The sequence below is a fragment of the Panthera leo genome, chromosome C1 (assembly GCF_018350215.1).
Source record: "Panthera leo isolate Ple1 chromosome C1, P.leo_Ple1_pat1.1, whole genome shotgun sequence".
Taxonomy (NCBI): Eukaryota; Metazoa; Chordata; class Mammalia; order Carnivora; family Felidae; genus Panthera; species Panthera leo.
Genome location: NC_056686.1, coordinates 214,842,353 through 214,914,441, shown reverse-complemented (window position 1 = coordinate 214,914,441; position 72,089 = coordinate 214,842,353).

Here is a 72,089-nt window from a genome sequence, read left to right as displayed (position 1 = left end):
AGGTCCAGAGGCCCCTGGCAGAGGCCAGGACCTAACAGGAAAGCAGCAGCCTTAAGCAGTGCCCTGCATAAGGGACTCAGATGACACTTCTAGGTCAGGGAGGTCTGGCATTGAATGCGAAGCTGTTTGCCGCCTTGCGATGAGCACTTAGGCCTCGCGTCGGGGTGCTTTGGGGGACAGAGTGGGTCAAAGCGGAAATACACTCAACTGGGGGCTTTCCTCATCTCTGAGCTCCCAGATTATTTTGAATTTGGTTGCAACAGAAAAGCTGTGTACGTGGAAATGCTCGTCACATCGCCTTTTATACCACTACCTTTTATCATCGGGAGCTCCGGATGTCTCAGTTTGGAATGGTTACTTAAATGTCCGTGTCTAGTAGCCGAGGTCTATGACCCAGTCATTAAAATCCATAGCCACAAAGACTCTGTGGCAGCATGGGAAGTGTTCATGGCGTAACATCAATGGAAAGCAGGCGTGAAATCTTACATGCAGTCTGATGACGTACAACAGCGGTCGGCGAGGTTTTATTGAGCACCTACGTGTGACCAGAAGGAATGGGCTCTGGATCCTAATGGACAGCTTCTGTTTTCTCCTAGGATGGGGTCCACTGAGGCGGGGATGGGGCAAACAAAGACCCAACGAGGAGCAATGGATAGTTCTACGTATGTGGCCCAGAAGACGCGACGACAGCTTAAATAAGTTGCATGGCATCTACACAGAGGACACAGTAGATAGAGAATGAGGGAGCATGGCAGGTAGAGAGCTAACCAGCCAGGTCACTGCAGGCTGGAAGGATGCACAGAAGCCCGAGTGGCAGAGCCGGGGCTCAGGATGGGGGCCGAGCCCCTGCCTGCTCGGTTCTGACTTCTTCACTTAGCTGCTGTGGGACTCTGGGCTAATCTCTTAGCCTCTCCCTGACTCAGTTTCCTCATTTGTAAAATGGGGATGCCAGCAGCACCCCTCTCCTCATACGCTGTGAGGTCTGAAGAGACCAGTGTAGGAAGTCACTCAGAGCTGGTAATGGAGACGTGCGCCATGATGGTTAGCTGTTATCACTATTGCGTTGGTAATTTTTCTAGCCTTCGAATTTTTGATAATGTTAATATTGCACGGATAATTATAATGTCTAAATGTAAACAGGGGCACTCGGATGGCTCAGTCAGTTACGTGTTCGACTCTTGATGTTGACTCAGGTCGTGATCTCAGGGTCTTGAGACTGAGCCTTGTTCTCTCCCTCTCACTCTGCTCCTCCCCTGCTTGCCCTCTCTCTCTCTCTCAAAAATAAAAGGGGGAAAAATAAAATAAATGTAAATAAAATATTTACTGCATTAATCTAGGCCCTCCAAGAAGCCCAGAAGACGTCAAGACCATATATATGTGCTGTGCATATACTCTACTCAAGCGCGCACAGAGTGAAGTCACCTCCACGGACAGTCTGATTACTCTCAACAAAGTCCACAAGCTTGTCAGTGGCAATTAGGATTCAAATTTTGGATTATCTCATTTAAATGATAATGAACTTAGCTTTGGCTTTCCTGGGCTTGGGTCCAAAACCTGGTGTTTGATTTCTTAACCTAAAGGATGAAAAGTCTCAGCCGTGTGCCAGCATCGAACATGTGCTGGCATTTCTACCTCCTGGCGTAGTCCTGTCCCCCACTGCTGCCGGCTTCCCGTTCCAGCAAACTTGTGCCCCTGCCACGTGGTCTCTGCCCATGTTCTTCCGTTGGCATGACAGGTCTTGCCCAGTCATATCTCTGGGAGATCTTACTAATTTCTCCCTGTTCGATACAAAATCCCAATAGTGAAACCATATGCTTGTAATGCGTCACTCCAGTGAGGACATCGGTGACAAGATTCTGAAGTAATGTCATCAATCCAGAAAATATGAACTAATAGCATTAGTTAACGGACTAGATATTCTGGAATGCCCCCGAATAATTCTTCCACCTCCTATTCGATATGAATTTTATAGAAACGTCGCTAGATTTGATAACATTTCCAAAAATTCATATGACGTTACCAATAAAGGTTTGTGAAGCTGAAACTTTTTCGTGCTATCACTCCGAAAACCCTAATCCTGCTTGACCACGTAACTTACCTTTTTTCCTTTCTGTAGAAAATGATATCGGGTTGTTGGCAAATTTAAAAGGCATCGAGAGCATGAGGCCAAAACATCTGGAAAGAGAAAATCACATTACATGAGTGTGTCAGGTAATTAATAAAATACTGTTCTGGACAATGTGATATCTGTTGGTTACTTAACAATCGCAATTTCTTGTTCTTTTTTTTTATGCAAAAGACGTACTCCTTTTCACATCCAATTAGATTGTGGTTTTGGATTCCCTTTGTCAGAGAGGGTGTGTATGTTATATAAATGAGCATCAGTCCCACATAACCTGGAGTCTCTCTGGGACCAGGCAGGCGATGAGGGGCAGGAGGAAGCTACATTCTCCTTCTGACTCATGTTCCCCTCTGTGTCCCCGGTGATTCAGGTGACAGCTGGCCCAGCCCTGATCCCTGCAAAGGTCCTCACAGGAGCAGCTCATCTGAGTTCTGCTCACAACCCTGTCCCCTCAGTTCTTGGGGTTGGGCTGGAGAAGAAAAGGTCTCCTGGCTCCTTTCTCTGGCTTGATCTTGTCATCTCTGGGGGCTCACACATGAAATCTCCCCCTAGGAGGATTCCTGTCTCTCATACAAACCAACTCATGCCCACAGAGCCCAGGGGTTCCCGGCCTCAAGTATCTAGCTGGATCTGATCCAAACGACCACACTGTGCCATCCAGTTCTGAGGTTCCAGGCACCCCTGCATTTCTTGTCCGTTTGTTGTCTACCTCTCTGTGCGGCCACATGATCTTCCAGAAACACCGCTGTTCACACCAGACCTGGCCCAGAGCCTCCTGTGGCTTCCTACCTCCTGCAGGAATAAGTCCAAATCTTTAGCTTAGTATTCAAGGTCTTTCGCTATCTGTTCTTGTCCTGCTTGGACTCTGAATCTGTCTTCCTTCAATTGGCTTCTCTGCTTTCAGTGTTTGTTGAACCAAATGGCTTTAGTCATTGGCCCCTAATCGGTACCATGGAAAGTCTCTTGCTGGGGGGTCCTTATTCCTAGATGATCTCCTGCTTGACACCTTATCCAGAGACCTGCCGCCCACTGAATGGCATGGACCAGAATATCCACTCCCTTCTCTCTTGGATGTGTTTAATCTTTTATTATTCCCATGACTAATTTGATGACGCATGTTTTTATCCCAAGGCTGTTGTGCTTGAACAACTTCCATAGCCTTTAAGAAAGTCCAGTTGAGGGGCACCTGGGTGGCTCTATCGGTCGAGTGTCTGACTCTTGATTTCGGCTCAGGTCATGATCTCACGGTTCGTGGGTTCGAGCCCCTGTCTGGTACCACACTGTCAACTCAGAGCCTGCTTGGGATTCTCTTTCTCTGCCCCTCCCCTGCTCGTGTGCATGTGCTCTCTCTCTCTCTGTCTCAAAACAAATAAACAAACTTAAAAAAAGAGAAAATCCATTTTATATCTAACAAGGAAAGAGTGTTCGTGGATCTGTGAAGATACCCACTTGTGTTAGCCGTTCAATGAGAAGACGCACGAATCTGGCTTTTCAAACATTGACTACAAACATTTAATATTTATTTCCAGTTCCTTAGTAATGCATCCACATTTCTTCACATTGCCCCTGCTGAAGCCAGCCACTGTGTGTCTTAATCTGAGAAATCTTGGAGGCATATGATCTCCTTCTACTTCTACTTGTACTGGATTAGATAGCTCTGCCCAGCATGGTCTCAGCTGATAAGTAAGCCATTCCCAACTCACCTCGGCCCATATGGGATGAAGAAAAGCTACATGCTAGCGGCCACCGTGCTGTCACGACCTCGAGAGCCTTGGACGTGCGCCATCACGCCTGCCATTCTCTCTGGAGTCCAGCGCTAGAGGCTTCATGCATCCGGGGCAACACAGGCCAGTGTCTACACCACGATACTGTGAATTCAGAACCCCGCGGGTGAAGTCAGATGTTCTGACGGATGAGGAGACCACAGAGATGGCCTGTGCTGGTGAGTCTGTCATAGGAGTTGCTGAGTCGGAATGAGAAAGAATGTTGGTGATGACGAGCATGGAGGAGGTGGGAAGGGAAGACAGTGAAGGAGTCAGGATGGACAGGAAGGGGGAGATGCGGAGTGAAAGAGTACGATCTTGGCCTCAGGTTGCCTTCTTCGCACAGAGTCACAACTGACAGAAACGTGACTCAGATTTCTGAGGCCCACCACAGCGCCATCCTGAAGGTCCAGCTGGATCCAGCACTGAAACACCGCCATCGGGGTTCGGTCTCTGCCTGTATCCTCAGGGGCTGCCCTTCTCAGTGGTGGTTTTACCCCACAGCAGAGCATGCTGGCAAGCAGGGCCCCCAGTCGCTGTCAGCTCGCAGGGTCTGACCAGCTTGAGAACCTCGCAGGGAGAGAGATCACCTCTACCTCCAGCTCTACTGTGTGTGCATGTCAGTTGTCATGCAGGATTCTGGTTGGTTCCACGGAGCCACGGGCCCACTGGAAGGAAGGGTGTAATGAAGAATGATTGGCCATACCAGGGTCACGTGACGATCCTTGAAGCCTGGCATGGGTCAGATTCCATATGATACCCAAGCCAAGTAGAGTGGAAGAGACATCGTTCCTCCAGGAGAGTTGATTAGGGGAGGGAACCGGTTTGCTCTACTCTGCTGATACAAACTGTATGTGAATATAGCTTCCAAAGACCCGAGCCGGCCCCTAGAACAGCCTGAAGTCCCCAGGCTGGGACAGGGAACAGGCGATACGTTCCAGTATTTCTTGGGTGACTCCAATAAGAGAGGCATACTCTCGAGGTCTTATCCAAGGACTCTGCCTTACCTCTTGAGTTTTTATTAAGGGAAACATGGGACGTTTGTGCTACTGATCGTGCTCTGTTCCTATGACCTCAAAACAAATTTTGCTCAATGGACTAGATAAATTTGGAGTCTTACATTTTGCAAGAGTGAACACTGTTAAGCACGTATAATGTGTTGGCAGAAAAAAGGACAGTATTAACAAAGGGATAAAGGCCATTAATTGAGCACGGAACACACCCTGCCTGCCCGGTGTCTGATCTTGCTGCCTTCTGGTTAGTTGGCGTCAGTGAGGTAGAGAGGCACTCTGGACACAACATTTAATGAGGGGCTCACTCTCGTGTCCTTGCAAGAGCAGGATCTACATCTGAGAGGGATGCCTCTTCGAATTTTCCAACCCGAGGGACTCTTTCTCTTTGTTTTATTATTATTATTTTTATTAATATAATCTATTGTCAAGTTGACTAACATACAGTGTATACAGTGTGCTCTTGGTGGTGGGGGTCGATTCCCATGATTCATCGCTTACATCCAACGCCCAGTCCTCGTCCCAGCAAGTGCCCTCCTCAATGCCCATCCCCCATTTTCCTTTCCCCCCTGCCCCCCATCAGTTTGTTCTCTGTATTTGAGAGTCTTTTATGGTTTGCTTCCCTCCCTTTCCGTTTGTAACTATTTTTTTCCCTCCCTCTCCCCCATGGTCTTCTGTTAAGTTTCTAAAGTTCCACATATGAGTGAAAACATATGTCCATCAACTGATGAATGGATAGAGAAGATGTGGTTTATATATACAATGGAATACTACTTGGCAATGAGAAAGAATGAAATCCTGCCATTTGCAGCAACGTGGATGGAATCGCAGGGTATTATGCTGAGTGAGCGTCTTTCTCTTAAGGAGGCACACACACTCCGGCACTGTCCCTGCTCTCACCCTCTGCAGAGTCAGTGCCTCCTTAAATGTGTCCTGAGCACCTGTCTGGCCCTGGCCTAGCCTGGTCCTGGGCAGGGCAGGGATGCCTTATAGCGGGACAGTGGATATAGGGTAGCTCTCAGGCAAAGCCAATGTTTAGTTGGATTGCTCAAGATTCTTGAATGGTCCAGAAGGAAAATCAAATCCAGAGATTCATGGGCTCCAAGGCCAAGCATTTTAGTCCAAAAGTCATTGCCAGAGCAGAGAGCGGGATCCAAGAACAAACTAAGTTGTAATAGAAGCTGAGTTTAAAGAACAGGCCAATGTAGAAGCCAGATGACAAATAGGAAACGTGAATGCCCAAACAAGTAGATCAAAACACAGGTGGTCTTGAGGGTGGAGGACCAGATCACTTCACTATCATATATTGTATTTGACATATATTCACCATAAGAACACAGCATAATTAGTATTGGTAATAGTATTATTGAGATATTGATTCATTTAGCGTACGATCCACTCATTTAAAGTGTGCCATTAAAGTGTTTAGTATATACATGGAGTTGTATACAACCACCACCCAAATTTTAGAACCTTTTTGTCGCTTCAGAGAGAAACGCCATGCTCTTTAGCTATGACTCCCAAGTCTCCCCCTCCCCCAGCCCTAGGTAACCACTAGCAGAATTAATTTTTAAATGTTTGCATTATTGATCATTTGTCTTCAGTGTTTCACAATTATGAGCAATGCTCCACAGGACAACAATAAAGGAAGAATACGTTTTCCCTTATAATCACTGTTCCCTTCAGGTGGACCCTGGCAATGGAATCATCCAGATCCTGCTGAGCACTTTCCTGGCATGGGTGCACAGAGGAGGGCCTGGGGCAGAATTTCACTGTAAGAGGGGGAATGAGTTTCGGAGTCATGTGAGTTATTTCCAGACCAGGGAGGAGGTATAATCCCAGGTGACAGGGGTTGGGGAAGTCAGGTGGCAGAGGACAAAAACACAGGGAAAGGGTTGAGTAGAAATTCTTTAGTGGCCAAAGGATATTTTCAAAGCACGATGCCCGATTGTCAATTCAAAGTTGGTTATGTGGCCATGACATAGACCCTTCCCCACATAGTGTCCCCCCCGCCCCCAGCCATTCTGGTCTTCGGGAATTACCCTTGCACTCATTCATGGATGCTTTCAAAGACACGTGCATGGGTGCGTCCATGTGTCCATGTGATGTGTCAATGAGGAAGACACTGGGTTTCCTTTCAGAGTGGATGTGGTGTTAGTGAAGACAGTGTGCGTAGAAACAAGAACCCAAGGGCTGAAGTGACTATGAGAACACGGGGGGCCTTCAAGTCCAAGCTCTCGGCCATGCTGTTGGAAACCGAGGAGTTCAATCAATGTTGATTAGAGCTCCGTGAGCGGTCATGCCCCGATGACAGCTGGATCATGCATCCTTATGAACACATCATTTGCTTTCGAAGGTGTTGTTTCCAAAGGAAACTTTCCCAGGACTGAAATTACTCATCTCAAGTGAATGAAGACTTTTTTTTTGACTTGGGAAGCAGGAATGGTTTTCCCAAAGGGTTGCATCACTGTGCAAGGACACCTGTGACGAACACATTCAGGGCTTTTGGCACATGCACCCCAGACACCTGCCGATGTCACAGTTCCGAGTCACTCGAGGCTGTTGTCTTAAGGAATGTTCCGGTGACTGACACCAGGACAGCCTTTGCTTCCAAGTCAGGAAAGCTCTCCTTCAAGGAACTGCTTTTTCACACAGGCTCTGCTCCCAGAAGAGCCAGGAGCAGAATTAAGACAACAAATCCAGAGTTAGAGTCCAGGCCATTGATGAGTTCTCATGGTTATACTTCTTAGACACAACTAAGCCCAGGATGTCTGGAAAGAAATGTTTGGAAAGAGGGACATTCTTTGGAGAAGATTTTATTTTAAGGGGTGAAATAAAATGACACTAAAGTCTAAGTGCATCAGGGTTCTTAGTGCTCCTAAAAATGGCTTCCCCTGTAGGAAATTATATACATTTTTAGACGAAAGGAAATGAATATTTCCACATTAAAATTTTTTTTTCACATTTATTTATTTTTGATAGAGAACGACAGAGCACAAGTTGGGGAGGGGCAGAGAGAGAGGGAGACACAGAATCTGAAGCAGGCTCCAGGCTCTGAGCTGTCAGCACGGAGCCCGACGTGGGGCTCGAACTCACAAACCATGAGATCATGACCTGAGCCAAAGCCCGACGCCCAACTGACTGAGCCACTCAGGCACCCCTAAATATTTCCACATTTTAAAACTCAGTGTCATTATCTAGGGAAATGAAGCGTATCCAAGATGTCTCTACACTTGAGTTTATACTATAGCTTTGTTTAATGAGATTTTGAGACAGTAACTTGAACTTCATCACATATTACAGTTTATTTTACTTAATTTTTTGCGGGAGGTTCCCTTTGGAATATAACAAATGCCTAAACAATTATATCCTGTTCATACAACAGTGCTCTGCACAGAAGAAATGCTCAAGAAATAGTGAGCGAGTCAATGAACGAGTGACGGATGTAAGTAACCAAACATCAAAACTAAAATTGCAATTCAAGTCGAGGATGTGTACATGCCCTCTCTCTCTCTATATATATATGTGTGTGTGTGTGTGTGTGTGTGTGTGTGTGTGTGTGTGTAATTTATTATCAAGTTAGCTAACATACAGTGTATGCAGGGTACTCTTGGTTTCGAGAGTAGATTCCCATGATTCATCACTTACATACAACATCCAGTGCTCATCCCAACAAGTGCCTTCCTCAATGCCCATCTCCCATTTTTTCTGCCCTCTTGACACCTCACCCCCATCAACCCTCAGTTTCTCTTATGGTTTGCCTCCCGCTCTGTTTGAAACTATTTTTCCCCTTCCCTTCCCCCATGTTCTTCTGTTAAGTTTCTCAAATTCTACATATGAGTGAAAATATATGGTATCTGTCTTTGTCTGGCTGACTCATTTCACTTAGCATAATACCCTCCAGTTCCATCCACGTTGCTGCAGATGGTAAAGTTTCATTCTTTTTCATCACCCAGTAGTATTTCATTGTATATATAAGTCACCTCTTCTTTATTCATCAGTTGATGGAAATTTGGGCTCTTTCCATAATTTGGCTGTTGTTGATAGTGTTGCTATAAATATTGGGGTACATGTGCCCCTATGAATCAGCACTCCTGTCCTTTGGATAAATTCCTAGCCCTGCTATTGCTGGTTGGTAGGATAGCTCTGTTTGTAATTTTTTGAGGAATCTCCACGATGTTTTCCAGGGTGATTGCACCAGTTTGCATTCCCACCGGCAGTGCAAGAGGGTTCCCCTTCTCTACATCCTCACCAACATCTATTGTTTCCTGAGTTGTTAATTTTACCCACTCTGACTGGTGCAAGGTGGTATCTCAGCGTGGTTTTGATTTGTATTTCCCTGATGATAAGTGATGTTGAGCATCTTTTCATGTGTCTGTTAGCCATTTGGAGGCCTTCTTTGGAAAAATGTCTATTCATCTCTTCTGCCCATTTCTTCACTGGTTTTTTGCTTTTTGGGTGTTGAATTTGGTAAGTTCCTTATAGATTTTGGACACTAACCCTTTATCTTATATGTCGTTTGCAAATATCTTCTATTCCTTCGGTTGCCTTTTAGCTTTGTTGATTGTTTCTTTTGTTATGCAGAAGCTCTTTATCTTGATGAAGTCCCAATAGTTCATTTTTGTTTTGACATGTGCTTTTGGAGACATGTCAAGTAAGAAGTTGCTGCAGCCAAGGTCAAAGAGGTTGGTGCCTTTTTTCTTCTCTAGGATTTGGATGGTTTCCTGTCTCACTTTAGGTCTTTTATCCATTTTGAGTTTATTTTGTGTATGGTGTAAGAAAGCGGTCCAGGTTCATTTTTCTGCATGTTGCTGTCCAGTTCTCCCAGCACCATTTGCTAAAGAGACTGTCTTTTATTCATTGGATACTCTTTCTGGCTTTGTCAAAGATTAGTTGGCCATACATTTGTGGGTCCAATTCTGGGTTCTCTATTTTATTCCATTGGTCTGTATGTCTGTTTTTGTGCCAATACCATACTGTCTTGATAATTACAGCTTTGTAGTACAGGCTAAAGTCCAGGATTGTGATGTTGCCAGCTTTGGTTTTCTTTTTCAACATTGCTGTGACTATTTGGGGTCTGCTGTGGTTCCCTACAAACTTTAGGATTGTTTGTTCTAGCTCTGAGAGGAATGCTGGCTCTGTTTTTGATTGGAATTGTATTGACTGTGTAGATTGCTTTGGGTAGTATCGACATTTTAACAATATTTGTTCTTCCAATTCATGAGCATGGGATGTTTTTCCATTTCTTTGTGTCTTCTTCAATTTCCTTCATAAGCTTCCTATAGTTTTCAGAATACAGATCTTTTATTTCTTTTGTTAGGTTTATTTCTAGGTATTTTATGGTTCTTGGTGCAATTGTAAATGGGATCAATTCCTTGATATCTCTTTCTGTTGCTTCATTATTGGTGTATAGAAATGCAACCGATTTCTGTACATTGATTTTATATCCTGTGAACTTGCTGAATTCATGTGTCAGTTCTAGCAGCTTTTGGGGGGGTCTTTCAGGTGTTCCATGTAGAGTCTCATGTCATGGGCAAAAAGTGAAAGTTTGACTTCTTCTTTGTCAATTTGGATGCCTTTGATTTCATATTGCTGTCTGATTGCTGAGGCTAGGACTTCCAAAACTATGTGAACAACAGTGGCGAGAGTGGACATCCCTGTCGTGCTCCTGATCTCAGGCGGAAAGCTCTCAGTTCTTCCCCACTGAGGATGAGATTAGCTGTGGGGCTCTCATCTATGGCTTTTATGATGTTAAGGTATGTTCTTTCCTTCCTGACTTTCTTGAGGGTTTTTATTAAGAAAGGATGCTGTATTTTGTCAAGTGCTTTTTCCGCATCGATTGACAGGATCGTATGGTTCTTATCCTTTCTTCTATTAGTGCGATGTATCACGTTGATTGATTTGCAAATATTGAACCAGCCCTGCAGCCCAGGAATGAATCCCACTTGATCATGGTGAATAATTCTTTTAATATACTGTTGAATTTGATTTGCTAGTATAAGGATTTGCTTTTAATTAGGTAACTTTGGTTATGATTTCTTTGGTTCTTTTTTAAACATTTTAAAGTTGATTTATTTTGAGAGAGAGAGAGAGAGAACATGAGCAAGGGAAGGAGAGGGAGGGAGGGAGGGAGAGAGAGAATCCCAAGCAGCCTCCACATGGTCAGTACAGAGCCTGATGCAGGGCTCGATCTCACAAACTGCAGGATCATGACCTGAGCCGACATCAAGACTCAGTTGCTCAACTGACTGAGACACTCAGGAGCCCCTGATTTCTTTGGTTCTATTTAAAAATTTTTTTTTCAACGTTTTTTATTTATTTTTGGGACAGAGAGAGACAGAGCATGAACGGGGGAGGGGCAGAGAGAGAGAGGGAGACACAGAATCTGAAGCAGGCTCCAGGCTCTGAGCTGTCAGCACGGAGCCCGACGTGGGGCTCGAACTCACAAACCATGAGATCATGACCTGAGCCAAAGCCCGACGCCCAACTGACTGAGCCACTCAGGCACCCCTAAATATTTCCACATTTTAAAACTCAGTGTCATTATCTAGGGAAATGAAGCGTATCCAAGATGTCTCTACACTTGAGTTTATACTATAGCTTTGTTTAATGAGATTTTGAGACAGTAACTTGAACTTCATCACATATTACAGTTTATTTTACTTAATTTTTTGCGGGAGGTTCCCTTTGGAATATAACAAATGCCTAAACAATTATATCCTGTTCATACAACAGTGCTCTGCACAGAAGAAATGCTCAAGAAATAGTGAGCGAGTCAATGAACGAGTGACGGATGTAAGTAACCAAACATCAAAACTAAAATTGCAATTCAAGTCGAGGATGTGTACATGCCCTCTCTCTCTCTATATATATATGTGTGTGTGTGTGTGTGTGTGTGTGTGTGTGTGTGTGTAATTTATTATCAAGTTAGCTAACATACAGTGTATGCAGGGTACTCTTGGTTTCGAGAGTAGATTCCCATGATTCATCACTTACATACAACATCCAGTGCTCATCCCAACAAGTGCCTTCCTCAATGCCCATCTCCCATTTTTTCTGCCCTCTTGACACCTCACCCCCATCAACCCTCAGTTTCTCTTATGGTTTGCCTCCCGCTCTGTTTGAAACTATTTTTCCCCTTCCCTTCCCCCATGTTCTTCTGTTAAGTTTCTCAAATTCTACATATGAGTGAAAATATATGGTATCTGTCTTTGTCTGGCTGACTCATTTCACTTAGCATAATACCCTCCAGTTCCATCCACGTTGCTGCAGATGGTAAAGTTTCATTCTTTTTCATCACCCAGTAGTATTTCATTGTATATATAAGTCACCTCTTCTTTATTCATCAGTTGATGGAAATTTGGGCTCTTTCCATAATTTGGCTGTTGTTGATAGTGTTGCTATAAATATTGGGGTACATGTGCCCCTATGAATCAGCACTCCTGTCCTTTGGATAAATTCCTAGCCCTGCTATTGCTGGTTGGTAGGATAGCTCTGTTTGTAATTTTTTGAGGAATCTCCACGATGTTTTCCAGGGTGATTGCACCAGTTTGCATTCCCACCGGCAGTGCAAGAGGGTTCCCCTTCTCTACATCCTCACCAACATCTATTGTTTCCTGAGTTGTTAATTTTACCCACTCTGACTGGTGCAAGGTGGTATCTCAGCGTGGTTTTGATTTGTATTTCCCTGATGATAAGTGATGTTGAGCATCTTTTCATGTGTCTGTTAGCCATTTGGAGGCCTTCTTTGGAAAAATGTCTATTCATCTCTTCTGCCCATTTCTTCACTGGTTTTTTGCTTTTTGGGTGTTGAATTTGGTAAGTTCCTTATAGATTTTGGACACTAACCCTTTATCTTATATGTCGTTTGCAAATATCTTCTATTCCTTCGGTTGCCTTTTAGCTTTGTTGATTGTTTCTTTTGTTATGCAGAAGCTCTTTATCTTGATGAAGTCCCAATAGTTCATTTTTGTTTTGACATGTGCTTTTGGAGACATGTCAAGTAAGAAGTTGCTGCAGCCAAGGTCAAAGAGGTTGGTGCCTTTTTTCTTCTCTAGGATTTGGATGGTTTCCTGTCTCACTTTAGGTCTTTTATCCATTTTGAGTTTATTTTGTGTATGGTGTAAGAAAGCGGTCCAGGTTCATTTTTCTGCATGTTGCTGTCCAGTTCTCCCAGCACCATTTGCTAAAGAGACTGTCTTTTATTCATTGGATACTCTTTCTGGCTTTGTCAAAGATTAGTTGGCCATACATTTGTGGGTCCAATTCTGGGTTCTCTATTTTATTCCATTGGTCTGTATGTCTGTTTTTGTGCCAATACCATACTGTCTTGATAATTACAGCTTTGTAGTACAGGCTAAAGTCCAGGATTGTGATGTTGCCAGCTTTGGTTTTCTTTTTCAACATTGCTGTGACTATTTGGGGTCTGCTGTGGTTCCCTACAAACTTTAGGATTGTTTGTTCTAGCTCTGAGAGGAATGCTGGCTCTGTTTTTGATTGGAATTGTATTGACTGTGTAGATTGCTTTGGGTAGTATCGACATTTTAACAATATTTGTTCTTCCAATTCATGAGCATGGGATGTTTTTCCATTTCTTTGTGTCTTCTTCAATTTCCTTCATAAGCTTCCTATAGTTTTCAGAATACAGATCTTTTATTTCTTTTGTTAGGTTTATTTCTAGGTATTTTATGGTTCTTGGTGCAATTGTAAATGGGATCAATTCCTTGATATCTCTTTCTGTTGCTTCATTATTGGTGTATAGAAATGCAACCGATTTCTGTACATTGATTTTATATCCTGTGAACTTGCTGAATTCATGTGTCAGTTCTAGCAGCTTTTGGGGGGGTCTTTCAGGTGTTCCATGTAGAGTCTCATGTCATGGGCAAAAAGTGAAAGTTTGACTTCTTCTTTGTCAATTTGGATGCCTTTGATTTCATATTGCTGTCTGATTGCTGAGGCTAGGACTTCCAAAACTATGTGAACAACAGTGGCGAGAGTGGACATCCCTGTCGTGCTCCTGATCTCAGGCGGAAAGCTCTCAGTTCTTCCCCACTGAGGATGAGATTAGCTGTGGGGCTCTCATCTATGGCTTTTATGATGTTAAGGTATGTTCTTTCCTTCCTGACTTTCTTGAGGGTTTTTATTAAGAAAGGATGCTGTATTTTGTCAAGTGCTTTTTCCGCATCGATTGACAGGATCGTATGGTTCTTATCCTTTCTTCTATTAGTGCGATGTATCACGTTGATTGATTTGCAAATATTGAACCAGCCCTGCAGCCCAGGAATGAATCCCACTTGATCATGGTGAATAATTCTTTTAATATACTGTTGAATTTGATTTGCTAGTATAAGGATTTGCTTTTAATTAGGTAACTTTGGTTATGATTTCTTTGGTTCTTTTTTAAACATTTTAAAGTTGATTTATTTTGAGAGAGAGAGAGAGAGAACATGAGCAAGGGAAGGAGAGGGAGGGAGGGAGGGAGAGAGAGAATCCCAAGCAGCCTCCACATGGTCAGTACAGAGCCTGATGCAGGGCTCGATCTCACAAACTGCAGGATCATGACCTGAGCCGACATCAAGACTCAGTTGCTCAACTGACTGAGACACTCAGGAGCCCCTGATTTCTTTGGTTCTATTTAAAAATTTTTTTTTCAACGTTTTTTATTTATTTTTGGGACAGAGAGAGACAGAGCATGAACGGGGGAGGGGCAGAGAGAGAGAGGGAGACACAGAATCGGAAACAAGCTCCAGGCTCCGAGCCATCAGCCCAGAGCCTGACGCGGGGCTCGAACTCACGGACCGCGAGATTGTGACCTGGCTGAAGTCGGACGCTTAACCGACTGCGCCACCCAGGCGCCCCGACTTTGGTTCTATTTTAATAGAGATCTCTGAGAGTAGTACATAGTGTCTCTTTTCCTCAATTAGAATGCTGGGCTTTTTCTACTGCCCAGTTTCATGATCTTGAGTTAAACAACGCCAATAACAAACATTTTCGAGGAAGTCAAATGGCAACACGAAAGCTTAAATGTATGCAATGAGAGCTCATTATTAGTAAAGCCTGTAAGAGCCAGGCAAACACATCTAATTTATTCTGCACCTAGAAGCAGATTCCATGTTATGATGCTGTTTTACTACGGTCCCATGCTGTGGCTATGTGGACTCCCTTACGGAATTCCCATGTGGTTATCACTGGTACATTACAATTTTTATGCACAGACTAATGTCAATATATATGCATTTAAGCCTTCAATTATCGCACTAAATTATTTCTTCGTCTTTCAAGCATATTTTTCTCATCTGGGTTTAATGTAGATTTCCTCTCGCATAAGCATCTGTGGAATGAGTCTGGACTTTGCTAAAGCAGGAGTGGTTAGAAGGGGAGGAAAGGAAGAATAATGGCTAATCATTAAGTTGGAGTGTGGGTGTCTGGTTGGGAAAAACCAGCTGGCCGAGTGACGGCGCTCCCTCTGATCCACAGACACGGGCGGTGACCCCTCTAGTCTGGCCAAGAAGGAGTCACATGCCTTTGGTGACGTCTTGATTTACTCTCAGAGATCAACTGTGAGTTGAAATGACTTCTTTGCCAAAACCTAGACTTAATTAAGAGTGGCTTTTTCTAATTTTAGAACCGAGCTTGGAGCTTTCTTCTAGTCACTGCTCGGAAGTGGTGCTCGAGGGAAAAGCAGCCGGAAGCTGCAAGATCAGTTCTGTGCGTTCACATTTAGGTGCACCGGGCATGGAGGCAGGAGCTTCTGCACCAGGCCAGGCCAGAAAGTCCCCGGCCGTACGGTAGGGATCATACAACAAGCTGAGACCATAGATGGGCCAAAGGAAGCCAGGGAGAAGGCAAAACATTCAAAATCTTCATATTTGAGAGCATGTTTTAGTTGGAGTTATCATTATCAAGTAGGAAAATCAGGCCCTGGAAAGCCAGCCTTGCTGCCATGATTATTTTAATGTAGGTTGGACTGTGATGATATCATACATCCTGGAGCCTGTTGAATTCAATATGGTGGACAAAGCGTGGTAGGATAAAATGACTCTTAAGCCGCTTGTTCTGTCCATGAGTCAGCAAACATTTACTGAACCCTTTCCTTATGAGTAGGACACCTGAGCCCCGTCAAGGCCACCTGACAGCCTTGGGACCCACCACCCAACACCAGCGTCATTAACACCGTCAACCATTTTATCCAGTTCCACTCCACTCCGGGGACATCCTCACCCAACGCTATCACCGACACCATCCTCCTCTGGGGCTTCAGGCTTTGTTCATTTACCAGCTCATTATTTGCACTCCAACCCCGTAAGGTAGATGGTGTTGGCCCCGTTTGGTCTGATGGCGTTGGAGAGTCAGAACATAGTCATCACTGGGGGGAGCTGCGTGCTAGTGGGCAGAGGAACTCTACGGATCTTCCATTTCTCTTATGCTCAGCATGCTGGGTGCTTCGGGAGACGTCACCACGGCAATATCGAGGGGGAAGGACCTCAGTGATAGTGTGCGATATTTGTATCAGTGCTTACATATTTTGAAACACCTTTATATTTATTGTACCATTTAAATCTGTAACAATCCTTGCAGAATCACAAGGACGTATTCATAGGGTCAAATTTAAAACATGTTTAGTGACTGTGTCAATCCCCTCCAAAATGTTCAGCAAATTAAGCATCTGAGAGCATGTTTCCAAAATTAATCATTACAGTGTCGTTAGACACTGAAGTCTTTCCAGGACTGCTGGCCAATTCTGGATCAGTTTCCTCATGGAAACCGCACACCTAAAAAGCTCAACTGGAAAATGTGTGTGTTCAAAATGGCCAAAGGGCTAATTGGAAATGAGTTTGGGTTTTTTTTTTTAGCAGCTGTTTCTGCATGGGTGTCATGGATTAACTGATTGAAATCGCTGATTGACCACCTCCTACATGTCAGCGTCCAGCCAGGCTGAGGATACAAGATGACCGAGACAGAGGTCCTGCCCGTGATGATATCCCCTCTCGCGAGAGAGCCAGACACCCAAGGAGGAGGTCAGCCCAACCGCAGCCCTGTAATAGCTTCATCCTCAGACTGCCTTGGGACAGAGGAGAGATGCCCGCTCGGCCATGTGTGTGCCAAGGAGAAGTCAAGAAACAGGTCCAGGCCCATGGGCCTCCTGAACTGTCTTGAAGCATAAACAGCGGTGAACCAGCTGAAAAGAGGGACCAGGGAAGAGTCCGGGCTGAGGGAAGCTCTCGAACAGCACTTTATGTGGGAAAGTCCTGGAGAGATTGTAGGGAACTTTCCTCGTCAGCCCAGGCCACTGCCACAAGATAGCACAGACTAGGGGACTTAACCAACAGACACTTACTTCTCAGAGTTCTGGGGGCTGGGAGTCCAGGGTCAAGGTGCCCGGAGAGAGTTTGCTTCTTGGCTAGTAGATGGCCACCCTCTCAATGTGTGCTCACGGCGCCCTTCTTCAGTGTGAGCTTATGGGGTGGGGAGGGGAGGGAGGTAGGAAGGGGTGGGGGAAGGAGAGAGGGAGAGACAGACAGAGAGAGACAGAGGGCAAGAGACCTCTGTGTTCCCTTTCTTATAAGTACACTAGTCTCATCATGGCCCCACCTCCATAACCTCATCCAAACCTCTTCTAAACCTGATTACCTCCCGAAGGCCCCATTCCAAATACCATCCCATGAAGGGGTAGGGCCCCAACATATACATTTGGGGATGACGTAAGCACTCAGCCTATACTAGAACTACGCACAGTTCAGCATTTCCAGAGTGGAAAGCAACGTGTGTCCGTTGGCCTGGGATTTTCCTGGCTTTGGTACTAAAGGTCCCAAATCCCGGGAACCTCCTCGGTCCCAAGAAAACTGGCAAAGTTGGGCACCCAAGTGGCGTGGTTGGAAGGATAGGCGGTGGCTAAATAGTGCAGGGTTTTGGATGTCGAGAGGAGGTGTTTTGGAATATATCCCGTGGGAAACAAGGATCTGCGAAAAGGTTTCAAGCAGAAATAGTGCATGGTCAGGCAGGGGCGAAAGAGAGACACGATGCACAGAGGTGACAGGTGACAGGTGGATGTCCTAGCAAGTGTGGAGGGGGCAGAGCAGGGGACGGGGGTTGTCGCGTCAGGGGTATCTGGCGATCAGAGGTGGGGCACCTGGGGTGGGGACGGTGCTGGGGGGCGGGGGACAGGTGTCCCGGGGTTGATGTGACCAGGATAGTTTGATTTCGGGTCTGTTGTGTTGAAGATTGTCTGTGTGACCGCCACACGCTTGACCGCCCGGCAGACGGCCTCCGTCCTGACAGGCGTGCCCGTTTCTGCTGGTCTTTTAGCTCTGACCTGCCAGGAGCCGGAAAGGCGGAGAGCTGTGGCCTGACGACGTTTCTCGAGAACCGTGTGTGGGAGCAACAGAGCCAAAGGTGAGGACACGTGGTTTAAAATAGGCCCGAAAACCCAGAAAAAAGTAGCTATGCACCGAGCACTAATATGTAACTCTTTAACGCAAAGTTTTTCTAAGAGGCTTCCTGCGGCTCACATTTCCTTGAGTTCATTTCTTTTGGGGACGCTCGGACGTGTCACGTGGGCAGGAATTGGACTGAGGTTCTGGAAGGCATCAGGAGGGCGGGCCCGGCCCTGGCGTGGCGGGAGAAAGCTCCTGGATGCTCGGTCTGCGCTCAGCGTGTGGGCACAGACCTCCGGGCCGCGAGCACCGTCAGGCATAAAGTTCCATCCGCCCCTGTCCTCTCCGCCCTCCATCCTGAGCCAAGCGGTGGCCCCCCAGTGCGGTGGTCGCTCAGCCGTGAGGGCAGAAATCCGAGGAGACCAGGGTCGCCACGGGCGTCACTTACCAGGGACTGAAGCAGGTGGTTTGAGACTGGAAAATTGTGGGGGCGGCGGGGGGCGGGGAAGCAGATGGGAGGCCCCAAAGGCCACTCGAGGGTACATTCTCGGCAGGCAAAGATGACGGTGTCTGGGGCAGTGGGGGTCTGAAGGCACCAGGGTTAAGCATTCCACACCCTTGTCATGACTGCCCTTGTCACCGCTGCCTTTTTGGAAGACGTCCACCGCTGGACTGCGCGGGGCCTCAGCCGACCAGGAAGTCCTCACCGGACAGGCAGCCCCAGCTTTGGGGGACAAAAGGCTCAGAAGCTCCGGGATCCCAGACGCTGAGCGGCCGCCTCAGCTTCTCTCCTGGGCTCCACGGCTGTCCTAGCTTGAGCCGTCTCACCGGTAGGGACTGTGCTCTCACCTGCCCCCAAACCTCCTGGCCACTCTCTCCCCGCCAATACCATCCGATTCACATGTTGAGGCCGCCAAGGAGAGTCCTCGAATCCAAAGTGGCTCAGACCTGAGCGGAGAAGCTCGGCAGGCCCGCACGGCGTCGTGCGCACCCGGGCTGGGCGTCAGCGCGTCCGTCGGGACGTTTTCCTCCTGTTTCTCTGTGCTCACGCCAGCCTCAGTTCTCCGCACTGGAGATGGGCTTTCCTCCGCTGGTGGGAAGCCAGAACACCAGTGAGCGTGCCCTGCTCGTTGTAGAGTAGGAGGGCACTGACCGCCCTCTCCCTCTGATCCCAGGTTCACAAGTCCCAGGGAAGGGCTGCGGTGGCCATGGGTATGTAGGAGACAACGGCTCCCACCTGTATCACCCGTTGGAGGTTGTAAGAGGACACCCCCCTAAAGGAGAAGACAGGTGCCCGCCTGACAAACTCCTAAGGGAGCTGTGGGTCTTACACATGCAAAGGTCCTGCTTCCCTGGGATGCTCGGTATGTGGGGGCGGGGGCAGGGGAAGTGGCCAGTGACAGCCAGTGACTCAGTGAGGCCGGGGAGCAGGTGGACCCAGGGTCTGGGGTGCAGACGAGGCTGGACAGGCAGGCAGAGGCCAGACGACGGGGCTTAGATCGTTGTACCGAGGATGTCCTATTTTGTCCCCTTGGTGACCCTGAGTTGTGGCAAAGACGCGAGCAAGAGGGAGAAATGATTGGATCGGCTTGCTCTGGAGTGGGGCGGGGCGGGGCGGGGGGTGGGGTGGGTAAAGGACAGATCAGGGAGGAGAGACACTGGATTCTTGAATTTGACGCCGGGGGCAGACGTGGTGGCAACTGACCAAGATCAGAGGGTGGACCTGGGGGGGGGGGGGCGGGGATTGAAACGATTCTATACCCGACTGGCTGGGGGCACAGGGAGGGAGGGGGCCATCGAGGATGATTCTCAACTGAGCCGATGTGGCCCGTGGTTGCGGCACCTTCTAAGGGCAGGACTGCTAGATTCGGGTCCCCAAACCTGGGGCAGACCAGTGTATGGAGTTGTTTGCTTATCATCTCAATGTGGGTAACCCCCACACGTCTCAAACCAACACATCCCACGCAGCTAGCTCGGTCTGCCTCCGCCCTCCCCCCCCACTTCCAACCTGCTCCTGCTCTGTTTTCCTGAAAGGCCCCTGCATTCCTCAAAGGTAACGTTTTTCTCCTGCCCCAGGGCCTTTGCATGTGATGTTCTCTCCACTTGGGCTGTTCCGGCCCCCAATCCACTTGTTATCTCCAACTCCTGCTCAGAGGGCAGTTTCTGATCCCACAGGGGTCTTTCTGAGAGTACTATATTCTTTCCCGTCAGGGTACCCAGCATGGTTTAGAATTGCATATTTATTTGTGTATGTAAATGAAGAGTATCTGGATATTCATTATCCTCCTGGATAATACCCCCCGGGAAGCCACGGATCGTTTCTTTTACTCATCGCTGTTCCCGGTACACCATAGGTACTTCTTGAAACAGTGGTTTATTGTTGGAATCAGCTGGGAAATTTTAAAAATTCTGATGCCACTATGCTTCCCCCAGAATTTTTGATTTATTTAATTGGTCTGAGGATGTGGTCTGGACTTTTTTTTTTTTTTTTCCTGCGAAGCTCCCAGGGGATTCTAATGCACAACAAAGTTCACGATTCTAAGAACTCATATTCTTGGACCTACCCCAGATTTACAGACTCATCTCTTTGGGTGGGGTCCAGGGAATTTGCACTTTGACAGACTACCCGGGAAATTCTCAACAAACCTCAAATCTGAGGCACCCGGTGCAGGGAGCCATATCACTGTGGCTGTGGAAGAGACCTCGGGGGACAGTGTGTGGGGAGAAGGGGGGGGGTGGCCGCTGGCCGAAGTCCCCGTGGCTGGTGCTGCGTCCTGTACTTTGGGTACACATTAGCACACTGGAGGTGGTTAAAAAATTCAGGTGTTCGAGCCTCACCCTCCTCCCCTCTACCCCCAAGACAGTCTTACTTAATGGATCTTTGATCTTTGGTGGGGCCCTCGTCTCTCTATTGCTTAAAAACTCTCCCTGTATGGGCATGCAAGCTGGTGCGGCCACTCTGGAAAACAGGATGGAGGTTCCTCCAAAAACTAAAAATAGAACTACCCTACGACCCAGCCATTGCACTACTAGGCATTTATCCGAGGGATACAGGTGTGCTGTTTCGAAGGGACACATGCACCCCCATGTTTATAGCAGCACTATCGACAATAGCCAAGTATGGAAAGAGCCCACATGTCCATGGATGGATGAATGGATAAAGAAGGTGTGGTATATATACACAATGGAGAATTATTCGGCAATCAAGAAGAATGAAATCTGGCCATTGGCATCTACGTGGATGGAACTGGAGGGTGTTACGCTAAGCAAAATTAGAGAAAGACAAAAATCATATGACTTCACTCCTATGAGGGCTTTAAGAGACAAAACAGATGAGCATAAGGGAAGGGAAACAAAAACAATAGAAAAACAGGGAGGGGGACAAACCAGAAGAGACTCTTAAATACAGAGAACAAACTGAGGGTTGCTGGAGGGATTGGGGGACGGGGGATGGGCTAAATGGGTCAGGGGCACTAAGGAATCTACTCCCGAAGTCATTGTTGCCCTAGATGCTAACTAATTTGGGTGTAAATTTAAAACAATAAAAAATAAAAGAAGTTAAAATTAAAAAAAAAAAAGTTATGGGGATTAAGGAATGCACTTGTGACGAGTGCGGGGTGAAGTATGGAAGGTGTTAAATTACTACGTTGTACCCTTGAACCAATATTACATTGTATGTTAACTAACTGGAATTTAAATGAAAACTTAAAAAACGTATAGAGCATTTATAGCATTGAATCTTTTTTTAACATTAAAAAAAAAAAAAACCTCTCCCTGTAATTCAGGTGCAGTCAGGGCTCAGATGGGTGGGCGGGAGAAAGCAAGCAGAAAAGTCTGGAGTGGGTCAGGCTGAGCGCGGGGCTCCGTGGGGCTGGCAGCTAAAAGGAGGCAGAATAAGTCAGAGTTTGGAGACTGTGGCTGAACCACCAGGTTCTAGGTCAGGAGAATGTATTAATGTTTTAGGGCTGCATATCAGCTGATCACAAACCCTGTGGCTTAAAACGGCAGACATGTGTTCTCTCTCTGTTCTGGAGCCAGAAATTCAAAGTCAAGGTGCTTCCAAGGTGGGCTCCTTCCGGAAAGTCCCTCTCCAAACTTCTACCCCAGCTTCTGAGGGCAGTTGTCAGTCCTTGGCTCAGACGCACTGCTCCGATCTCTGCCTCTGGTTCCCTCTCCCTGTGTGTCCTCTGTCTCCGTGTCTCCAGTCTCGCCCTCCTTTCTTACAGGGGCACGCCAGTCGTGGGAGTTACGGTCCACCCTAAATCCATTTTGGGCTCATCTTGACATCCTTAGCTTAATGACATCTATAAAAACACGATTTCCCAATACATTCACATTGGCAACTACTGGGAGCTAAGACTTGGACATATCTTTTGGGGGGGGGGTGTAATCCAATGCACCAGAGAGGGTAAGGGGGCTTGCAGTTTTCTACAAATGGCCAGCTGACTGCTGGGAAAACACCTGACTGGAGCAGCTCACTCCGAAGGGATGCACCGGGTCAGGTACCCCCTCCTCCTGCCTTAGAAACGGGGTCCATGAAGACTCAGCGTGTGCTAGGCGTTAATGACCATGGGGGAGAGGCCAGACTCTCAGCTTTGAAATCAAAACCTTTAAGATTTATATGTGCGTGCACACACACACACACACACACACACACACACACCCTCTGTTTAACTAAGGTGCAAGGTGGCTCACTAGGGGGGTGGCTGGGATCCGGCCAGCTCCCCCTCCCCCGTGACGTCATCCTGGGAGAAGATACACAGAGGAAGGTCACGTTTGCTGCTGGGCTCACGCATCGGCTTTGTGACTGCGATCATGACCGTTATTAACTTGGTTAGTATTTTCATATGAGAAGTGCTCTACTCACACGAGTGGCGTTGACCATCTATGAAAATCTGTACATTTTCAAGTTCTAAAGGAGGCTTAAGATACTTGGCGGACAGAAAGGGGCTCTCTCTCCTCACGCAGAGAGTGGAGGCAAAGCTTGAGTGATCTTTGCTCGGGGCGTGGCTGGCATTTTTGTTTACAGTAAATGTTAGGAAGGCAGTCTCTCGCAAAGCAACATGTTGGATGTGAGTGTCTCTGAGTCAGAAATCGTCTTGTGGTTCTCCTCTTCTGCTTGGTGATTAGTAAAGAGGCGGTCATGAGGTCTGCAGATATTTGCCCACCCAGAATTGCTGTGACCATATTAGCACAGGAAATACCTCAAATTCCGGGTACTTTGAAAGAAACATCATCGAGGGCAACATCCCCCTTCGCCACCCAGCAGCATTACGGTTTTGTTTAAACATCAAACTCCGAAACGTGTTTCCCCCAACTTTGTTCAATGGGCCGAATACCGTCAGTTTAGATAAAGTAAATGTTTCACAACTGTTTCAATGAGGTTTTGGGCGGCGAGCTGCGGACAGAGCCGCCTGGGTGAAGCCACCTGCACCATCCTGAGAGCAGAGAATAAAGCCGATGACTTTGCCACCAGACCCGCACTCCAGAAAAACACTTCCGTAGTAGTCTGAGTGTCATAAGACGTGCTAAAAAAAAAAGTTTTTAAAATGCAAGACTGTGGAAGAACTTAGCCTTCAGAACTTATCTTCACGTGCACTTGTAGACAATGTGAATTAAAAATATGTTTGGGGCGCCTGGGTGGCTCAGTCGGTTGAGCGCCCGACTTCGGCTCAGGTCATGATCTCACAGTTCGTGGGTTCGAGCCCCACGTCGGGCTCTGTGCTGACAGCTCGGAGCCCAGAGCCTGCTTCGGATTCTGTGTCTCCCTCTCTCTCTGCCCCTCCCCTGCTTGCGCTCTGTCTGTCTCTCTCTCAAAAATAAATAAACATTAAAAAAAATTTTTTAAATATGTTAAAAAGTAAGGGTCCCCCCCTTATTTTGAAAACAATCCATGTTTATTGCAGGACCTATGAGCTGATCAGAAAGAAATATGAAGAAGAAAATAAAATCTGCAGAAATGTTATCACCTGGTCATCGTACCTGTTCCCCCCGAGGAGCTGATTTCCAGGCCCTCCTGGGGGAAGATGTCGGCTCTGAGTCCCGGGGGTGGGTTTATCGGCTCTGCAGGGGCCCCTCCCCGGCTCTTATCATCTGCTCTCAGACCTTGCTCCCTTTTCTTTACCAATCTCTGCTGGGCTTGCAGAGCACTGTCAGCCGGGAGCCGTTTCCTGCAAAGTCCCCCCCAGGGACCAGATCTGTTTTTTTTTGCCTGGTAGACGATTCTCACCCTCAGTTGCAAACTTCATTTCAGTTTCTGAATCTCAGTGCCATGAAAGTAATTCTAATTGGGGCCGCTGACTAGAGGGGCGGTTGAAGAAATGGACGCAAGACACGAGCCGAGTGACCTCCCAGCTGGACAGCATCCTGGGCACGCGTGCAGCCCTTGGTCCTCACGTCCCTGCCTCACGGGGCCGGACCGGCCACACTGGCCTCTTTCAGGCCACGAGCATGCTCTTACTCCGTGATTGCTGCAGGACGTATTTATACTCTTGAGACACCGCAGCACAAGTCCAGAGGCTGCAGGAAACAAATCCCAAACTCAACCACACCAGGGGCCCGCTGCTCCCGCGTCCCTGCCCTTCCCCCGCCCCAGCCCATAACAAAATGGGTTGAATCATATCCGGAATGGACGCGAAATCAAATCTCTCCTTCAGTTCCGCTGTTTGGGTAGAGACTTTCTCAAGGGGACAGGAAAGAAGTCTCTCATCCTTTGGGAACTCGAGGGAATGTTTCTTGGCAAACTGGCGTTTTTCAGCTCAGCGGTTAGTTGAAAAGGAAATTGTGTAGCGGTCTGAAAGGAGATAATAATTGTTCCAAGGAGTTCTGCTTTGACACGGCACATTAAAAAAAAAAAATCTTCCACGGTGAGAAACCCATAGGTTGGGATGTCCCAGAATTGAGTGTGGAGGCTCAGACAGACGTCAAGGTCCCGTCTCTGGGCGCTTCTGTGCTCGGCCATCCTGGGTGCAGGGCTGGAACCCAGCCTGTCCCCCAGGTCACGTGACTGTCCTCCTTTGTCGTGCGAGTTGCAGAAAAACACCTACTCTTTCTCGGTCTCCCTCGCCACCCTCCCTCCCCCCAGTTGCCATGAAATTCACATAACACAGAATTCACCATTTAAACCATTTTGGAGTGTGTAATTCAGTACCACTAGATCGTTCACCATGTTGTCAATCGTCACCTCTACTTCGTTCCAGAACATTTTTGTCACCCCAAATGGCATCTTGTTAGCAGTCACTCCCCACTCCCCTTTCCTTCCAGGCTCTGGCAGCCACTGATCTGCTTTCTGTCTCTAGAAGAAGGTTTGCTTTCATGTGAATGGAATCATATGGTAGGTGGGCTTTCGAGTCTGGTTTCCTTCGCTCAGCATCATGCTGTCGTCAAGCTTCACGCACGTTATAGCTGCCTTGCTTCTTCTCATGGCCAAATAATATTCCATCACGTGGATGGAACACACTTGCTTATCCTGCTGGTCTCTTATAAAGAGCAAGGAAGATCTCTTCCAAAGCCCCTGGTAGATTCTTCCTCAACCTCACCGACCAGACCTGCATCCCGGGCTAGAATCGGATCCAAAGATAGGCACGGTGTTGAGATCCAGGGTGGGCTTCTCCTTCCTGTCTAGAGGAGTGCTCCTTCCTTGGGCTCTCCGAATCCTTCAGGGAGCTCTCTGAATACAGCGGGAGCTCTGCCTGGTGAGAACCCGTGTGGGGAAGGATGTGGAGAGGCGGTCCACACTGCCTGCTACAGCGTCTGCCTCCCAAGCTAATGATGCATTTCTCTCAGGTAAATAAACCAGGTGGTTAAATTAACATTTGATGAAGGTCCCTATGTGATAGATATTTACCAAATGGGAGACCATGCCACCCTTTGGCAGACAAAATTTATAAGAGAAAGTTTTCTAGAACTATGTGTCACAATTCTTTTTTTTTTAATTTTTAAAATGTTTATTTATTTTTGAGAGAGAGAGACAGAAAGAGCACGAATTGGGGAGGGGCAGAGAGAGAGGGGCGGGGGACACACAGATTTCTTTCGAAGCAGGCTCCAGGCTCTGAGCTGTCAGCACAGAGCCTGGCGCGGGGCTTGAACCCACAAACCGCAAGATCATGACCTGAGCTGAAGTCGGATGCTTAACTGACTGGGCCACCCAAAGGCCCCCACAATTTCTATTTTAAAAATGTTTATTGATTTAGAGAGAGAGCTTGAGTGCACACGCTCATGAGTAGGGGAGGGGCAGAGAGAGGGAGAGAGAATCCCAGGCAGGTTCAGTGCAGAGCCGGACATGGGGCTCGATCTCACGAACTGTGAGATCATGACCTGAGTCGCAATCAAGAGTGAGATGCTTAACCGATGAGCCACCCAGGCACCCCAATGCTTCACAATTCCTAAGCACACATGTAGGGTTAAGGATGTACAGAGAGATCAGATGGAGAGAAAGAGATGTGTGACAAGAGACCCATAGTGTTTTATGAGCATCTTTCCCCCCCCTCAGCCCCCTGCCATCCTCTTGCCTTAAGTGAGGAGGGGACGACCCACCCACAGGGATGGGGGAACGTCTGAACTGTGTTCTGTGCATCTGGAAGGACCTGATGCTTGGGCTTCTTGGCTGAGAAAGCCCTGGGAGCCTATGGCTGGCAGAGAGGCCAGTCTGGGACTGACCATACTCCCAGACACGGGCAGGATGAGGAATGTGGACATTTCCTGTGACCGGATGTGGACCATCCTGGAAAGAGAACCACGTGAGTTGCCTTGGTCTTGTCCCAGAGGCCATGCAGAGGGGTCCCAGCAGATACCTGGGGCTGGAGGAAGAATGGACACAGAGGACCGCTCACAACCCAGATGCATCCACCTGGGTCACGGGAGCTGCAGGAGGGAAAGCCCAGAGAGAGTCAGTCTGCCACGGGAACTGATGGACCCAGCAAAGGCAGAATCACGCTCAGTGCCTGAGGAATTCTGCATAGGGCTAGTCCTTTCGTGGGATTCTTTCTATTTTAAACATTCTAACCAGCAGAAGCTACTGTGACCTGGGAGGGGGTGGGGTGCTGGCTGGGGACAACTGGTCAACCCCCATTTGAATAATAGTATTTCACTCATGTGTCTGCATATTGAGAATCCAATAGGATTTTTGCCGCCTCATTGTCTCTCTTGTTCCAACCTGGCCTAGACCATAAAGAAGCAAGTCGAGAGACATCTTGGAAGTTGCTAATGTCATTCTCTTCTTATTACAAAGTGAGGAGGCAAAGGCACAGAGAGTTTCCATGGCTGCCTCTTGTTCATGATGCTCAGCAGGTGCTGGGCTCACATAAGACCTCGGCCCTCCTGCCTCCCGGCTGAGTGCCCTCTCGACTCCCCAACATAACTGTGTAAGGGAAGTAAATGTAATTAGGCAGTTAAGTAAAAATGACACCAATGTGCATAATTGAGTTCTGTTACTTGGGATATCTAACACATCAGATGTATTTTGTTATAGGGATGAGGGAACAGTGATCAGCCTGTCCTCTTCTCTCGAATATAAACTTATTTCTGCTGCCTTATTCTTCTAGGGCATTGTCACGTCCTTAGCAACGTGGGTGCCATATTGAAGGCATGACCAGAAATGCATATTTCAAGACTAGATGAAGGATGGCATGTTTAAAATAATTTGCTTTTACCCATAAGGTTATTTGGTGTCTACGAGAGGATTCCATCATCGGAAATTTTGTTTTAAAGTTAATTTGTACTTTATGACATCATTTTGTCATCCTGCAAGAATATACTAAACTTGCATATTCCTGAGTGCTTTTATACCTTGCTGTCTTGACATTTCAAAGGCTCGGATATCGGTGAAGCCTCAATCATTCACTGCGGTTAAATAGCACAATGATACAAGAAGGAGGGTGGGTGCTGGCTGGGGCATGGCAGGCCAGCGAGCTTGTGTTGGACCCTGGCTGGCTACTTATCTTGGGGTTTAGGGTCTGAAATATTGTCAGAGTGTGTGTGTGTGTGTGTGTGTGTGTGTGCATGTGCATGTGTGCACAGGGTGTGCATGTGTGTAAATATCTTTGAGTGTGGGGTATCTTTGTGATTAATTTGGTTAAGGTAGTGGGCAGAAAAATGACCCCCAAAGATGCCCATGTCCTGATCTCTGACCTGTGGGCTTGTTACATTATATGGCAAAAAGGAATTATGGTTGCAGATAGAACTAAGGTTGCTAATCAGCTGACCTTAAAACAGGGAGATTTTCTTGACTTATCCCGATGGACCCCCACGTAACCACAAGGAGCCTTAAAAGTGGGAGAGGAAAAGTGGAAGAGGAAAAGAGTCAGTGTCCGAGAAGATGTGACCGTAGAAGCAGGTCAGAGTGACGGGTTAATGAGGACTCACATGCTATTGGTTGACCCTCAAGATGAAGGGACTGAGAGCCAAGGAACCAGGCAGCCTCCAGGACCTGGAAAAGGCAAGGGCATGTGTTCTCCCACCGGAGCCTCCACGAGGGAAAGCCGCCTGAAGACGCCTTGACTTTAGCTCAGTGGGACAGCATAGGACCGCTAACCTACACAACTGTATGATAGTAAGTACATTGGTATTGTCTTAAGCCGTTGTTTTTGTGGTGATTTGCTCCAGTAGCCATAGAAAATTAACAAATCAGTTGAACTGAGACGGAAACACACATCTGGAGTTTACAAACACAGGTGCTTGATTTGTTAAAGCCAAATAGTTCAAGCCGACCGTGTGCACTGAAGACAGTCACGTGCGTCCAGAGGCTGGAAAAATCTGGAACAGAACGGTGTTTTATGCAGTCACGACCTGTGATGTTTTGGCCCCAGACACGATAAACCAGCCCAAATCCTCTTGTCAGATTCGTCAGAGTTTTCCCATGGATTGAAGAAAGTCTGAAGGAGTGTGGGTTAGAATTCTGAGACCCGTATGCATCATGACGTTTGTGTAAGTGGCATATTTCATTGCCTTTGACATTTGTAAGGATCAGGCTGTTGGGGTCTGATGGTTGTTGGAAGTGTAAATTATGTTCTTTCTGCACAGCATGGCGGTGAGCTCCTAACGGTGTTGAGGCACAGACAACAGTGAATCGCTTCCCTAATTTCATTCCCCGTCAGCCGCAATCACAGGGAAAGGAGAGGAAACGGTCAAGGCCAGTTTCCTGGGGGATTCCCCAAACTGGTGGCACAAACCTTCAGTGAGAACAAAGCTCTTGTTTCTTCCTAAGTCTGACGCACTTTTGGTTGTTGAAGTTTGGATGCTATGGTTCCCACGCCAGAAATGATCTATTCTTAATTCAAGGTTTTAAAACTTTAATGTCTTTCCCTTTTAACTAAAAATTGTAAAACAGAGTGTTCTTGATTTTCCACTTTAATCCATTGACAAGTCTTAAACACGCGCAGTTGGCTTTGAACTTTGAGTGGAGCTTGCCCTGAGAATATTCCGGAAGGCTAGTTTCTGTCCCGGGGCTCTGTTAATATGGACAGTGAGGCCACCTGTCAGCAAAAGGTTTTGCCCCCAGCAGATGGGAGGGATTTGATCAACCTCTTCTCCTCGTTGCTTGGGAACTCGGAGCCTTTAGTCAAATAAACACAGCTTCGTTCCTGGCCTTCCATTCATCATTCCTGATGCCGGGACCTGGGCGGGGAGGGAGCCTCAGTGCTGCTTCCAAGTCACAAAACTGTCCAAACAGAATGTCTTATAGTCATGAGAGATGGAGAGAAATGTAAAGAAATCGTGTCTTGACATACATATTTTCCCCTTAACATGAGTCCCAGTGATGAAATTCGGTTCCCCCCCGAGGCTGTGCTGACGGATGAGATCTCACTGCAGATACAGGCAAGTGATATCCGTGCCCTAGACGCACGAAACTTCATAAAAACCGCTGTCTTTCCCGGACTCGAGTCAGGCCAAAGAGTCCCGCTGTTACTGCGGCAGACCAGGTGCTTCTCTTTGCGGCCCGGGTGAAGGGACGGGGCTGGAGGCCGCGATGGGGCTGCCTTTGTCATGCAGGGGCAGGTGCTCTGTCTTCGGGGACACGTTCAGTGACGGTGGCCGATGATGCCAGGCACTGTCCAGCAGCCAGGGGTAAGCCCCGAGCAGAGCAGGCGCGTCTTCTCCCTCCTGGACTGTCCTGTAAGCAAGGACGCAGACTGTGAGCAGGTACACAAGGCAGTGAGGAGCCCAACAAGAGATGAGAAATCTGTGGGAGAAGGGAGATGCTCAGGTGGTGAGAAAGAGGGTTGCGAGTGAAGACAGGGCATTAGTGGCACATATGCCCTTGGAAGAACTGTCTCGGCCAAGGAGACAGCCAGTGCAAAGGCCCCGAGGTAGGTGTGTGAAGCTGGAGGCACGGTGAGGGGCCGGCATGGATGGAGCCCGTAGAGAGAGGGGCGGGTGTGGAACGTGGCTGGCGAGGCCGTGTGGGCTGTGCGGGCTTCAGATTGTGAGTCATGAGGGTCATTGGGACCCGCTCGACTGCCACTTCAAGGGCATTCTGGCTGCCATTTGGAGGGTTCTAATCTTAGAGGGGCAAAGAGAGGAAACAGGGTGCAGTAAGGAGGGACCTGGTGTAATTTAGGACAGAGGTGACCAAGGGCTGCCTCGGGAGAGCAGAGCAGGTCCCTGGAAATGGGAAAGTCCCGTTATGTCGTAGATGCTGGGCTGTAGGGTCTGCTGAAGGACTGGACGCTGGGAGACAGAGACAGAGAGACGGACAGAGGCAGAGGAAGGAGACAGACAGGGAGAGAGGGGGCCGAGGGAAGGAAGGCAGGACTCTGAGGCATTTGACCCGGAAGCTCTCGGAAGCTCGGTGTCCACTTCCTGCAGTGGACAGACCGGCAGCGGGCGGGTGGGCCCATGTGATCCCTGGGAGGCGTCTGTTCTGGCCCTTAGACGGCCACGTGGCATCCACACGAGGGACATTTCGGAGCGCCCACATCAAAGGAGGGGCAGGAGGCTCCCATCGGCATGTGCCCTCTCGGCCCCCGTCACTCTTCGAGGTGCGCGCAGAAATGACCAGATGCCCCTCCAACAGCTTCTGTTCCTTCCGGGCTCACCGTTCTCCACCAGTTTATCCTTCACTCTGGTGCCCACGCGATCGTCCTGCGATGTGAGTCTAAAGGTGGTACTGCCACCGTACGACCCTCTAAGTCTCCGTGTGTCCCTGGGGTCAAACCCAACCTGGGCCCCTCCTGGCCTGGCCCGTCTACTCCCCGCTCCGGGGCTGTGCGGTGCTCCAACAACAGTGACAATTCAAAGAACACCGATGACAATGACTGTTCATCTTCCCGAATGCCCCCCGGTGCACCCAGCTCTGGGCTGCGGGCTTTTTACGCATCGGCTCTTTCACTGCTCGCTGATCAGCCCCACGAGGCCGTGAGCGTTATGATTCCTGCTTCCCAGTGGCGGAAATGGCAAGAGCCTACCAGAACAGCGTCCTAGGTCCCTCCGGTGAAGTCGCGCTGGGCTCTTAACCCCTATGCCTGTGGGTCTTGGATCGGCAGCCTCAGCATCACCTGGGCACTTGTTAGAAATGCAAAGCCCTGGGCTCCAGCCCAGACCCCCTGAATCAGCAACTGCGGGCTGGAGCTCAGAGACGTGAGTCCTCTCAGGCCTTCCAGGAGACTCGGAGGGAGAACACTGCACCGCACCGTTCTGTGCTTCGGTTAGGCCCAAATGCCATGCTGTTGTGGCACGTTAAGCCCCGGGCCTTTGCACGTGCAAAGTCAAAGATCATCCTTCCAGACGTATCTCCTGGGTCCCGGAAGTCTTCTCTGGAGCCCTGATCCTTGAGGACACCCCTTTCCGTGCCAACAGAGCATGCCTTGTGTCACTACCTAATAGGGCGCAGCACAGGAGATCCTGGGTGCTGTTTTATAGGCTTGCACGAGGCTGTACCTTCCTGGAGGGCAGGACTTGGTTGTCCTTTTACCACTTGAATGCACGGCATCGGTGTATGTTTTTGAGCCATCGGCATCCACGTTGCCACCCGTTATTTATTGCTGCAATGATCCTGGGTAATAACGAGCAGACCCCGGTGGCACAGGACAGTAAACATCAATGTTTGCTCCAAGTGCTGTGGGTCCATGGGGCCGTTCCGCTGACCCGTGCTGGGCTTAGCTCAGAGGCTCTGCTGAACTTGGCCGGGCTCTCTGCACATCTGGAGCTCGGCGGGGACAACTGAGAGGAGTTGGCTTGGCTATGAGACTCCTCACGTCCCTCCAGCAGACAAGCCTGGGCTTGTCAGCATCGCGACGGGAAGGTTTGAGAAAGAGAGACAGAATCCCACGGGCTCCTGTGAACAGGGCCACCTCTGACTCACCCTCTTCACCGCAGCTCGCCACAGAGCCGGCCCAGATTCAAGGGCGGGTGAACAGACTCTGCTTCTTGACGCGAGGGGCCGGCAAGCCCCCCTTGCAGAGGACGCGGACCCGGGGACCGAATTTGCCGTAAATCGAACACCACTTGTGATACCCAGTAAGCGTCCGAAATCTGTAGGCTCGATTTTGGGGTTTGAAGGAATGCGTTTTCTCAGTGTGAGGTGGAGAGGGTTATTAAGTGACGATCCTTTAAAACATCGATGACAGTTCAGGTGACATTAAACTGAAAATCACTGCGTAGAGAAATCTTTCATAAATCTATCTTATTCAAGTGATATTCAATAGGGTACAATTCCCAGCAACAAAGTGCCCGACAACAAAGCGACTGGGAAAGTCGTTTGGACTTGGCTGTTTTGGGAATGTCAGAACGATTTCAGGACTGGCTTCTCGGAGATGGGGCCTGGGAACGGCAGGTGGAACATCTGGAGGGGGGCAGGCAGATGGAACGGTGGGGTGTGGGCAGGAAGGGAGGAGCCTGGGATTGCCAGTGTTCTGAGCCCTCACGAGGGGGGTCTGGCTGCATCCTGGAGGCATGCGGGGCTCGCTTCTTCTTGGTGGTGGAGGCTGGGTGGGCAGCGTGAATGTGGGACCTACTGGTGAACCCATCGTTGCTAGGAGACGTTAACCCCCGCCGGGCGGGGCAGCCGAATGGAGGGAACTTCATAAAAGCAGTGACTCATGGAGGTGGTAGAGCCAGAATCTTCCAGAACTACAAAGCAGAGGGCTGTGTCCTAAGCTCCTCTTGCTGTCACCGTGCACGGGACTTGCCCCGGTCACGTCATTGCCGTCCCCTGAAGGGCGGCAAACACCTCTTACTCACATGATGTGTGAGCCGTGTTATTGTCTGAGTTTCTTTCTTGCTCTAAGAGCAATGATTCATGCGTTTGAATTAAAGAGTAAATTAACAACAGCTGCTTCCTTCCCAACAAAAACAAATAAAAAAACCCTTCGCCCTGGAAGGCGGCAAAACCAAGCTGATTTATAATTCTGGGAGGAAGAGGGCCATTCTTGATGGGACACCGAGGCTAAAATGATTAATTCGCGGCTGCATGAAACTTCAAAGACCAAACTCAACACAAATTAAACCATAACATCACAAAACTTGTGAATGGTAAGAAATGCTAAAAATTTAGGAGGCCAATAAAACCAAGAGAAAATACTCGAATCGTCTCTGACAGAAAAAAAAAAAACAATAAGGAAAATAACGACCCAAAGAAATATTGGTAAAGATCACGAAGAGGGGATTCACAAAAGATAAAAAATGTAAAGGGACAAATAGCTAATGGAGAAAATGTTCAGTGTTGCTGATAACCAAATAAGCAGTACATCTTGAAAAATGAGGTGCTTTTAATTTATATTAGAGACAGGAAATAGGTTAGAACTCCTCGGTGTGGGTACAGAAATGGGGACTCTCCAAAGTGGCCCGCAGTCAGCTGCCTGTGTCCTTGTCTCAGCCTTCATGGCAAATGATCGCACATGCGCGGCGGTGTGGCCGGGAAGAAGACGGCTTTCGATTCTGTCCATCGGGTGCCACAGTCAGACACACTGATGCCCAGTCACCCTCGGGCAGGCAGCTTCTAAGGTAATGAGTTTGGGTTCCTCTCTACCTGCCTTTTGCTTCACACACTTCCTGCCACGTTGACAGCCATGTTCAACAGGCCTCATCATCCGTGGCAGCAAAATCCTCTTCCTGCCAATTCCGCTCTTCTCTCAATTTCTAGGTGTCCCTGCTCATTCTTCTGTCCTTCTTTGGCTAAGCTTCAGTGAGTGAGAGGCATGGTTGGCAGAGGCAGGCGTGACCCAGGATGTGTCGGAGAGCAGAGGGGACCTGACAGGTGGGGTGGGTCCAGAGACCCTCGGAGGACAGAGACATTGAGGTGGGATTCTGAGGGGGGAAGACTGGAATTAGGAAGGTGACGGACACGATGCCGACCGCCAGTGAGCGATTAATGAATCCCACCTCTCATTCTGTCTGCCCTCTCTTGTGTCCCTCCAGCTCAAAATAGAGACACCTTTGGTGACTGGAGCTTTAGGAAGAGAGAAGGCCGGAGAGGCAACAGGGATGGATGTGAAGATACTACAGGCCAAACAGCCGGGGCCTCACTGGAGGAACATGCCTCTTCACTCAGACTGGTCAGGCACAAACTCAGTGCAGCACGGGCAGGGGCCTCTGTCGAAGGTGACGGTCTGACCGCGATACGTCCAAAGTGCCCCCCTGCCAGCTCTAGACAAGGAACCGTGGCCAGAGAAGGCCTGGCCGCTGGTCGGGTCTCAGTTAAGCGCGTGTTGGACAAATGCACGGCGGGTTGCAGCCGAGACTTCATGGCAGGTATTGACGCAGATGCGGTTGGTGACGGCCTCTCCCCCATCCCTTGGCTCCTACGTTTCTGTGCAGCCGGTAGACTCCCAACGGCGACCATCTGTATCTCCGTGCCTACGTTGCCCACACGCTGGGTGGGCTGGAAGTGCCGGGGAGGTGCCCTCCCCACTCAGGCAGCCCCGAAGCCCTGACTGAGGGGAGCTGGTGGATAAATGCCCAGGTCCCTCCCCCCAGCATGGGACGCGAGATAACCCCCGGTCATGATCCCGGGTGGCGTCCAGAGTCCCCAGAGGACTGAGCCACAGTAGAAACTTATTTGACAACAGACCCCTTCCTGGCTTTCTGCCTGTCTCTCTCACCACCCCCTCCCATACCTGTGTGTCCTGGTGTCACCACCCCCCCACCCCCCCACCCCTGCACCGGAATGTATGTCTCTGATTCTACTTCTGGGGGAATCCGTCCAAGAGGTGTGGAGCCCCTCGCCATTCCGGAGCCTGGAGTGCAGCCTCCAAGATAACAGTGCTGGGCAGTGAATCCCGGGGGCGGGAGATGCATAGACCAGAGGGCCAAGCCCCCCTGACACTGGCTTTCTTTTCTCTCCCAAGCGCCTTCTTAGGGATTGTCCTCACTTGCTGTTAACCAGACACTGTGTGCCTTTTAGCACAGAGACGGCACAAGGAAAGGGCGTATTTCTATTTAGATCCTCACTAGCAACAATTTAGGGTGACAGAATAGGCCATCCATCCTTAGTGACACGAGAGCGGGGAAGCTGTCCATCCTATTCTGTTTTTTCATTACATTTTTTTCAATGTTTATTTTTGAGACAGAGCAGGAGCAGGGGGAGGGGCAGAGGCAGAGGGAGACACAGAACCCGAAGCAGGTTCCAGGCTCTGAGCTGTCAGCACAGAGCCCGACGTGGGACTCGAACCCACGAACCGCGAGATCACGGCCTGAGCCGAAGTCGGATGCTTCACCGACTGAGCCCCCCAGGCACCTCTGTCCTATTCTTCATTGTATTTCCAACGCCTAGAACAGTGCCGGGCACAAAGTAGATGCAGGTTAGATGAATGCATCAAATTCATCTGCCTCCGAGAATCATACTGTTTTCTAAATAGTGTTTGCAGGTTCTGTATTTTGCTGCGTGTTCTAATGCCGGCCTTGTCTGTAAGTTCTGTGTCACCAGTGTTCCCCGCAACCACAGCTCACAGTGCCTTGGATCCATTTCTTCGACCAGCTTTCATATGGCCGAACGAATTCTGCAAGGTGTGAAACGTTTGTATCAATTTTATTAAAATTCTATTTCTAGTCTTGCGGATTCTTGCAATCTGTTCGGCTCCCCGTGAAGGTGTCAGCTTGCAATGCGTATCACACACACAAAGCAAGAAGTCTTGTGAAGACAGAATCCTCAAAGGGAGTTTGCTTGAGCTCTGGGGACCAGAGTCTCAACTAGTTATCGGTTAAGACCCTCCACGCCTAGGGGACTATGTGTCAATGCCTGGTGGGTGTCCTTAATTGAGGCCGCACAAAATGACAAGATTTTGTTGATGATACTGAGTTCAGGACCACACGGCAGTTACGGTAACGTAACTAAGTACAATCATCTACAACAACCAGGAAGACTCCGTTTCCTCCTCACGAGAGGTCGTGACAACCCTTGTCCCCTGGGGCAAAGGGGATTGCCTCGGTGCTGACCCGTCTGGTTTTCCCTTCTCCCCATTTCTGCTGATTTTCCCCTCTGTGTTTCTCATTGTTTCCGTCCCATACAGACGGTGCTAAGAATACAGCTCTTTTATTTTAAAGCCTCCTTATATCTGCTGAGGAGTAATTTTCAGCCTCAGCTCTAATACAAAAAGCTCAAAGTTCACTTTAAGCAGACATCAATAGATTGCTAGGGGGACTCCTTCCAGGCTGCTCTGTAAGGGTGCTGGCCATCTGCCTGACTTGTTTTCACCAAAGTAGCTCCGTGTTTCATCTCAGCAAGCTTTGTCGGTGCGTCTGTAGGACAGTCAGTGCGTGTTCCTGGGCTGGGGCGGTCAGAGGGTTTGTGTAATCTGTTTATTCCCTTTGGAAAGACAGGAGTTTCTCGGTTGGGGGTCCCCACTGAGAATGGATCGTGTGTGGAGACGGACGGTGATACCTGCATCCCAGGAATCCCAGCAATGTCGCCCACGATCTGCAGCTTGGGGACTGTGAGGGGACCCCTGCACCCAGGACGGTCTTGTATATGGAAGGGGCCCAATAAACGTTTGTTGAATGCATGGCCGATGTCCAAGCATTTCACGCCCAGGACGGTGTAGGTCGTCTGTTATCTTGTCTCAAAACCTGCATTCAGTGCAACGGAGCAAGGACATGTCCTCAACAATGTTTCCACCCTCAACAAAGGTTTAATGAACCTCTAATGTGTTCCGGACTCTTAAGGTGGTGGTGGGCCCTTCCTGTTCTCAGTTTTTCCATCTACCAAATGGGGAGAACAATATCAGCCTTTCAGGGGAGGGGGCTAGGTGTCCTGGCGGGAGACCAGCGGCCGGGGACTGTCTTCAGTGCCACCTTCTCATCCATCTGACTTGTCTGTGTTCTTTGATTTTCTGGCCACATAGGTCTTCTGATGCTGGGCATTGGACCAGGGGGCACTTTAAAAAAAATGTTAATATCTATTTATATTTCAGAGACAGAGAGACAGAACATAAGTGGGGGAGGGGCAGAGAGAGGGGGAGACACAGAATCCAAAGCAGGCTCCAGGCTCTGAGCTGTCAGCCCAGAGCCCGACGCAGGGTTTGAACCCACGAACCGCGAGATCATGACCTGAGCTGAAGTCTGACGCTCAACCGACTGAGCCACCCAGGCGCCCTGCCACGGCCCGCGAGGCCACGCATCTTCCCAACTTGGCCACCTTTGCTGCCACACAAAGCGAGCGAATGGGAAGGCGATTATGCCTCGAGGACCTCCCTTTCACCCTCGGAAGCGCATTCTTAGATCAGTGTTTCCAAAGCCAATCACCCGAACAACTCCTCCGTCCAGAAAGATACTCTTTCGAAAAAGGGATCTGTGGTCAAAGGCAGGTGGGAAATGGTGAACCTACCAGCTCTTTCTTGGAGACCCGGTTCTCATGAGCATATTAATGATTCGGAGGAACCCCAACAGAGACACTGTAAATCCATTGTCTTCATAACTTCCTTTCGTAGAACACACGCTCTCCCTCTCACGGAAGCAATATATGTTAAAAACCGCTACCTTTAATTAACCCGCCAACTCCAGATTTTAAAACACATGCTACCCCTGGGCAGGTTATCACACTGTATCTCCGCTTTTTGCGTGGATAAGACCATATTTAATATTTTCTTTAAGGAGCGGGTGAGTCACGGCAAATGATTGTGGTTAGTAGGAGCGGGGGGTGGGCGGGGAGCGGGGGCTTCAGTCAGAAGAGAGAGAGCTAGCTATCTGAAAGATGCTTTCTGTGGCTCACCCTTTTCTTCTCTGGCCCTTTGCCTGTCCCTCTTTGTTTATTAAAAGCAGGCCCCGCAGACGTTTGTGTGGTGTTGGCAAACTGTGCAGTCAGTTACAGGCGGGGCTGTGAATACAGAGGACGGCTGTCCGGGATCGCCCCCGAGACTGCGTGGAGGCCGCAGCCTGGTCATATGCAAAACCGGTCGGGCAGAGGGACCATTGGAACGGAGGCTTCTCCGTCCAGTGTCACCAGAGAGCCAGCCGCAAACGCTCTGTGTATGGAAGCAGACCCACGAGCTGCGTCTCTTCTGCGGGGTCTGCTTCTTGGAATCATCACTGAGATCGCTGGCTGAACACGAGCTTTTCGCGTTGGGTATTATCTCTCTCTCTCTCTCTCTTTTGTCTGAGAGAGAGCATTCTAGATCCGAGGTTATGCTGGATAGACTTCATTAGCTCTGATAATAGGAACAGAAATCTGTGTCTGTGGAAATAGGCAGTTTTCCCAAACAGGGACTCTCTCTGGATCTTAGTTCTGTGTGTAAGAGGAGGGAGTGCTTTGGGAAGCATGTGGAGAACAGAATCCCGCGTCTTAGAAATGCACATTTGGACACACGGATGAGCTCTACAACCACAAACACACAACTGTGCCAACAGCAAAGCCCATGTATGAACAGCAAACGCCAAGTGGCAGAGGCTCAGGGACATGTCCCAAATTGCATTTAATACGTAGATATAGAGAGACATCATGTATAATAGGACATGGAGAGATTTAGAGAGATAATATATCATAGGTATTAAGATTTATGAGATAGATGTATATAATATGTAGATACAGATCCAGGAAGATATCGATAACCTTATAAACTTCGGTTGGCAGCACAACAACTTTTAAATAAGTGTTTACTCTTTAAAGCAAAACCTCAGGCTGTTGTTGCCGTGGGGAAGGGGGGGTGGTGGGGAGTGATGAAGAAACACACAAGAGGTAACAGGGACCTCTGTGCTATTAAGGAACACAACACCTCATCTGGAAATTCTCTTCCCATGAAAACACACACACACACGCGCACACACACACACACAAAGACACAAGGGGCCTTCCATGTGCTTCTGTTCCACCTGGAGTTGTGGGGGGCTTGAAAGCACAGAGCGCTCCTCCCCCAGGCGTGACGGCTCCTCTTCCTTGGAGCACCCTGAAAGAAAAGTGAATTTCATTAGTTTCCTGCACTGCTCAGATCGGTGCAGTAGTCTTTAGCGTGTAAAGAATCCAAAGGTAGAGGGGTGCCTGGGTGGCTCAGTCGGTTAAGCGTCCGACTTCGGCTCAGGTCATGATCTCATGGTTCGTGAGTTTGAGCCCCGCGTCGGGCTCTGTGCTGACGGCTCAGAGCCTGGAGCCTGCTTCAGTTTCTGTGCCTCCCTCTCTCTCTGCCCCTCCCCTGCTCATGCTCTGTCTCTCTCTGTCTCTCAATAATAAATAAACAGTAAAAAAAAATTAAAAAAAAAAAAGAATTCAAAGGTAGAGAAATACACGTGATGAAGACTTGGGGGCTCAACTTAAATTGTGAACCTCCAGCAGCTGGAAGAGAAAGAGAGAGCAAGACCCGGGAAGGGGCTGTGGTTTGTATTAACTCCTCGCTGCAAAGTTGCACAGAGCGCTCGGGTGTCCAGGGACGTATGGGGTTCACGAGAGGCGGGGTGGCGACTAGGAGGAGGGTCTGCTCCACAGGAGCCGGACGGGGGCATTTCTTTGGTTAACGATTTGTCCTGGACGTGATGCCCTTCATCCCACACCAATCCTTCCTGCTATCGGGCAACGTTTTGTTCAGAGGGCTCCTTCGGAGCATTGATGAATAATAACATCTCTCTTTTACGATAATATTTATCTTCTGTTGAGCACTTACCAAGGGCCATCGGGCTAAGCACACAGTATCACAGTGAGTTCCCGTAGCAACGCCAAAGCCCACACCTCTATTTCTGGCTTAGTTGAGAAATGAACACGGAAGTTACCCAGCCTGCAGGGCTGGGGGTAACCGGGCTGGGATTGGAATGGGGTCCTGGGGGTAACCGGGCTGGTATCTGAACGGGGTCCTGGGATAAGGGTGGGCATCCCAACCGGCGGCCCCAGGGGGGCAGAATCAGGTTCCCAGGGCGGGCCGATCCAGGAATGAACATTCTGGAATGGGGCCCATGCAAGTCTTTCCCTGCGTGGGTTTCCACACATCACACAGAGTACGGTGTTCCATTTAATGCCTCACGGCCTCTGGGGATTGTGCTTCTAGAATTGTTTGCTCCCAAAAATATCAAGCAGAACAGTCAGGAGTGATGGTCCTGCCCTCGTTTCCACCAGATGAGACCCTATTGTGCTGTGACCACGCGTTCTAGTCCCATAACTTCACAGCAGACACAATGCCTGACTCAGCAAGTTGTTGCGAGTGTTGTGACATGTAACCAATTTACACGGCTCTGTTAATCCTACGACATGAACATTTTGGTGCATAAATCCTCAAGAACCGGTCTGAAAGATTGGGACTAGAGGTCCCTGTTGGCTGAGCGTCTTTTTGGGCTCACGTGTACCGTGTGCCCGTGTCTTTACGCAAGTGAAGACCTGCTCTGTTCCTTCTGAAGTTCTGGAGTGGACAGAGCGTCCCTGGATCACCAGCTACTTACGCTGACGATGACCAGATTAGGCCTGGAATGTGCTTCTCTAAGCCATCTAGGCATTTTCAGGTACGCCCCTCTGTTTTCAAATTCATTTAAAAAATGTCTATTTATTTTTGAAAGAGTGCAAGCCGGGTAGGGACAGAGAGAGAGGGAGAGAGAATCCCAAGCACCTCTGCGCTCTTAGCACGGAACCCGACGCGGGGCTCAATCTCACAAACCGTGAGATCGTGACCTGTGCTGAAGTCAGACACTCAACCGACTGAGGACTGAGCCACCCAGGTGCCCTTGTTTTCCAATTCGTTTTTTAAAAATGTTTATTTATTAAGAAAAAAAATTTTTTACATTTATTTATTTTTGATAGACAGAGAGAGACAGAGCACAAGTGGGGGAGGGGCAGAGAGAGAGGGAGACACAGAATCCGAAGCAGGATCCAGGCTCCGAGCCGTCAGCACAGAGCCCGACGTGGGGCTCGAACTCACAAACCACGAGATCGTGACCTGAGCCAAAGTCGGACGCTCAACCGGCTGAGCCCCCAAGGGCCCCTATTTATTTTTGAGAGTGCGAGCAGGGGAGGGGAAAGACAGACAGGGAGACAGAGAATCCGAAGCGGGCTCCACACTGTCAGCACAGAGCCCAATGCAGGGCTCCAATTTATGAACAGTGAGATCATGACTTGAGCCAAAGTCAGACACTCAACGGCCACCCAGGCGCCCCTGTTTTCTAATTCATTTTAGACCAACTCATCAAAATCTGGGCACCTCGAGGTGACTGTGTGCACATCCCAAGCCTTCAGGGAAGAGGAATAAAGATACCCACGAAGCCCAGTTGTGTTCAGCAGTGACCCCTCTGCCACGTTTCCGGGGCCCGTGTACCCAGCCCCCTCCCAGGAGTTACTGCCCTGAGTCATCACCCCTGATGGCCCGATGCTTCCTCCAGGGGTCTGGTCGAGCACAGGCCTGCCCGGTGGTTTGTGAAGCGTGTGGCCCAAAGCGATCCATCTAGCAAGCGGGACAGAATTATGAACAGAGGGGAGGAGTGAAACGGGGGGCCGTGGGAGGGGCAACCTGATCAAGCCAAAGGGTCTGAAAGACGAATGGATACACACACAGAAACGGGGTAAGGCCCGCAGAGGCGCTGACCTCACACAGGAGTTAGGATCTCCCCAGAGAGGGTTTTTCTAGCAAATCTGGGGTCTGCGCTCCAGTCCGTGTCTGGGTTAAGTTGCAACCACCACTCACACACGGAGACTGGACGACACAAAAGAGAGAGACTTCACGTTTGGAGAGCACCGTCTGGTTTTCGCGCTGTGTCATCGGCGTGAGGGCGTCTAAGCTTCTTCAACGTGGTGATTCCCTTTTTCAGGAGGGGCAGCCGGGACAGGAGCTGAGCGAGAAGTCCGGAGCCGCGCATTGAGCCGATCGGTGCAGCTGGGGGCCCGAACACAGTCTGGTATTGTTTCCCCTTCATGGGAACACTGGACATCCCTGGAGGAGGGCCTGCCTCCCCGCCCTGTCTCGCAGGCGCCTTGCAAGGCAGCCTTTGTCTTGCCGGGCTCTAATTCCCTTTCTGGGAAGCCGGCTTTGAAGGGCTTCCTAAAAGGGAGATTGATTGGGAGGGATTCTGTTCCTTTCTTGCTGCAGACACCTGCTGGGTGGGCCCAGCCACTGGGCTCCCGCTGGGTCTGTGAGCCGCTCTCAGCCAGAAGGGGAGCACAGCTCCCTATCTGTGGACCGGGGTCCCCCGCAGGCACGGAATGCACACCCAAGGGGGCCGGGAAAGATGCTTCACCAACGCTGCTGTCTTCCCGTCCCGGGCAGTAACTACTGAAAGGGATTCTGATGGGTCATTTCATTTGAGTTTTGGGTTTGTGAAAAAAAAAAAAAAAAACAACAACAAAGAAACAACTCCCCTTTCCCGTGTCCTGCACATCCCCTTGTTTGAGACATCGAGATCTTTCTGTAGCAGTTGACCCGCGTGTTCATTTTCTTCTCTTCCTTTCCCCTTTCCGCCGGGTGGTTCCGGGCTGTGACACAGCGACTGAAACAAAGTTACACTGTAATACGCCCACGTGGGAAAAATTCAAAGTGTCCAAAAGCGTGGTTGTGAAAAGCGGGGTGCCGTCAGCTTCTGGGGGCGGGGGGCCAGAGGTTTATATAATTCAAAGGCTCCCGGCCCAGGAAAAGAACACAGTGAGTGGTGCTGGTGAGTCTCACAAAAACGCGGGTCTGTGTGAGCGCACGGCTGGGACCCCACCGCTACCGGGAGCCCCTGAGCCTGAGCCTTCGCAGTGTCCTGCCTGCTGGGCAGAAGCCCCTTCCTGCCCCGTCCCCGCCCCCAGCTCTTCTCTTGTGACACCTGGGACCTCTTTCCAGCGTGTCCTTCCAGAAAACGTCCGTAGGTACACTAGGTAAATAATATCAGTTTGGACCAACTTTCAGTATATTTAAGGGGCTTATGATACTCACCACGTACGTGACACCCATGTCCCTCGCCCCAACCCACACGTCCAAGGATGACTGAGCATCAGAGGAAGTTGGGTGGTTCATCTGTCTTCCCGAAATCTGCCGGTCTGGACCCTCATACCGTCTGCGGGAACTGAGGTGGGGGGGGCAATGAGGAGCACGAGGTTTGTTGGGGAGGGAGGTTGTTCAGGGGAGCCCCAGACCCTGCCCGATGCGGACCTTGCAAAGTCCCTGCCAGTCCAGGGGACCCGGCACAGACCTGCCCTTTCGTGTGACCTGTGTGGATGGAAAGCGGGCAAGCCCTTCTCCACGCTGTGCTCGGTCACCGGGAGGGCCACCAGGGACCCCTTGATCTGGGCACAGCCTTGGTGTCCCCGCCCACGCCCTGCAGCGGACAGCGGGTTCCGAGGGCCCCTGGCGGTTAAAGAAATTTTGTGGTCCTCGGTTTCCTTATCTTTCATGACCTTTTTTTCACTGCGCTGTGGGAAGATGAAATAATAATCAATGTTAGGAGCTGAACCGTGTCCCCCCCAATTCCTATGTTGAAGTCTTAGCTCCCAGGGCCTGGGACGGTGGCTGTATTTGAATACATGGCTGTTATTTTAGCCTTCTGGTGTCTGATGTTTTGCTACAGCAGCATGCAACATGCAAGGGGGGATTTCGCTAAGCTGCACTTTTACCAAAGAGGGCCCTCCTCCCCTAGCAAAGTCCCACCCGGCTCCACCAGCTTATCAGAACCAGCACACCCTGCCACCCCACCCCTTCCTTGTTGTTCCCGTCCTGGGAGCCGCGGGGTGGGGGTGGGGGACACGTGAGGAGCCGTGCCCTCTGCTTCCTCGAGATGGGCTTGGGCCTTGGCTGCTTTCTTCCTTGGGTAAAGCAGAGGGACTCAGCTCATCCAATGAGGTTTTCTTCAGAGTATTCCGATCTGTCACCGTTAATGTTATTCTCAGTGTCATTGTTACTCATGACAGTAAGCTAGCATTTGCACAGCACATTGTGATCTCTGGGTCATGTGCTCATATGTGATCTGCTCCTCCGAGAGGGCAGGGCAGGTGCTGGGATCGGCCCTTGGCCCACCTGTCTGAGGCCAAGGTCACAGGGCTGCCCAGAGGTCACTGCTGAGGAAGCAGAAGACAGGGGTGTTCTGACTTGCCCCTCTGCTGTCCCCCCTCCCACACCGACAGCTCCTTCTACTTCGTGGACCAGATAGAGATCTGGCCACAGCCTATCGAGGGCCCAGACACAGGGCGTCTGTGGTGCTGGTGTGACCGAGGCCCACACTGCTGTTTTCCACAGGTTGGTCTGAAAGGGGGAAGGATAGGACGAGAGATGGGGACCGGCCATGGAGGGGACAACATGGGGTCTGTTCTGTTCCCCCGCTCAGCCCCACGGACCAGATCTGGGCCCTGAGGGATGATGTTTCCAGTGCCGCTTCCTGGAGGTGGGAGCGGTGCAGGTGCGGGGCCGGGGGGGACCAGAACCCCAGAACACTCCCCCAGGGGTCCTCGCAGGGAGAGAGGCAGGGGGCGCACTGTGCAGAGACCTCGGGAGGTGCCGGGCATCCTGGGCCTGGGAGCCGGTCAGGGTCAGTGTTCTCACCCAGACCAGCCCCATGTGGGGCCTGCAGGACCACCCCCGTGATGGCCAGAGACATCCTGAGCACAGTAGACCCCGGGGGGCTGCCGGAGCTGAGTGGGGAGTCTGGGGGGGACTCGGACCCTGCATCAGAAGAGTGGGAGGGAGACCTGTCCACCCGCTTTGCTGCCAGTTTGACTGCATTTCAGCTGCCTGGCTGGGCAGGAACCAGGTTATATTGTCAACCAGACGCCCTGTGCTCCCAACAGGCAAGACCCGTAATCAGAATAACGGCCCTTCTTGCTATCACCTCGTGCATCGGAAAGTCACACGCAAACCCTCTCTGGGGGCAACCTTGGGAAAGAAGACAAGCCACTCCCACTGCGGAGAGATGTCGGTCAGGCTTCTCCGGGAGTCGTGGCCCGCACACGAGAGCCGCGAAGGAAATTCTCTCCCTCCTTCCCCGACCTCCTTCCGAATTCAGGATCCTCTGGAACCCAATTCCAGTGAGATCGCGGCAACGTTAGGATTCTACTTTTCTGCAGTTTCGGCTCTCCGCTTTGTTATGGGATACCATTTGGATAAACAGAAGGATCAGAAGGAGAGAAGCTTCAAAGGAAACAGAGGCTCCGGTCCCTCTGCAGAGATCACTTGCGTCGTGCAATTAGCATTGTAAGTCTCCGGTGGGCCCTTCCTTCCCGTCAGAGTCTACCTTTATGTCCTGTTTCTTCACTTAATCATCTTTACGCCTCCCCAGGCTTAGTCTCAGTCACATGAAGGCCGGGGCCGAATACAATATTAAGCTTTACCTTGAGTTAATTGAAACCCAGACCCTGGCTGGATGAGGGCATCACCACGGGAAGACACACGGAGAAGCGAATCCTGAGCACGCTGACAGGTTACTAACAGGAATTATTTTTGTAAACTACGCAAGATGATGTGCTGCGTTTCCTTCTTTTTTCTCCTCTCCTCCCCTCCCGCCTCCCCACAGTCTTTGCCTTCCAACCCCTTCGTCCCTCCCTTTCTCCTTGGCTCTGGCCTCGGACCTGCACACACCTTCGCACACCTGCACGCACTCCCCTCGTGCCCGCCAGGACCCCGGGAACGTTCTGCTGCTGAATGTTGGTCACGTCCCAGGGCTCCTCAGCTGGTCAGAAATCACGGGGATGCAGCTTAATTCTTGAGGAATTCTCAGGAAACTGAGGCATAGAGGGATGCATTTTCCAAAGGGTACAGAGCTAGTAAAATTCAAACCCGGACGGTTGTATTTAAATGTTTATTTATTTATTTATTTATTTTGAGAGAGAGAGAGAGAGAGAGAGCGCGAGTCGGGGAGGGGGCGGAGGGAGAAGGAGAAAGAGAACCCCGAGCAGCCTTCAGGCTCATTGCAGAGCCTGATGAGGGGCTTGATCTCATAGCTGTGAGATCATGACCTGAGCCAATATCAAGAGTCAGATACATAACGAGCTGAGCCACCCAGGTGCCCCAAACCCAGACAGTTTTGAGCTCTGACCTCTTTGCTATGAATGAAGTGAAGTATAGCCTGGCTTTTCAGGCTGGGGCCAACGGGGGATGGTGGTTCTCCTGGGATCCCCGTGTTGTCTTGGGTTATCGGAGAAATTCAGTGAGACCTTGGAAAAGATGCCCTTTGAAGTGTATGCTGCAGACCTTGTTGATGGTGTTATCGAGGAGCCCGATGAATGACACCTCACTGACTAGGGTCCGAAGCTGTTGTAAACATGTCCCAGGCTTGTGCACGGGGCTCAGAGCGTGTGAGGAGGGAGCCTCAGGGTAAGAGCCCCAGTTTGATGGCTCGTCCAGAGCCTGCCTGGTTTAGGAGTACTGCAGGCTGGAATGGGCCTCATCCATCCCCAAGAACAAGTGTTGGGGGGTTAAAAACCCAGCCAAGGATGTGTCTTCCACACTCAAGTTCCCCCAGACACCTGCCTGCCTAGTACACTTTCTCTCACACTTCCCTTCCCTGGCTCCTCTCTTTACTAAGCTTTGTACGGTGACTTCTCATCCTCCATCTAGGGCCCCCACTCCCACAGCCCATTGGGATAAGGGTCATTGGCTCCCCTCCACCTTACTTGGCCTCTCAACCGAATGTGCCCTAATCTGTTATCCCTTCCTTCTTGAAATGGTCTCCCCACTTGGCTGCTGTAACACTACACTTCTGTATCGGCTGCTACACATCACAAGATGTGGTTCCTATGGTGACGAGATGCTGAAACTGGGAGAGGATTTATGACACGGTGTGGCTGAAGGGCACATTTCTGGTGCTTTTAAGTGACATCTGTTAGGATGCCCGGTTAGAAGCAAATGAAACAAACTCTGGATATTTTAAATGAAAAAGAATAATTCTTAGAAGGCTATGGAAGCTCATGGAATCAGTGGGAGTCCTGAGGCCCAGGCTTGGGAAAGTAGGAGGAAACCAGAAATCACTGGAGGGCTCGGGCGGGAATAAGAGGGAATAAAAGGAGACACGGATAAATGAAGTTTAGAGAATAATAGGTATGGCAAAGTAAGATACAAGATTAGGTCTCTTTTTAAGAATGGGTAAGGCAAGAACACTTGTGTTGACAGACAGAAAGAAACTGGCATGAAAAAGAATTTTTCTGATCATAATGTAATCAAGCTAGAAATTAAAATCAAAGTATCTGGGAAAACCTCAAGTATTGGCAAATCAAACCAGAAGCATCGAAATAACCGTGAGTCAAAAAGGAAGTCACGAGGGATATTAGGCAATAGTCTGAATTGAATGAAAATGAAAACACAAAATTTCAAGATTTGTAGGATGCAGCTAAAGCAGTGTTGAGAGGAAAATTAATGGCATTAAGTGCTTATATTAGAAGAAAGTTCTCAAATGAATAATCCATGCTTCCACTTTAAGAAATGTAAGAAATTGGAAAATAAAGCAAATTAACCCCAAAAATAGTAGAAGGAAAGAGCTAATAAAGACACAAGCAGAACTGATAAAATTGAAAACAGAGAGATTATAGAGAAAGACCAATGGAACCAATGGTCTTAGGGTTGTTTACAAGACATAGGTTCAGGAACAGGGGTTTGTGTGTACGTATGGTGGGGGTAGGAGAGGGATCTGTGACTCGCTGATGAAAGAATATCTAACTTAATGTTTTGTGAGTATAAAATGGTAGGTGGGATGGTCCACTGAGAAGTACACAAAACTCTAGAGCTGGTGAAGAGAGAGGTGACGTTCTGGTGTATTTTCTGAAGGCATGAGAATAATAAGTATATTAGTTTCCTACTGCTGCTGTAACAAATTACAATAAACTTTGTGGACTTAACAACACAAATTTACTCTTACAGTTCTGGACATGAGAAATCCCAAACAGGTCTTGCTGGGCTAAAATCAAGGTGTCGGTGGGGCTCTGTTCCTTTTGGATGCTCTAGGAGAGGGTCTGTATTCTAGACTTTTCCAGCTTCTAGAGGCCGTGCCTAGTCCTTGGCTCAATGTCCCGTACCCCATCTTCCAAGCCAGCAGTGTAACATCTTCTAATTTCTCTCTTTGTCTCTAATTGTTGCTTCCATGGTCACATCTCCTTCTCTGACTCTGACCCTCTGACCTACCTGTCATTAGAACCCCTATCGTCTCCCCATCTCTGGTTCCTTAACTTCATCACATTGGCAAAGTCCCTTTTGCCATGCCAGGTAGTATAGTCTGGGTTTCAGGGACTAGGAGTGGACATCTTTGGGAGCTCTCATTTTGCCCACTACAGTGCATACTGGAGAACAAGTAAAAGAACTGAGAAGAGCACTCAGGTCCAGCTGAGGCTGGAGACCGTGAACCGCCTGTGGCCCGAATCTCCAATTTAAGACGTTAGGAACTGAGATCAAGAAACTAAGTTGGCAGACTGTGGCGCTAGACCAGGATATGGCATTTTTCTGGGAGTGTGGAAAAAGGACAGGGTACAGGGAGTAGGAGTTTTAATAAGATAATAATATATCTGCTAAATGGTGGGATCCGGGCTAGGTAAGCAGGGGCGGAGAATGATGACAGAAGGGGACAAATAAATATATCAAATGGTGGTAAAATGCACAATCCAGGGCTTCCAATATGAGATGCTGCATGACAAATGGATACTAATGACTCAGGAGACACATTCTTAATATAGAGGACTTCCCCTACTTCCATTCCAATAAATATCAATTCATCAGACTCGAAGGCAGAATTTTCTGATAACCTACCTTTCTCCTACAGGAATGTGTTTAATCTACTCTTAACACTCTTCAGAGGTCTTGGAATAAAAAAAGAGTCTGCCTTCTAATGCAGTAATTTATCACAGCCGATCCTTGCACTTAATTGTTTTCATCGATCAGATATGATCTTGTCACTCCGACAACTTAAGTACTATTCGCCAAGAATCAAACAGGTCCATTTTGTTCTCTGTGTTATGAGTAATAACTTAATCTAAAAGGGAATCTGTTTATTAATAGGCTACAGAATATTTTTCCGAACCAAAGAGAAGGACTTGGTGATTGCCAGCCCTGAGGGCAGAGTTGCACGATTATGGAGTGTGTGGTTTAGAAAGAAGAAAGATATTGGAATATGCCTGGGGACATCAGAGTGATTCTCTCCAATTTATTTTAAAAATAGGGACTCCTTTTTTTGTTGTTGTGTTTTCTCCATTTTAGATGTAGCAGAGTGGAGCTTGAGTTTGGATCCTGGAAACGTCACCTGATTGCTGGTGAACGTGGGTGCTTCTCTGCCTGGGTTTCCTCATCTACAATACATAAATAGCAGAAGTACCTACCTCAGCGTGTTACTAACAGAACAACTGAGACAATACTCGTAGATCTCATAGAATAGTATCCGGCATAGATACGTTTGTTCAATAAAACAAATTCGTTGAAATTTGTTCAATAAAAGTCATCTTACAGTGAGATTCACTGGAAAAAGAAATCGTAAATACATGAGAAAAACACTTTGCATTGGTTCAGAACCAAGAGTAACATCTACCTTTTGACTTCACGTAGACGAGAGTTGATCCCTGGTTAGAGTGAAGTGCTCCTGACAGTTTTCTCAGCCTTGTCGGTGTCAGTGAGTTTATTCCCCCTCTATTTGCCTTGGATTGCAGAGAGCTGCCCAATATAAATAACCTCTCGTGGATCACCTTCTACTTTGCTAAAAATGGAAACTCCCCAACCCAAAGGCAAATAGCAAAGCTAATTAGGTTATTCAAATCTTTCAAGACTTGCAATCTAGATATTGTCAAGTCGGGATGAGGGATTGGAAAGTAGATGGGGGCAGAGCTGGCTGGTTGATGGGATGGGACAGGAACATGGTAGCCGTGAGCCTCCAACACCACAAGCCTTTGGAGAGGGAGCAGCCACTGTGCCGACCAGCCATGGTTATCTGGTGACTCTCGAACTATGCACAATAAGCGGCTGCGCTTGGTCACCAGAAATGTCATTAGAGACCCGAAGGTCTGCTTGCCGGCCAAGAAGTCAAGGGCAATGTGTCAGCTTGCAAGAGCCACGAGGACAGCAGGAGAGCGGCCCCAGGTGTTTGTGAAGACCCCAGGGTTGAGAGGTCCTCTCCCTGCTGTCCCCCATTGTTTTTAAGCCACTTGAGCAAGTTATGCAACCTCTCTGAATCTCAGTAGCCGATCACCCGGCCGGGAGGGTTGTTGGGAATGCCGATGAAAAAGTACATCTTGCTTCGCTGAGTGTGCTCGGAATGTACTCGGCAGCGAGGAAACGTTCCTTTTCTTTCTTCTCCGCTACCATCTCTGCCCTCCGCGGCATGTCCTCGAAGCAGGTCTCGGCCCAGCTACTTCCCCCAAGAATTCGGGAACCATCGTATCAGACAAGGCTGAGCTGTTTCTTTTTTAAAAGGTCATTAACTCGAAGACCTTAGTCCCTGGTCATGAGCGGGCCATCCCTTGCCTCTGTCGTGGTGTGTGAGAGGCGGGAGACCCGGCGGGATGCCTGGGGAGCCTTCGCTGAGGGCCGGCGGGGCCTCGGGCTCCAGCCACCGCGTTGGCGGGCATTATTACAAGGTCAGGGGAGCCACTCCCTCAAGAAAGACCAGGTCCGTTTCCAGAATTCCAGGCACGTTTGCAAATTTCCCGGAACTGCAAGTTCGCTGTGTTCCCTCCTCCCTCAAGGGCAGCGAAGGCCTGTCCGTTCTGTGGGGCCGAGTCCATGGAAATGTCAGAGTGTGTGTGCCCGGGTCCCAGCACCCGGTGACGTTTGCTCTTGTCCTTCCCCACGACCCTGCTCCTCTCCAGCGCCCATTCCCCCTCTCCCGCTCACTTACCGGGCATCAGAGCCCCGAGCTGGCTGCTTCCAGAGGGCGGTCTGCACGCGGTCACAGGGAGAGGAAGAGAGTCACCTGCTCTGCTTGGAAAGAACACAGTGGCAGGTGTTGGGGACTTACCCGGCTTACTTCGTGGCAGCTCTTGCCCCATTTAGTGGCGCAAGCCAGACGGGGAAGAGGATCCGTGTCGGTAACTTCCGAGAAGCTTCGACGTTCTCTCTCCAGCCCCGCGGTGGTGGGAGCTCCCGATCCAGCTGCCTGCTCACAGCCCCCCCGGAGGTTGCTTGTGCACCTGAAACGGAAGTGGCCGAAACCAACCGCTCAGTTTTCACCACACCCCCCACCCCGCTCTGCTTCTCTTCTAGCTCTCCGTGGCATAAGCCAAACATAGGAGTTGTGCTGGGCTCGTGAGCTGCCCTCACCTCTCCCTCCGTAAGCAGCCCCTAATTCTGAAATACGCCCCCGATCTGTGCACGGTCACGCGTCTCTCTACCGCACTGTGACACCGTCTAAACCCCGCCCCACTCCCCCCCCCCCCCCCCCCCCCCCCCCCCCCCCCCCCCGCCCCGGATTACGCGGTAACCAACCATCTCAATAGACTGCCCTGCCCGCCTGTGATCCCTTCTCCTCCATCAGTGGATAATCTTTGGAAGCAGACGGGAGCCCTCGCCCTCCTCCCTCAAGCCCTGCAGCCAATTCTCTTGCGCCCAGATGAAAATCTAAGCCCCTTGCCTCTCGCCCTGAGGGTTTTGTCCCCACCCCCTCCTTCCCTTCTTCCTTTCCCACACTGGCCTTTTGTCTGTTCCTCAGACACTTCAAGCCCCTTCCTGCCGCACATCTTTCCGGTCTTAGAAAGCTCTCTCTCCTGATTGGTCGGTCAGGGGCTGGCTCCTTCTGGTGGTTCAGACCTCAGCCTACATGTCACTTCTGCAGGGGGCCACTTTGACCACCAGATCAAAATCCCTCCCTGTTACACTACTTTGTGGCGATTCTTGGATTGCCCCTATCTGGGTCTGGCCTTTAAAAAATGCATTGATTAGCTTTGTTTCTGTCTTCTCCCTCGGGCCCACTCTTTTAACGTCTCCTGGAGGCGCCCAGGGCCTTGTCCGTCTGGTTCACTGTTACATCCCCAGCAGTCAGAGGAATGTCTGGCTCATAGGGGGCGCCCGGTAAATACTGGTAAATGAATGAATAATTGGGGACAGCAGGCTGTGCTCTCCCTTAACCATGTTTTTGGCTCATTCAGAATACCGGTATGGACTTTGTTCCCGCAAGATTTTGTAGGGCGGGTGTTTCGACCTCAGCACAATGGACATTTCGGGCTGGATAGTTCTTTGCGCTGGGGGCCGTCCTGCGCCTCGTAGGATGTTTGACCGCGTCTCTGACCGTCCTCCGCTAGATGCCCGTAGCAAACTCCCCCCACCTCAGGTTGTGACAACCCAAAATGCCTCCAGACGCTGCCAAATGTCCCCCCAGGGGGCAAACTTCCCCCCCCCCCCACCCCCGTGAGAGCCATCCCCGTCGCGGGGCCATCGGCAGCTCTGCGTGATTAAGACGCCCATCTCAACGTCGGGTCCCCAGATCAGCAGGGGACCCGTCTGGGAAGTCACTGTACCAGGAAGGTCAGGCCGGGCGGTGGGGCAGGCAGGCCTGACCTTGACCCCAGCTCCCCCACTCAGCAGCTGGTGGGCTGGCTCAGCTTCCGAGGCCACGGGCTTCTTGACTTTGGAGGCGGTGTGCGTCCCCGGGGCCAGCCGGAGATGCGTGGATGCCAGCGCGGAGGGGGCGCAGGGCCACGCGGGGAGGCTGGCCTCGCCTCCAGGGGGAAGCTCTGTGCTGTCGTCGCCTTGTGGTCCTCTTTGCGGACCTGCGTTTCCCGTGCCGCAGACGTGCAGGCCGGGCAGAGAAAGGGGACCCGGTTGTCCCCTGCTGAGCTCCTGGGGCACACTCAGCTGACTCACTGGTTCCAATCCCCCTGCCCCTTTGACTTGCTCGTTCTCTGGTTTCCACAAAGGCCGACTGTGCGTGGCCGGTCAGGGCCTCAGGGAGGCTGTGGGAAGGGTCGCGGTCCCCATCAGCTGGCAGCTGTGGGAGGTGGCCAAGCATCTCTCTCTCTCTCTCTCTCTCTCTCTCTCATCAGTGTTCAGGTCCCCAGCCGGCCGCTCAGCTCTTTTCAGACAGTGACCTCCGAGGTCCTCTGTGGGGCCTAAAATACTTACATCCAGCGATGGGCCCTTGGGAAATGTCCGCCCTGATGGGAGGGCAGCTACACGAGCGGGATCTCGGGCGACGTTCAAGCCGGAGAAAGAAAAGAAGCCTTGTTCGGTCTTTCCCTGGCATAAAAAAACGTACAGTCACGGCCTACCTAATTAATTAACTGAATTCTAAGGAGATGAGCCAAATTACTGTTAATTAATTTGAAATTAATGTAAATGTATCATGCCTCAAGTATTTGTGTTTCCTGCATCCCGCAGGGCAGGTGATGGAGGCAGGTGGAGTGTGGCTGGGGGACCGTCCGGAGCAGGTGGCAGCCAGGCCTGGGGCTGGAGGGCCAGCTCGACGGGCAAGTGTCCGCGGCAGGAGCGACGACTCAGGGATGCCATCAGAACTGAAGGGGCGCCTGGGTGGCTCAGTCAGTTAAGCATCAGACTTCGGCTCAGCTCGTGACCTCGCAGTGTGTGAGTTCAAACCCCGCCTCAGGCTCTCTGCTGTCAGAGCAGAGCCTGCTTCGGATCCTCTGCCCCCCTCTCTCTGTCCCTCCCCCGCTTGCTCTCTCTCTCTCTCTCTCTCTCTCCAAAATAAAAATAAATATTAAAAAGAAAAGAAGCGACCTACCAATAGGTTTAGGGTCTTAGGAATGAGGATGTGGCTCCGTGAGGGCGGGCAGGGCTAAAGACCCAGTGTGGTTGGCGCGGGACGAAACTCCGTTCGCCCAGGACAGCTCACAGGCTCTCTCGTCTCTGACCCCATGCACCCCTGCCTGGTTTCACTTGCTCTCACCGCAGAAGCATCTTCTCCTTGGGGGAAGAAAGTGGTGAGACCCAACTTCACGGACGCCCCTCCCCACCCCAGCCTGGCAACCCCAGGAGCCAGTATTTGTTGCCATTGGCACACGTACATTAACCCCGGACCCAGTGCTGGGTTTGGCCCCGTGACGGCTTCTGGGGTCCTGGGACTGTGGGCTCCTCTACCACCTGGGGAGCTGGGCTCATTACAGGAAAACAAGCGAAGGTACGAATGTGTCTGCAGCTAAATGCAGCCGCTCCCACCGCCTGCTGTGACCACCAGCCACCGCCCGGTTCATCCCCAGGGGAGAGATTCGGCCGAACATTTGACTTGGTTTTGTGTAAATCTAAGAGAGACCACGGGTGCTGACGGATGTTGCGAGGAGGTTTGTGTTGTATTGGCTCAGACTGAACTGCTTTGAGACCCAGAAACAAAGGCGGGAACGTGACCCCTCTGATGATTCCCAAGGTGCTTCCAAGAAGCCGCCCAAGGATTTCCATGTCCTCGGCCTCCTCTGTGAGTCTCCTGCTGTTCCAAAGAGTAGCTTGAGGCAGGAAGAGGACGGGTCCAGTGCCTGACCGGGGTGATACGTGCTCTAATATCGACTTTCCTCTTGTCACTGAAAAGTTTAAAAGTGAATGTATTGCCCATTATGGTTTGAATTGTCCAGACCCATAGGCCCAGATTATGTCCAAGCCTGAACCCCGCCCCCCGCAACCCCCAGCTGGAGGATGTGACCTGATCTGGAAGCAGAGTCAGTGAAGATACAATTACTTAAGTAGAGGTCATACTCTACTCTTACTTACTCTTACTTACTCATACTTACTCTTAAGAGTAAGATGAGTCGTTAATCCAATGTTACTGGTGTCCTTATAAAAAGAGAAGACACACACACACACACACACACACACACACACCACACAGGAAGCCACATGAAGACAGGAGCAGGGATTGGAATGATGTTGTCACAAGCCGATGAGCACCGTGACCACCAGCACCAAGAAGAAACAAGGAAGGAATCTTCCCTAGAAACTTCGGTGACAGTGAGGCCCGCTGACATCTTGCTTTGCACTCCTGGCTTCCCGGTCCAGTCCTGGGGCCCTGTTCAAAGACTCGCTTCTGCTCGAAGAAATAGAGGTAGTCCGGGTAAGGGTGGAAAAATATTCCTTGCTTCTCTTCTAGATTCTGTGGACGGTCTAATAATTAAATGGATATAAGACAGATGAACAGAAATAAAAACGAAAGCGAGTTTAAGACACGTTTGTCTCCTTTATCTGTGGGAGAGCCCCAGGAAAGCCGAGTGACTCCCCAGAGTGGCCCAAACCATCATCTCCTTAAATACTATCTTCAGCTAGAGACCAAAGGAGAGGGTGGGGTACAGTTGTGGTGGTGGGGGGGAGGGGGCTGGTGGCTGGGAAAAGCTCTGTAAACAAGGATAAGGTTGGTGTGCAGACATAAGTCCTTGCCTTCCCATTGATGAGAGTTTCTAGAGGGGCGCCTGAGTGGCTCAGTCGGTTAAGTGTCCAACTTCAGCTCAGGTCATGATCCTGCAGTCCGTGAGTTCAAGCCCCGTGTCGGACTCTGTGCTGACAACTCAGAGCCTGGAGCCTGCTTCGGATTCTGTCTGTCTGTCTGACTCTCTCTCTCTCTGCCCGTCCTCTGCTCATGCTCTCTCTCTCTTTCTCTCTCAAAAATAAATAAAGATTTAAAAAATTTAAAAAAAAAAAAGAGTTTCTAGAGACTGAGGCATCCCCCTCTTCCTGGGATCACCGGGAGACATGGTGACGAGTGGAGATTTCCCGAATGTTAAGCGTTTCTTACACAAGGGTACTTCTACTCAAAATTTTCAGAGCTTCCCTTGTGCCTGAATTTTCTTAAAAATAACCAGCTTAAAGTAATCCCCATGCCAAGGAGACACATTTTAGGGTGGCAAATTCTGTCCTCCTTGATCTGCACAGCGAGAGGCTATTGCAGTATGCAGTAGTTTGGTGGGGGATGGATAAAGATCTGAGTGAGGGCAGTGGGGCCACAGAGAGGTGGGTGGTCAGAGGGCCAACAGCTCGGATGCGGCAGCTGATTGGCAGAGCAGGTGGAGAGGAGTCTAGCGTGACTGGCTGGGGGGTGTGGTCGATGGTCTTCTTCTACGGAATCGGGGGGCACTCAGGAGGAGCAGGAGGTCTGGTGGGAGAGCTGGTAAGCGGCGTAAAATGAATGCAGTTGATGGAAACACCCGGAGTGGCTCTAAGCTTTGAAATCTCTGCGCAGCATTTCTGTCTGTCTTTCTGCAGCTACACGCCAGCTAGGAACCATGGGGCCACCCCAGACTCCTGCTCTGCTGACCCTCGGGGGCCTGTGATGCCCCTCAGATCACCTGCAGACCACAGGGAGCCAGGCGCAACTCAAAATGGGCTGTACAAGTCAGCACCCGGGGGTTATACGGAGGGAAGGCAGGAATCCGTTGGGTCCCTGGGACACCGAGGGGGCGCGGGGGCACAGGGCACAGGACATAGGAGAAGGGGTGACGGCAGGGCCTGATTTTCTTAGCTTCACTCACCGGGAGAAGACCAAGACCAAGAACTTGGTCCAGATGGACACTTAAAAGATTGGGAATTTACCCGATTCACCTGCCAAACACTGACTTTGTGCCAGTTGACATGTTCCACATTAATTAGTCTTCCTAATAACAACGTGGCTTACAGTGCTTGCAAGATAGCGTGTCTGGGGCAAAGAGTATTTCCTTGTTGTGGGTAAGAGGGATTCCCCAACTCATCACTTAGTGAACAAGGAGGGGATAGTCATAAACGCGTCGACAGGGGCCCTTGGAGCAGGAACCAGCAGGAAGATAATGCAATTATGCAATGAATTGTGAGTATATCCGATTCAATCGGACTCATTTAAATGGCTCCTCGCCCACAGTTTCTAAAGTCCGTAACATGCTCTTCTGATCACAGTGATCTTTTCAAGTGCAATAGCCTAACGGGTGGTTCCAGTTGAATCGGATTTTCCCAAAGGATGTCGTAGTCCTAACCCCAATTCCTGCAAATGCGACCTTATTTTGCAATAGGGTCTTTGCTGGTGATCAAATTAAGATGAGGTCATGGCGGAGGAGGGTGCTAGTTCAATACAACTGGTAAGAGGGGAAATTTGGACACAGAGAGCAACGGACAGAGAGGGAGACCATGAGGGGGGAGGGGTGGGAGGAAGCCAGAGCCATGTCCATCTACAAGCCGAGGGGAGAGGCTGAGAATAGCTCCTCCCTTCATGGCCCTAGGAAGGAAACAACCCTGCCCGTATCTCGATTTCAGACTCGTAACCTCCAGAACGGCGGGCCGTCAACGCCCGTTGTTTATGGCACCCCTTTTCTGTGGTGCTTTGCTGCAGCACCCCTGGATGAGACACGAATAATCTGAAAATTTGAATTCTAGAATCCATCATTCCAACAGCTCTGCTAGAAAACTATAATGGCTGTAAGACTGGACTGTCAATTAGACACGAGTGAAAGGAAGCAGAGGGGCTGCTGGAGTGTGCAGTCGGGGGCCAGAGAACACCCCTCTGCTGAGCAAAGCTGGCCGGGACGGTGGGCGAGGCAAGGGAGGTTGCATTCGGGTCACAGTCGCCTGTGGTATGACGGTGCAAGCCGGCCAAGCGTGTCCTGGGGGCATCCTGCACAGGGAGCCTGCCACCAGCGATTTCTCACTCGGGCTGAGCATCGGAATCACTGGAGGGTTGTCCCAAACGCGGTTCCAAGGCTCCCCGACCTCCGCAGCCAGACGCGGAGGGTAGGGCTGGAGATGTGCATGTAGGCAGATACCCTCCAGTGGGTTGGCTACCCCGTTCTGCGGTGAAGAAGGCACAACCCTGCTCCTGGTTTATAAAACTTGCATGTTTCCTTTCTTCTCCAGCTATCAAACTCTCCTATTCTCCCCGCATTCCTAAATTCCAGAGACGAGTAACATTATTCATTGAACATGAACGGAGGGCGGTGGCGGAATCAATGACACCTGTACGCCTGCCGTGTTTGATGAGCTTTCCTTCAACGTCAAGTAGCGAGAAACGCCACGGTGATGCCTTGAGAATGCCCTTTAGCGAAGGAACGATGTTCTCGTGCCACGTATTGGTTTTCTCGCTTTCTAAATGGCAGCCGTGGTGACGGAGTTGATAGCTCTGGGCAGGATGAGGCTGAGTTTGCGAAGCGCCGCCCCCCAAATTGGTGCACATGGTGAAACCAGGGGAGAGAGACCTTGTTAAAAATGTAATGACTATTTGGGATCGAAATGAAGAAAAAATCGGGTCCAGATGACAAAAGTCCAGAAAAGCGAATTGTGTACAAGGTGCAGCAGGGCGCAGCAGGAGGAGACAGGAGTCTGGAGTCACAAACTCAGGTGTGTCCCCCAATTCCAGCCAAAGTGCAAACGAATCTGAGAATTACCTTAGCATTTATAAAAATGAACCAAGTGAGGATTAAGTGAGAAAGTGTGACATTGCATAGCATAATACTGGCCTCAGAGTAGCCTGGACCGGATTTCAGGTTTCTTTTTATTATTAAAAAGAATAAACAACTCTTCCGGGAGTAGCGCCTATGGGGGGAAATATCTGAGAGCGATCCTTCATTAGAATCGTGTGTTGGCTGAACTTCCGGCAATGTGTCGACAATTTGCTGACACCCAGACCTTCACTGGCCCGGCTGCGGTGTGTGGACCACCTGCATGACATGACCTGGGAGCTGGTAGAGATGCGGAAGCTCTGGTCCTACCCCAGACGCACTGGACCAGAACCCGCATTAGATTTCTGTCCGGATCGTACACCCATTAGTGACAGGATGTGCCGCCCTTGCCTACTGGGGAGGGAAGAAGTTAAGGGATGTCTTGTCGGCTTATGTAAACATAGAAGTGTCTCTGAAAATATATTAAATACATATGTATATAGTAGATCATAATGTAGTATAACATAACATAACATATCCTACCAATGTCTAATTTGCTGAACCACTCATGTTTTAAAAAGCAAATGCTCCCTCTCTCTTTGCTCCTTTCCCGCTCATCTCTCTCTTTCCCACTCCTTTCCCGCTCTGTCTCTCTCTCTTTCTCTCTCAAAAATAAATAAACATTGCTGTATCTGGGTGGATCTATTGGTTAAGCATCCAACTTCGGCTCAGGTCAGGATCTCACAGTGGGTTTGAGCCCCGCATCAGGCTCTGTGCTGACAGCTACCCCACTCACGCTCTGTCTCCCTCTCTCAAAAATAAACAAACATAAAAAATTTAAATAAAGAAATAAAACATTAAAATATTTTTTAAAAAACCTACAAATAACAGATCAAAACTTTGACATGCCTTTTCAAAATGAGCTCAAAGGTATCAAGAAGATGATACAATACATAAATGAGAAAAGCTTAAATTTTTTTTAATGTTTATTTATTTTTGACAGAGAGAGAGAGAGAGAGAGAGAGAGAGACAGAGCATGAGTGGGGGAGGGACAGAGAGAGAGGGAGACACAGAATCAGAAGCAGGCTCCAGGCTCTGAGCTGTCAGCACAGAGCCCAACTTGGGGCTCGAACTCAGACTGTCAGATCATGACCTGAGCTGAAGTCGGACACTCAACCGACTGAGCCACCCAGGCACCCCGAGAGAAGCTTAGAATGAGGGAATGTACCTTGATAAAGAGTTGGAAATAAGAAGGAAAATTGGTTGTGAAGACTAAGCTAGAAGGAAAATAGGAGCAAATGGAATGACCAGCAGTGCCTTACAAGAAACGAGGAGTGAAAGGGTGAATTTTTAAATAAAAAAGAAATGGAATGGTAAATAGGCTTATGGCCATGGTCACTTTTCAATACATACGTGTACCGAATGATCATGTTGTGCACCTGAAACAAATATAATGTTCTGTGTCAGTTATATGTCATTATTAAAAAAGAAAAAGAAATGAAGAGAGCAAAAATGTTAGAGAAAAGGTGGCCAACGTTGAAGACAGGCAAAGAGGATAACCGGGTAACCAGAGTCCATGGAGAAGACAATGCAACTTAGTATCAATAGTGATATCTCAAGAAAAGTTGTTCGAGATTAAAAAATACATATTTGAAACTTTGTATTCAAAGGAATCTCTGTGCCCTGAGATGATCAATACAGAACAATCAACATCAAGACATTCTAATACAATTATTAGACTCTAAAGAAAAAGGTAGAAAGAAAGAAAGAAAGAAAGAAAGAAAGAAAGAAAGAAAGAAAGAGAAAAAGAAAAAGAAAACCTCTTTGGGCCAACCAGGCAAAGGGAGGACTTCATTCAATAAGGAAAGAAGAGGGATGCCTGGGTGGCTCAGTCAGTTAGGTGTCTGACTCTTGATTTCAGCTCAGGTCTTGATCTCAGGGTCTTAAGTTCAAGCCTGACATTGGGCGCTGTGCTGGGGGCAGGGACTACTTAAAAAAAAATGGAAATAAGAGTCCATGTCATGAGCCTTTTGTGCCCCCTTCCCCTGCAAAATGGGAAGGAAGCATGTAATACACTCAAGGGAAAAAAATGAAAATACTGGATTCTTCAGCCAATAAACTGGCCATCAAGTATAAAGGGCTTGATGAATGGTTATCAGCAGGAAAGGCTTTGGGGACAACTATTCCCGTGAGCCCTTCCGAGGAACGCCACTATGGAACGCCTTTCAAATGAGCAGAATACCACGTCACAGTCCTGGTGGTGGACATTTTTCAATACGTACGTGTACCAAACGATCATGTTGTGCACGTGAACTAATATGATGTTCTAGGTCAGTTACACATCAGTCTTAAAAACAATGACGTGCTAAGTGAAGGTTAAAAGGGAGAGTACGCTGTGCAACACCTCTCATTCTGAGAACTAAGATATAGCACCACCTTTGAAAAAGGAGGTTTGTGGGGGGTATTTTGCTGGGGTTTGTTTTGTTTGTGTTTGTTTTTGTTTTGGCCATTTTCAGCCATTCTTCCTGGTGGTGCCAGGGTTAGTGTTCTGGGTCGTGTGGATGAGAATGGCTCAGTCGGTTAAGCATCCAACTGTAGTTTTCGGCTCAGGTCACGATTTCATGGTTCGTGGGATGGACCCCTGGGTCGGGCTCTGCACTGACAGTGCAAAGCCTGCTTGGGATTCTCTCTCTCTCTCCCTATCTCTGCCCCTCCCCTGCTTGTGTTCTCTGTCTCAAAAATGCATAAATAAACTAAAAAAAATAAAATAAAATAAATTCTTCGGTAGATACACTTTAAGGAAGAGAGATAATGGCAGGGACAACTATTGATTGAGAGATTTACCAAGTTTTGAAAAATGGCTAAAAACTAAACTGTAGTGTCTGAGGACACACATTGGGTGGTAAACTAAAAAGAAACGTAAGAACGTTTTTGCTACAGGAGCTGAGATGATTGTCACCTTTGGTGGGAGGGAGGGTCTGGACAGGGAGGGCTCGCCACCCCCGGGGGACTTTTGGGGTGACTGCAAAGCTCTATTTCTTGCCCTGGGTGGTGGTTACAAGGTTCATCCCATAACAGTTCACTAAATCGCACATCTGCTCAGCGCGAGTTCCTGCATCTGCGTTATTCTACGCGAAAGGTAAAAAGGTGAACGCAAACAAGTAACAACAACAGCGACGAAAGTTCCCTGAATGGTTAATCCTACCAACAGTCTCGCGGGTGTTGATTATCTCAGCGAGGCAGGTGCACAGAGTGGGGTCGTTTCGAAACAGGCATTTCCATTCCCCAACCCGACCCCCCCCCCCCCGCCCCGCCACCCCCGGAGCCTTTGTTAGCCAGGTGACCTTGCGCCTCTCCAAACATCGGTTTTTATCAAGGGTGAAGGGTGTGCAACATGATTAATACATAATTCACAGAGATGCAGAGGTTCCGATGACAGCGTGGATGTGCAAATTCTTTGTAAACTGCACACACACTACAAACCTTTGTTCTCATTACCGCTGCGAGATCGAGGACAATGAGTCCCCGCAGCGATTATTTTTCTGCCCCCCTCCCCGCAGCCCTCTGATGAACACTTGATATATGGGGCAGGTAGATTAGCCTTCTTGGAAAAGGCCGGCTGAACAGATATTTCATAACGAGACTCTGCCTCGTTACACACTTTGAGGGAGTAAGAGTTCATGAAAACTTGCCTGTCCTGGTCTGCCGCAACTCCCGTCTATAAATCACAAAATATCTATCAACTGTCGTCTTTGTTCCAGGCCCTGATCAAGTACCTGAGCCCGCCAGTGGAAAAAAAAAAAAGTATTTCCCTGTTCTTGGGAGCTTATTTTTGGCAAGGGCAGAGAGGCAGAGAGCGCAGTAAGAAAAGTATATAGAATATTTGAAGGAGGTGAGGCTAGGGAAGACAAGGAAAGTGGGTTTGGGATAAAGATTAGGACTGAGAAGGTGGTGGTGGGGGGGCTGGGGAGGCTGCAGGTCTGTCTTGAGCGAGCAGGTTAGCCTGATGGAAAAGGTGGCATTTGAGTAAACAGGTGAAGAAGGGGAGGGACTGAGCCAGGTGTCTGTTTTGGAGAGGAGCATTGCAGGCAGCGGGAACAACCAGTGCAAAGGCACTGTGGCAGCTTCGTGCTGGACTTGTCAGAGGGACAATGGGCAGGGGGATGGTGTGGCCAGACTGAAGCGAGGGTGGGGGACACAGAAGGAGGCGAGGCCAAGAAGGGAGGCAGATCGCACACGGCTGGTGAGGCTGTTGAAAAGATGCAAAGACTTATCTTTCTTCTTAGGAAAATGTGGAGCCGTGCAGGGTGAGGAAGGGAACGTGATGGGATTTCGGTTAAAGGACTTCCCAGGGTGCCGTGAGGAGAGCACCGTGGGGGGCGTGACAAGCCCCAGCAAGATTGTTCGCTAATTAGAGAAGATCTTAATTATAGCCACGTACATTACAATTACACTGTGGTCCTTCCCCAGCCCTAAACTCTTGCAATGTGAAAGGCTAACGCTCCTGGACTTACTTCAGATTTTTATATCAAGGTAAATCCTAGGCCAATATCTAGATGGCTCAGCCGGTCAGCTAGACCTCGGGCTTCTCCCGAAGCTCCTTGCTTTCTGCGTCAGGCCTCACACCGCTTTCTAAGCGTCCGCTAAGTCTCAAGAGAATTAGTTCATCGTCGCTTTTCTTTCTGGGATGTGAGTTAACATTTGGCGCTCACGCTTCTCCCTTTTCCTTTCATTGCCTGCCAGCTCAGTAATGTGATATTTGAAAACTGATGCATTTACTCAAATTTGGATACCGATGAAATCTGATCTCTAAACTCATGACTCAAACAAGTGACTGGCGAAGGTGTCAGGATTCGGGTTTAGTTAAATGAAGACTTGGTCATTAAAAAGCAATTTTACTTATTTTTTTTTTAAAAAAGGCCTGAGATTGGGGCGTCTGGGGGGCTCAGTCGGTTAAGCATCTGACTTCGGCTCAGGTCATGATCTCACGGTTTGTGAGTTCGAGCCCCGCGTCGGGCTCTGGGCTGTCAGTGTGGAGCCTGCTTCGGATCCTCTGTCTCCCTCTCTCTGCTCCTCCCCCACGCTCTCTCTGTCTCTCAAAAATAAATAAACACACGCAAAAATTTTTTTTCTCTTACCGATGGGTTATTAAACAGCGTAACAGGCTGAATGCAAAGGGGAGCACCTTCGACGTCTTTTCATCCCCAAATGCTCTGGGGAAAATAGCAATGCATCCGCACAAATAAGTGAGAATAAAAACAGGTATCATTTACCGACTTTTTTACTGAATAGTTTACATAATTTTGTTATGTGCGGGCTCTCCGCCCCGTTGCTGCGTTTGAGCCCCGGAGCCGATCTTCTGAGGCTGCTTGTATTAACCCTGCTTTCTGGACGAGGAAGCCGACTGAGAAGCATCTGATGTGGTTTTTGGAACCTGGAGTTTTTTGTCTCCTCCACAGTATGCTGTGTAGCACGTGGTGGGGTTTCCGTTCGCACAGAGAATCGTAGGACTATAACCAGTGTTTGGGAGGTCACAGCGCGCAAAGTTTACTCTCCTCCAGGGCAAGAAGGCTCATTTCATTTCCCACTGACGGTTGAAGAAAGAATATCAATTTCAAGCACCGGGCATTTTGCGAAGCGAGGAGAGGCCTGGTGGTTTTGTTCTGGGGGGTGATTTCCGTCCCAAGGTTTCTCACTGTCCCTTCTTCTCACTTCTTTCTGTATTTGCATGTGTCGCAATCTGTCCTGGATGTTTGGAAAGTCAGACTGAGCTCCCAGCTCTCCGGTGAGCGTGTTCATCGGCTCTGGGGAGGGTGTTCATTGTGGTAATAAAACGGAGGTGGGAGAGAACGCCCAGCTGCCATATTCTGGAACGGCAGAGAGGACTTTTCCCGGTCGATGGGCGTTGGCTTTACTGGGCATAAGCCGCGGACATGAGGGATTGGCATCCTGTCCACTTTGGTGTATTCCCTGCGTGCAGTGCTTCCGTACACAAGGTTCGGCTGTTAAAACCAGGACATCAGCAGTGACGCAGGGACAGCACCAAACCCTCCAGAGCTCCCAACAGTGTCCTTCGCGGGTCGGGATCCAGTCCAGGATCACCCGCTGCATTCGGTGGCCACACCTCTTTGGTCTCCTTCATTCCGTTCCTCCTTTTCTCTGACCTGGAGCTTCTTGAAGGGTCCAAACCTCTCCTTGTGCAGTGTCTCTTAGTTCGCCTTTGTCTCACGTTTCCTCGTGTGTGATTCGGGTGATGCCGTGCAGGCGGGAATCTCCCAGAAGTGACGCTGTGTCTTCTCGGTGCCTCACGTCGGGACACAGAGTGGGCAGCGGGTACCGTGCCTGATGTTAGCTCTTCCCCCACCTGGTTCAGGTATTTGTCAGGTTTCTCTGCTGTGTAGTTAATTAATATGTTTGATGAATTTCTCAATTGATAAGTAATTAATAAATATCCTGTGGGGAGATACTTGGAGACCATGTAAATATTTTATTCCCCATCAGGCTTTACTTCTTCAGATTTGGCATCTGTTGATAATTTTCACCTGGATCGATTATTATTATTATTATTATTTGGTTGCCAAATAACAATTTTCTAATTCTATGATCTCTGGGATTTGTTAGTTGGCATTCTATTGTAAAGGAGAGCCTCTCTTTCTCTTTTACCGATTAATTACTAATTGATATTTATATATATATAAAATGATAGTAATAGATGACTACTCTTTGACTAAAATACAAATCTATTATATATATATATATATAATAGATTTGTATTTTAGTCAAAGAGTAGTCATCTATTACTATCATTTTTTTTTTTTAATTTTGATACTCAAATTGTCTGAGATTTGGCCAATGGGAGCCCCTTCGAAGTGACTGGTATATTCTTTTGACGTGACCCCATCCTTCCTTGAGCACATCCATGTTTTTTTGGCACGGTGACTTATCTTGTATTTCCCCTGCCACAGTCCTGGCGCCAACTTCTTAGTGGGTGGTCAGTTAATTACTAGAAGAGGCATGTTAAAGTCTCTCTCTACGATACTGAGTATTTTTGTTTCCTTCTGTAGTTCTGCCCATTTTTGTTCTATGTGTAAGCTCTGTTAATAGGTATATCTGCCAGGTGAACCGTACTTGAGTTTTTTATGGTAACCTTATTTCCATTCGCATTTTTTGCCTTAAGTTTTAGCTATCAGTAGCTAATTAAATATCCTAGTCTCTTTGTTTGCTTGACTTCTTATTTATTTATTTATTTATTTATTTATTTATTTATGTAGGCTCCAAGCCCAGCACAGAGCTCAACACGGGGCTTGAACTCATGACCCTGAGATCAACACCTGAGCCGAGATCAAGAGTCAGATGCTCAACTGACTAAGCCACCCAGGCACCCCCTTAGTTTACTTTTTGTTTAATATTTTCCTAATATGTATTGTTCAGCCTTTTATTTGTAATCTCTTTGTAGCAAGATGATTTAGTGTGTGTCTCATAATTTGTTTTAATTGTTTACTTACTTTTGAGAGAGACAGAAAGACAGAGCTCGAGCAGGGGAGGGGTAGAGAGAGAGGGAGACACAGAATCCGAAGCTGGCTCCAGGCTCTGAGCTGTCAGCACAGAGCCCGACGTGGGGCTCGAACCCACAAGCTGTGAGATCATGACCTGAGCAGAAGTCAATGCTCAAACGACTGAGCCACCCAGGTGCCCCTAGTGTGTGTCTTATAAAAAGAGGTAGCTGGATGTTTAGAGCCAGTCGGATTTAAAAATACAACTTGATATGTTTTTTAAACCTGAAATATCCAGTCCCTTTTAAAAATGTAGTAATTGAGAGATTTGGAGGCATTTCTAACATCTTCATTTGTGCTTTCTATTTATTCTCTCTCTCTCTTTTTTTTTTTTTTTTGCTTACCACCTCCTGTCTTGCTTGCTTTGAATTCATCATTGAATAGTTGTTCTATTTCGTCTGTCCCTGTGCTAGTTTGTTGCACGTGTCCCTTTCATTTACTCTAGAAATTAATTTTAATGCGAATACCCACTTCTGACAATCTTGACCACTATAAGGGCACCAGAAGAGTTTAGCCCCATTTATTCCCCTCCCCAGTGACATATTATATATTTTAGCCCTATCTTTTTAAAAATGTTTAATCCCCCAAGAAATTATTCTTCCTTTATGTAGTCAATTTTGTTTAGATTCGTCTCTATCCACCCGTGTCTTTACCCATTACTTTTTCTCATTTCGCACCATCAACGTGCAATTACTTTCTTTCTGCCTGAAGTACCTCCATTCTACTGTCCTCTAGTGAAGTTCTGTTGGTAGTAAACTTTCTCGGTTTTTCCTGATCTGAAAATGACCTCATTTTGTTCTCATTCTTGAAAGCCATTTTTCCCCTCCCACAGGATATAAAATTTTATTTGACTGTTATTGTCTCACAGTTTATTGAAGATATCATTCTACTGTCTTGCAGCTTTTTTTTTATTGCTGTCGAGAAATCAGCTGTCTCCCCAGTTTGTCATCCCTTCGAAGGCGATTGGCTTTTATTTCTTTGTCTGTGGTGTGCTGAAAATTGCACTATTTGCTAGGTGAGGATTTCTCTTTATCTGTCCTAGCTTGGAATTCATTCAGCTATTATCTTTTCAAATATTGTAACTATCTCTTATTTTTTTCCCCCTATGGAACTGTGGTTACCTGCATGCTCAGTCTCTTTACTGGATCCTCCGTATTTCCTGACTTTTCTGATTCTTAGCATCTCCACACTGGAGATTTCTTCCAGCCCATCTTTTAGCTCTCTAATTCTCTCTTCACCTGTGTCTAATTGAGGTTCTCACTTGAATTATTGTGCTTTTATTTACACGAGTTCAAGTTTGTTTTCTAAACCTCCTTGTTCATATTTATGGACTCTTATACTAATTCAGGTCTTTAATTTTCTTTTACTGTCTTAATTTCTTTTTTTTTCTTAAAATTTTTAAATGTTTATTTATTTTTGAAATAAATTTTGGCAGAGAGAGAGAGAGAGCATGAGAGGGGGAGAGGCAGACAGAGAGGGAGACCCAGAATCCGAAGCAGGCTCCAGGCTCCGAGCTGTCAGCACAGAGCCCGATGCAGGGCCTGAACTCACAGACTGCAAGATCATGACCTGAGCTGAAGTCAGTTGCTCAACTGACTGAGCCGCCCAGGCGCCCCTATTGTCTTAATTTCTTAAACGACCAATTCCATCCACTGCATCGGATAATTCAAGGGCAGAAGTCTTTGCAGGTCTGACTCAGCTGGTTGAGGATTCTGCTCTCTCAGGGTTGTGTTGCCTTATTTCTTTTTGTGTTTTGTGACTCTTAGAAGTGAGCTGAGTTTGTGTTTAGGAGTTCTTTGCGATGTGGCTGATCGGGAGGGGGGGCACCAGAACAAACTTACATTTGCTTCTGCAGACGTTTAGGGGATCATCAGCCTCAACTCACCCTGACCTTGATTCTTAGACTCACAGACCTTTCACACAATCCGGGCATGTGACTTCAGACCTCAAACTGCGTGAGGACTGATTTCTGCCACAGATTTTCAGGGTGGAGTTTTGCTCCTTTTCACCCAGTACCAGTTTTGGAGACAATTTCCTGTCAGTGGCCTCTGGTGGGGGTAGCTTTCTTGCTGGTTTCCCCATATACTATTGGGTCCTACTTTATGAACTGAGTGGAGATTCCTATTTAATTTCTCACCTTAAGGGGTCCTGGGCCTTCTCTCTTGCTCACCACATCTTCTGAGCCCATGGGAACCAAGGCTCTAGTTTACCTTGATTTAACCAATGCCCTCAAAGTGAATTCACTTTCTGTCGTGTTCGTTTTTCAGGGCTGCTGTGACAAATTGCCACAAAGAGAGTGGTTTAAAACAGTGAGAATTTATTCTCTCACGATTCTGAAGGCTAGCAGTCTGAAATCGAGGTGTAGGCAGGGCCATGCTGCCTCTGAGAAGCCTAGGAGAGAATCCTTCCTTGACTCTCCCAACTTCAGGAAGTTGCTGACAGTCTCTGGTGTTCCCTGGCTTTGGTACCAGAACTCCAACCTCTACTTGCCTCTTCACACGGCCATCTTCCTTCTGTGTCTCTCTATCCCCAAATGTCCCTTTTCTTATAAAGACACCTGTCACTGTGTTAGGGTCCACTCTAATCCAGTATGACCTCATCTTTTAATTATGTCTGCAAAAAACTTGCAGATAAGTTTTCATCCACAGGTCTGGGTGTGCATGAAATTTGGGAGGACGCTATTCAACCCACTATATATGTCTGATATTTTCGCCAGGCTGTGAGTGCATTTTAAAGATTTTTAAATTATTTTATTCCGGACTTTTGCTCCCTCCTTATGATTGGATTGATGGTCGAACCAATCCACCAGCTTCCTACTATTGTGGACCAAGTCAGGTGATAAACTCCTATAGGAGCTTAAGATCCTCTCTCTCAAAAAAAAAAAAAGGCAGTCTTTGGGAAATCGCTTTGGCCAACGTGACAGGGACAGCTTCCTAACTAATGAGTCCATTAGAAGGTGCTGTCCCGACCCTTCTTTAGACCCCACATTTTCTGTCACCATGCACACTCTGTGAGCATCCCTTTAGATAAATCTTGTTGGTGACACTCATGTATAAGCTCTCTCAGGACATCCAATATGCAAAACAAATGACTAGAGGGAACGAGAAAAGAGCGAGGAAATTCAAGAGTCAGGGTGAGAGAGAAAGTGTGAAACAGAATGGCAAAGGAACAAGATAATCATAACTGCATAGCTAACAATTACTAAGGATTTCTCATGCGTCAAGTTCTGTTCTAATAAATGAAGACAGAACACAAAACAAGTGTCTATTTATTTATTCATTCTTGGAATAAACTTAAAACATGGTGCAGTTAATTCAGGGGTTTTTTTTTAATTTTTACGTTTATTTTTGAGAGACACAGGCAGAGACAGAACATGAGTGGGGAAGGGGCAGAGAGAGAGAGAGAGAGAGGGAGACACAGAATCTGAAGCAGGCTTCAGGCTCTGAGCTGTCAGCACAGAGCCTGACACAGGGCTCGAACTCACGAACCATGAGATCATGACCTGAGGTGAAGTTGGTCGCCTAACCAACTGAGCCACCCAAGTGCCCCTAATTCAGGTTTTCTTATGCAACCCTTCACATGGTGAAGAGTGCCATTAGGTGCTATTTCCACAGAAGCAGAGGTATCAGCTCTCTGAGGCAAATAGAACACAACATGGCCAAACAGTCCTGGTTTAGGCCTAGATCTACTGTGACTGAGAGCCTTGGGTGACAAATAGGTCTTCCCTGTAACTTGAATCCAATATGCGACATTTGCTCAAAGTGAGCTGTTGTAGTCTCTAGAAAGCCTAGAACCAAATAGCAAATGTTACAGTCCTGTTGTAGAGGAATGAGTCATTTGTGTTCTCTTCTACGTGAAAAACATACAATATTCCTCTTAAAAGATGAGGCCTTGTTAAGAAAATTATTTAAAAAAATAGAAAAGAGAACAAGAGCTGCATAATACTGGGAAACATTTTGTCAACATAAAAGACAGGAAAAAAAACCATTTCTGAGCCTCTTTTAAACATGACTTTGTTACCATGTAGAATCATCTCTAGTCTTAGTCAGTGACTAATGTAACCTAGTTATGACTAATGGACAAACTGTCAGATGCAAGATAATTTCAAAGAGCTAAAATGCTATGTTACATCCAAGGTGAAACAAATCTCTAGTTTAGACTATAAAGAGACGTAAAACTTTCAATTATCGTAAGTCAGCTTTTGTTTAGTCCACAAGGCAGATCTCCTATTTTCCTATATTACTCTTCCATCAGCCAGACTCATCCTCTCTGGAGCTTTGTGCTCTCCTGGTTGAGGAATTGCAATAATATTTGATGGATCTGAGGTTGTTGTTGATCCTGGCAACATTAATCTTTATGTGGGTGTCTCCTATTGAAGGAATATGGAGATCACAGCCAATGATAAGGGAAACTGATCCCAAGCTCTGCGGTCTTTACAAACACAGAATGATTGATCAAATGATTAGTAGTGGTGCCGTGAATCAAACTACCGTGAAACCCACGGAAACCATTTCATCGCTGAGGATTTATTTGGATATTTTTGGGTTCGCATAATGATGGTGATAGCCGTGATGGTGATAACGGTGGGCAATGGTATATGTGAATGACACAAGAAAGTGGTGGTCCCATGTGGAGTACAGGGAAGGAGAGCAAAGTCTTGAGAAGTTCCCTTCTGCGTTTCTGGAAACGATGAAGGAAATTACAGGAGGATTGTTACTGTCTTTTTATTTCAGTTTTAGCTTACTTTAAAAGCTCTTTGCTGGAACCAGGCATCACCTCTGCTCATGGCCTGGACAAGAAGATTGGTGATAAAAGAGTTATATTGATCTTGGATCTTGGAAAGAGCATTTTGTTGTGCCTGTTTCCCTTCAGATGATAGAATCTTTTATATCAAATCTTCATCTGGAGAAATCCACTTGGGTGAAGAGGATTTCAACAATTGGAACCATCTCATTGCCAAGTTCAAGTGTTAGAAAGACAGACCTCCACATTCTCACTGCAGACACTTGACTGAGTTCCTTCTGAAGAGACAGATTCTACGTACCCGTCCTCAACTTGAAAAATTGAGTGCTGTTTTGTCCACTGGCCTCTGTCGACCAGGTCCTTCAAAATGTCAAGTTCAGTAAGCCACAGATCCATGACACTATTATGGCAGGCACTCTGTTTATACATATCCAAGAATAAGAAATCTATGCAGGATTCTCAAAGGCAAGATGAGGCTGTCACCTAGGTAAAGTTGTCTGGATCACCATTTTTTCTGGAACAGATCTGAAGATGTTTAGCATGTCATTTTGCTTGGGGATCGGACCCTCAGAATGGAAGTCTCTGATGAAATCGTAACTGTCCTGATCTTACGTGCCACAAAGCAATGCAGATTCTCTCCGCTGGTCAGACAACCAGCTGGTACACTCACTCAAATTTATGAAAGAAAATGAGCAATGATCACTGACAGCTTGCTTGATAGTTCATGGCATTTTTCTAACGGATGGATGCCATGGCAATGAAGCCAATGGCAAGCCCATTGTTTTCAGAGTCAAGCACGGACAAAGCTCATAATCACTAAGGATGAAAGATGCTGTTTGAGAGAGGAAGATATTGAGTTCATAGTACAGGGGGCTAAGGGGCACAGACTGAAGATGAGAAACACGGAGACAATTTTCTTCTGACAATTCACTCAAATCCTGTGCTTCCAATGAGAAGCCACGGTGGAAGATGAAAGTCTTTAATACAAGTGCAG